General features: G+C 38.9%; 1 protein-coding gene across 1 annotated transcript; it reads right to left on the reverse strand.

Annotated features, from left to right (window-relative positions):
• Positions 1–2,861: 2,861 nt before the first annotated feature.
• On the reverse strand, positions 2,862–44,830 carry SUSD5 (sushi domain containing 5). Its single transcript, XM_032182223.1, has 5 exons — positions 44,737–44,830; positions 34,858–35,035; positions 20,883–21,001; positions 12,644–12,832; positions 2,862–4,135 (listed from the first exon to the last, which is right to left on the reverse strand). The coding sequence occupies exons 1-5, from the start codon at positions 44,828–44,830 to the stop codon at positions 2,862–2,864; spliced, it is 1,854 nt and encodes a 617-aa protein (XP_032038114.1).
• Positions 44,831–51,698: the final 6,868 nt, after the last annotated feature.

The raw sequence follows: 51,698 nt of genomic DNA on the forward strand, positions 1-51,698 counted from the left end.
ACACATCAATCTCTTAATGAATAGATATCATTATAAAATCATGCCTGATATTTCCACCTTTACTTTTTGCTTTCCTAACTTCAACCCACATCTGTCACTTCTAGCTCTTACTGCCTGTACTGAGCAATTCATCCCTGTATTTTGGCGTTATCATCTTCAGGTTTTGTATTTACTGTGCTGTATTGGTTGTTCTCCATCCCTACTGTCTTTGACCAGCCAAGTTTCACACACAAAAGGAGGTCTAAGTCTAACGTATCATTCATGGACTGTTTATCCCTCTTTTTTTTTTTTTTTTTTTTTTTTTTTTTTTCCCCGAACTCCATGAATCATTCTGGTAAAATAAAACCGTGACTACATGCAGATGCTGCTGCATAGGGATGGATGCTCTTCTGAGCAGAAATGAGATAGCAACCTAAGCTGAACACTTTTCAGCAAATTTTTTAATATCGAAGTGTCTTCTACAAGAATTATCCAAGTGACAGACTTGTCTTTTTTTCCATAAATACGTAGGTAAACTGGATGATTTGCACAAGAGCACACAGAGCTGCTTCCTTTCGCTTTTCTTTAACTTGATTTTTATTTAAATAGCTCCAAAGCATTGTGTTAATGTACATTTTTTTCTGGTTCATGAATAACAAGTATTTCTACATCTCAAATAAGATCCCTGTACAGTTTGTGTTTGAATTATATTTTGAGCCTCATTTTTACAGTTCAGTTCCTGAGACAAACAGTAAAGACTTGTCATTCTGGATAATACTTCACAGAATTGTAACACACATTTGTACCTTTCATTTAAACAATATTTTAATGTATGTTCCTGTGTTCATTTTCAGCATATTTCCATAAGATTAAACACAGTATATTTTAGTTGAGTTAACAGTCTCCATAAAGTTCCTTAGTGCTAAATCCATTGTTTTTTAAAAACTGCTGCATTAAAAAAAATTGTTTACAACATAAAATCTAGGTTATTTAATATTTTAGAATGCATTAAAAGCATATAGTCATGCATATGTCAGAGAACACAGTATTTACAAATCTGTACAGTTTTTCTGTTGTTCTTTAATTACTGTGGCTTTTTCCAGGCAATTATGTTTAACTCTTAACATGCTGAAGACAAATTCTCCAAGATATTGTGTATCTGTCGTTTAAAAAATCTTTGTTTTCCTTACCAGCATTGGAATTGATTGATGGATGCATGCATTGATGCCTGACGGGCCAAATTCTGCACTCCATTTCATAAAGTTAACTAACTTCCATGGAGTTAGAGGTGATTGCTACTGTGACTCAAGGCAGATCATGAAATTGGGTGGGCTCCACCGAGTCACCTTTTATTATTCCAGTATTTTGATGTGTTGAACTGCTTGAGCATTTTGGCTAAGGTTGTACAACATAGTGGCAGATGAATTCATTTCTGACCTGCAGATTATTCAGAGTTGTCAGTCTTTCTCCTTTTCATTCAGAAAGTTAAGGAAGAATATTTCATACTAAACACACCAGAACTGTTTGAAGGGATTCTAGAAAACATCTTCCTCCATCTTCCTCTATATGCACAATTATTTTCAAAACTGTTTGACATGGAACATGCTGTTGGAAAAGCCTCTATGTTTTCATGCAAACACCCAGTATAAAAGTCAACTTTTTGCATTTTGTCAAGTGGATGCAATTTCTCTCTTTCCGAAGTTTACCTTTAAGACTACAAAAAGCAGCATTCAAACCAGTTGCCCATTTCCCATCATCAATCGTTGCCCATCCCAGACACCTCTTCAGCTGACGAAAGAGCAGAATGGTGAAAATCAGTCATTTCACAGAACTCATATGGCAGAAATATTACATGTAGCTTCGGTTGCCAGACGTACTACTGGCTGTGAATTACAACTCAAAATCTTGGTCAGTAGCTATCATGCTCAGAAAAGCAACTGGCTTCAGATTAGGTTCCCCTGTAAGGTACTTCATCAATGTCTGTTCTGTAATATGACATTATAACACCTGAAATCAATGGTGCTCTGACTCCTCTCCTGCTGACATTAAAGGAAATATGGCCTTTGCAGTATTCTCTGAATTCCAGGGAGGCATCATCATTTCTATAAAAGGTTAGTATAAGAATGGCACTTCTTCACTAAGGCTAAAAGAACACCTTCCATAAAAATATCATAGCGATCCAACACTTTTGGCTTTTTAAATTCATTACACTGAAGAAAAGTACCTTAGTAATCATTGCAATACTATCCATTAAAGTATGGTAGCAAATAGTTTTCTTTTAAAGACATGTAAAGCAATAATTTGTTATGGTGGTTTATCCTGACAAACTTGGTCAGGTTCTCAAAAAGGAACGAACAGCAAATGTGTGGTTGCTCCAAAAACATCCTTCTCCCCTCCATTCCTCCTTCTTTCCCCATTCCACTGAGAATAGTCCAAGGAGGCCTGACCAGCCCTGCCATTAGATTGTAACCAGGTAACACAAAAATTAATCAATTAATCAATTAATCAATTAATAGGAGCAAAATGTAAAAGAGGAACAAATTGTAGGTGCACTAGCAAGCAAACCATGCCCTACTGATGTCTCCCAAAGACTCTTGTGATAAAAACATAATTTATATTATTTAGCTCTGAAAGGTCAGATATGCTAAACTGTGATTTCAATCAGATGAAATCTTTTCTGTCTTCTGTGTTCTTTTAATTTGTTGGGTTTTTTTTTGTTTGTTTTGTTTTGTTTTTTGTTGTTTTGTTTTGTTTTGTTTGTTTTATTTTGTTTTTTTCTGCTTTCTGCACTGCTGGATTTTAGTATCCAAGAGTCATGTGATCCTTCTAGCATCAATATGTTTTTCTTCTGATATCAAGCATCTCTCCCCAAAGACCCCTGGTTAGACTTTCTGCATTTCAATGTGTTGGTGGTGGTAGTGGTGGTAGCAGTGATGCCTGGGTTGACACCTTCCATTTAGTTTATAGATAGAATTTTTCTGCTGCCGTTTTTTGAAAAAACACACAGCCAGTACAGCTGCAACCAGTAACAAGCACAGAAGAATCACAATTACTGCTATGATAGCACCTTTACTTGACTTGGGGCAACCCTCTTCCTCACAAGGTTCAGAAGTGGGGACAGGGTTTTCTCCAAGGCCCTGGGTGAGATTTTCTTGCTCGGCTAATTCCTGGGGTGATGTGTCAGTAATGATATTTGGACCTGGTGCCGTGGTTGCTACTTGCGTTGGGTAGGCTGTTGTTCCTTTTGCTTCATAGGTAGTATGATCAAAGGGGCTGACCATCATAGAGGTTTCTGACGTGGATGTTTTTAGGCTGCTTATGTCCAACAGCATTGTTGTACCAGGCTCCTGAGTCACAGTTTCCAGAGATGTAGTTGGGTGGTCCCATGCAACATCATCATAACCTCTGCTCACACTGAAGTCCTCCAGACCACTCACTGATGTAGGTGGTACCGGTGTCTCTTTGGCCCCTTCATCATCTATCCTCGTTGTTGTTGCCACAATTTGTGTTAAACCTTCCTCTGGAACTGGGCTACCATTGCCCAATTTTCTAACTTCAACATGATTTGGTTGGTCAGTTGTGAGGACAATGTCTTCTTCTGTTCCCATCGATCCATCAACTTTATCCCCCTCCTCTTCATCATCCTCTACCACTTGTGTTACAGGATAGCCATCTAACCAAGACTCATCAGTAATGGCAACTCTGTCTATCTCTGCCTTTGTATCATTTGTGAGAATGGGTCCAATGGGGAAGTCCTCACTGTCATAAAACATTTTTGCACCAGGTTCATCATAGACTGTCTTCACTCCAATATAGTTATCACCCTCAGAAAACTGTACTTTAGTAGAATCATCTATCTCTTTCTCTGATTCAGGCTCACTGAAAGCCTCTGATGAAAACCAAAACAAATTTTTTTGGCTTAGGAGTGAAACAGGGGATTCAGTTGGTACCCTGCTTCCTTTTTCAGAAGTATCTGTGTCCTGAGTAACCCCTCTGGTACTTACAGTTCTTCTTTCCTCTGAATTCTTACTGAAGGAAGGCTGTTCTTGTTCCTGCTCAATTTCCTCTTTGCCATTGGCATGTTCATTCTCAACAACTGGTATTGATCTGTCATCAGGAAAATTATCTTCATAGTCAATGTGTGCCTCCGTTTCATCTAGAAAAGTTAAAAAATAAAATAAAACCCAACATTTAATTTCTTCAGAAAAGTGATGGAATCATTTGTTAAAACAGCTGTAAAGAAAGATGCAACGAGGTCTGATTTTTAGAGAGGATTTTTCATTCAGTGTTATTGTTTATTTGAAAGGGGGATTCTCCTCCATAAGCCTGATAGTCAATATGAACTTTAAAAAAAATTATGATAGGTGTCAATGCTAACTGCTAACAACTTGTGTTTCCAGATTTTAAAATGTACATAAATAACTTAGTTAGAGGATTTACTTAGAGGTTTCTTTCAGTTGCTCATTGTTTTCTCAAACATTTACTCTCCCTAACATGACTCTTTTCCAGACTTGAGGACAAATTTTCATTATTTTCAAGCAATAAATAGGTGTGGAGAGGAATGCATACTTGAATGTATTCAATTAATAACCGAACTTTTTTTTAAAGATAAAACCTTTTAAGTTTTACAGCAACTTCATCTGTTTTCAGACAGAAGGATTGTGCTTAGTACTCAGTGTTCACTTTTTCATCATTACAGTATTTTCCTGAAATGACCTTGGAGTTGCAGGGATAGGACACTTGGGGCCAAGTAAGCAGAGTAGTATTTCTCATTCCATAAGAGCTTTTCAGAACTGTCCAAGGAAGACCTCTGTCACCAAAACTGATAATGCTTTCTGCTTTTCTTCATCTGGAGAAAGAAAGAAAGCTTGAACCCCCAACTGCAAGGGTAGAGAACTCTGGCTCTAACACCTAGATATCAAGATAATACTGCCTGTTTCTCTTGGGCTTCTTATTTTAAGAAGCTGAATGTTACCAAAAGAGAGAGAGAGACAGAAAGAATAAAAAAGGAAAAAACAAAACAAACCATAACACAGAGTGCAACAGAGAGTTGGATTCATCACAAAGTTTGAGTTTGATTTAGAAATATTCCCCATGCCTTGCCAGACCTACCACTCTTAGTAAAATAGCCTTCAATCAAAGCATGAAACTAAGTGTTTGAATTTGAATGAAATAATGCATTGTAACTTATATTTCTTCCACTCTTCTAAACCTTAGCCCAAATGAAAACTTTTCCAAGCTAGACTACGTGGTTGATTTTCAGCTCACACCAGTTTTACTCCATAGAAAGTTGATATAATTGCTGAGATTTATGCTGGCATTAAAAGTCCTAGAAAATAGTGCCTTGGGATATGGAAAATAAAGCAAACTGATTAATGGTGATAATTTTTCTTTTTCAGAGAGTTTTTAGTCTTTTATGAAGTCAGCGAAGCAATAAACTGGGAATGACATGGGAAACAAGAAATTAATAGAAGCTGCATTACAAAACAATGCAGTCATAAAGCCTTATCTTTTTTCGTCTTCTTACACTCAACCGATTTTGAATCACATTTTCATCTGGGGCCCACCTCAATTTCTGAATGAGTCACATTTTCCTTGGAGACTCCTTTCCAGACTTCTGGCAGAGCCATATTTGGTCTACTCTTAAGAAAGATTAGAAATATTGTCAAACCAGTCTGACCAAAAACCACTTAGTGGTGATACAGCTCACACTAGCTTACTTTTTGCCAGAACAGCTTAAGCCAGGTGCCGGAACAGAATGAGTATTAGCAAAAGGTATTTTTCTTGGAATAGCATCTGGGACTGTCATAAAGTGAAATAGTTATGCTGAGGAAACTGAGATGTATGACATAGCCTGGAGAGAGTTAATACCTATGTGAAAGTTACTGTGCTGGAGAACTGGATGTGCTCAGGAGGTCCCCTCATCTCGCATCAAGGACACATGGTGAAGTCTGCACAGGATGCAGCAGGGCCAGCAATGGGTCTCTCTCCCTCCTGGTCCTGGTCTCCTCATCTGCTTGAATAATCCTCTAGATCCTCTTTGTCCTCTCCAAAGTAGGAAAAAAAAATCCCACATGGTTCAAAGACAATTTAACAGACTGGGAATCCTGCTATCAATGCAGAAAGTGTCCTTTATCACTTTTCTAATTTACCTCAAAATCCTTTTCCAACAACATTTCAGACTTTAGCTAATGACTACCTCTGAATACCAAAGCATTTTAACAACATATGTATGAAACTCTGTGTGGGCCATTGCTATGTAACATTTATAATAGCCATCAAATGCTAGTCTCACCTTGTTCCCTTGTCTTGCTCTCAAGGAATTTTTCTATCTGGTGCTGTCTTTACACAGAAACTTTGTCTCAGGCCACTTTATCCTCTTAGCATCCAGATCCCTTTTAGAAGTTGGTATCTGCCATGCCTGTTTTACTAAAATTCAAGACATCTTATAGCTGTCTACTGGATATACCTGAACAGCAACATCTTAATGTGAGAACTCACCACTTACCAAGTGTGATGTTCATTGGTTTCATTTTTGAGATAAATCACACCAGTCTGTCTTAACCTTTATGTTTTCTATACTTCTAATCACTTTTGCCACTCATTTATTTTTCAGACTAAAGTAATTCAGCTGAGGAGGAAACATGGATTTTTGTTATTGTGTTCTAGTGCACGCACGTACATCCATGAACAAGGGTTATATTCATGTGCTTGTGTTGTTTCCACTGGAACTATTATCTGGCTATCAAAATGAATAGGCAGCTAGCATTCATCTGATTGACTGGTGTGGACCATTGGTCAACGATTAATGACTGCAATAATACACTTTTTATACATTTGAAGCTCTGTCCCTTTAGTGCCTTTCCTTCAGTGTACTTTCAGTCCTATAGAAGAAAGTCCTGTGGAGACACATCAGGAAAGAGCGTGTAAGTCCTCCATCTATCAGAACATATTACGGGTTTGTTGAGCCATCAGTCTGCTGATTCATCAATCTGAGCCATCAAACCTGCTGTCTTTTGGGCTGATCCTGTATGTATAGAAATGAATTGGTGCTTTCTTAATGCTCAGCTGAGGAAAGAAAAAGCCCATTATAGTCTAAAGAGAGCCTGAGATTGAAGTTCATTATGTACTGCTTCTCACTGCATAAGGGAGTCTTGTTCCTTTTGACAATCAGATTGTGGTCCAAGTTGTAAAGCTGCTATAATGTATTTTCGTATGCAATCTCCTCTATTTGTATAGTTTATAGCAAAGACTATCAACATAACTAATGTTAGCTTATGGGATGCCAGAATGAAAGCAACTATTGAGCTCTCTAACCATCAAAAGAAATTACAGACCCCTTACTCTGAAGCTTTGATTTATATGATCCTGAATCGATTTACACAGTAATAATAATAGTCTATTCTTTCTTCTGGACCTCAGACCTTCAGCTGGGGCTTAGACTTAGTATTTACTGAGTTTGTTTTACCATGACAGTCTTTTAAATCAGCTGTGAGTGTGATTTTCCACGAACAGATTGCACAACATTTACACTTTTCTTTGCTCGCCTCATCAGTGCTTTCTAGAGCTTTCCAGCTCTATGAATTTCAGCCTCAGAACTGAAGAGCAGTGACCATAGTAGATTCAGCTCAACCTCTTATCCAAGTAGTTGTAACCTTTATTTGCATGCATTTTAAAAACAGCTAGCAACTGATTTACAAAAACGTTCACATCTTCCTTCCCAGCCAGGCAAGTCTGGTTTTAAGAAGAGCCAACACTGACATTAATTAGTTGGAGACTGAAATCTTTCTATATTTGGTCATTGTTATATCTTACCCCTCCTGTCCTCTGGCAGACTGAAGGATCAGTGAGTTTTGATTCACTGTCTGAGGGATTACAGAGGCTGAAATGAACATTTTCCAGCAACAGATGCTGAAATGGCATGCTGTCAAAGATGTGAAGCTCAATTAAAAGGTTAAATTAAAAATAATTAAATTATTTATTAATTATAATTAAATTATATATAAATAATATATACATATATAAATTATATATTAATTATAAATTAAAATTAAATTAAAATCCTTTTAATTTAGCTTTGTCCTTTTTGGGAAGCATCCAGTTTCAAAGAGTTTTCATCTCCTTCATCTTTTGATCCTTATTCATCTTTCACATCTTAATGTGAAAACAGTGACCAAACATAGAGACAAGCAAAATCAAAGAGTTTTCCACACTCTAGGATTAGTTTATTTTTTCTTCTAGATAGCATATTGGCATCCTAGCTCTATTTTGAGTGTTGTTATTTTGGACAACCATGAAGTGCACTGCATGTTTCATGGAAGTATTTTTGGAGTACAGGAAATTGAAACTTGTTTCTATGTAGACCATCACCATAAACATTTTTACTGTATAAAAACATCTTTATTCTAGGAATCTCAGAGTAGCTACAGCATACATTATAAATTTGGCATCTGTCTTTAAGGGTGGGAAGGAAAAGAGCTTTTACATGGATTTGCCTAAGATCAGTCAGGTTTGTAAACTACAAGTATTGATGCATAATATATATATATATATATTTGTATTTAATTGATGGATTTTCTAACTGCACAGTTGTACATTTACATCCTGTGTGCCAGAACGGACCATTTCTATTCTGACTGGATGAAAACAGAGAGGAAAGATGATCGTAAAGCTACTTCAATAAGCACCCATGTGCTATATTTAGCTGCTGGTAAGGTGATAGGTCCTCAACTCTGAATCTACTCTGAGTGTGCAACTATGAATGCAGAGCAGACCAAATTCTCTTAGACAAGCACAAGGAAAACCCAATTACTGATGCTTAGTCAGATATTCTGCTTGGAAAGCTGGGCAGCATGATGTGGCAGTTACTGGCTAGGACAGTAACACATAGCTGAAACACGTGCGCATCTCAAGGAGTTTTATGAAGCTGGATAATTACTATCAGTGTTTCACAGATAAGCTGGATAAGGTAACAGACAATATCATAGTGACTTGCCCATGGTCTCAGGATCATCACACAAGCTTTAGGAGCAGGCCTGATTTCTTTTAATGCTCTGATGGGTGTTTTCTCCCTGTGATACTGTTGCATTTGTGTAAAAGCATCAGGATGACCTCCCATTTCCAGCTGCTCACCCAAAGCAGATTTGGCACCAGGGAACTATATCATCTTACTGGCCTCTAAACATAACTCTTAGATGTTTGTTGTAGTGGCTTTACAATCATCTTTCCTCTGTTGTCAGCCGGTGAGAACAGAAATGGTCTCCTCTGCTAACAGGGACATAAATTGTGGGTTAAGTCCCATTACTAGCCTTCACGCCGGGGAAGTTATTCTTTTGCCTTCAAGCACTTAAAAATGGTTGTGTATGTCGTCTCCTGGAGCACTTAGCTAATAATTATTCTGTTCTCTGCTATAGCTCCCAAATATCTGTCAACTGTAAATCAGGCTTCTTTTAATTAAAATCTATTTTTTTCTTCTTCAATAAATTCTTTTATTTATTTATTTATTTTTAATAATGAACCATATCATCAATAAAACACATTTCAGTCTTCTTGTAAAGCTTCCTTTCTTAAAGAATTGTGATCAGGAGGGTTGAATAAATAATTAATGATTCACAGAACATGTATAGTGTTTTCTACCCCAGGTCCTTGAAGTGTTTTAAAAGCGTTAATCAAAGGCAGCTCCTCAGCATGATATCTACATATAAATAATTTTTAAAATCATAATCCACAATGTTACATCTGCTCCCAAGTTCCAGTGTTGATGTTTGTGATTTTACAGCCACATTTTCCTATTTCTTTTAAAAATATTTTTCTCTCCCCTGCGGCTATGTGAAAGGCTGAGGCAAAGCAGAGGAAATAGACTATTTATCCAGGGAAAACAGTGAAACACACACAACTTAAATGGCTTGACTCTTTCCTGTTTTTACTCTGGTGTAATGCAGTTTTATTTCTACATGTGATGAAATTGGCATTTTCACGGTGAAGGAAAAAGAAGTGTCAGCTTGGTGCACACTGTGGGAGATTCAGTCCCACTGGGTTATCAGATGTAGATTTTCTTTATCCCTTCTTTTCCTCTATATTCCCCCAACACCCTATCCAGTATTTCACTTAATCATCTCAATTGCTGTTTGCAATAACTGTTCTGGAAGCTGAAATCATTCAGGAAGACATCAGAAATGGTTTTGGTATCTCTACACCAATTGGTTGGTTTTGAATATCTGGTTCTCTGGTGCACAGACGTGACTCATTGCTACTATGAGCTACCTTTCCTCCTGATTATCCACCACCTGGTGGTATATATTCCTGAGTAAAAATAACTCCTTACAAGACCGTGGGCATTAAGAAATGTATAGGTGCTAAAATGGATGTGCTGACTCTAGCCCGTTTAGATTGCTTCACTCCAATCCAGTTTCCAAGGAGCATGTTCTTTCTGCTTGCTTAGTTGTTCAACAACTGCCCATTCCTTTGTTTAAGATGGATCTGTCTGACCACAAATATCACCTGAAAGATGTGATGCTCTCTCTGAAAAACAGTCTGTAAGACTATCTGACTACTATTCTTAAATATTGGAGAAATTCTGAACTTTATGCACAGAGAGGAGTAATGTGAGAAACAGAATGAGTAGGCAGAATCCTGACGGCATCCAAATTTGAATTCATAGTACTATTTAGTTTATCTCTAAACAAGGGGAAACTTCAAAATTTGTTGTAGAACCTAACACATATAAGGTAGATCTCTTTTTTTTTTATGTTTAAGTTAAAGAAATTCTATTTTTATAATTTCCCAGAGCTTTTTTTTTTTTTTTTTTTTTTTTTTTTTTTTTTTTTTTTTATAATAGTCCCATTCCTTGAGTCAAGCTATTTGGTAAGAAAATCCACTTTCATTCATCTTGAAGGGGTAAATATCTGAGTGGCTACTGTTGTGCTTGCCGAAGAAAATCCTGAAAGTGTGGTACATCTTAAAAATTCTATGCATTTTATTAAGGCAAGTTAAAATATATATATATATATATTTAACTTTTCCACCTCACTGCCTAAATGTAACCCAAGTTGTATGTCTGTAGGTTACTATCACTCTCCAATAGCCTTCTTCTGTGGTACAGTCAGCTCTATTAATATTTTTTTAATTTCCCTAACCTAGTAAAATGAAGTGGCATTTATCATACATATAAGGCTAGAAGTTCAGGAGTGCTGTAGCATGCAGCCGGAAAGGGCTAGTTAAACCTAAGTTCAGCCACACTGGCTCCTCACAAGCCAGTGGACAAAGCGTGGGATTTAAAAGATGGATAACCTTTGTATTACCCATTTGCATCCCAAATAAAAATTCAAGAACACCTGAAGGACAGTCATCCCAATTCAACCTAGTGATGAAATGGCACAAAAGTGAAACTTCAAAAAACACAATATGAGGGCTGTACTAGCAGCAGTTCTGAATATGCTAGCAGATGTGCTTTTCACAGACCAAGTTTTCCTGTAAGCGTGTCCCACTGCAGCTGGAGCTGTAGGCACCCAGCCACCCTCACCTTGGTCCAGAAGCCCAAACAGCCTGCACTGGAGGCTTGGATTCTTCTAGCCACCTCATGTCATGAGCTGCAAATACAAAGAAGCAGGGGGATTTTGCATATGGATCTGCTGTGCCCTTGAAAGGTATTGGCCCCTGTCTCTGTGGGGTGTTTTCTCTTTTCCATAGGGGACAGCAGCATGCAGCAGCATGTGAAAATATAAGGCTGGTGACCAAGTGATGAAGCCACAGACAGCATCAGCATGACTACTGTAAGGAAAGATGCTGTTTTGTGTAGGCCATACTTAGCGTCTTCCTACAAAAAGATACTGGCTTTTCTCTATACTTTAGGTTTCCAAGGGCAAGAATAAACACTGAGTTTTCATTTCAATAGCCTGGTCTGCAGCAACTTTGTGGCTTCATGTGAAAATAAACAGAGCAGAGGACAACAGCTACATTGTACACTATCTGGTAAACAATGTCTTTGGCTCACGGACACTGCCTGGGCATGACTTTTAAACTACTCTGAAAGAAATACCTTTGATATTTGTTGTAACATCAGTAGCAATCCCTTTTCTTGAGTAAACAAAGCAAGTACATGGAAAAGTTACAAAGCTCCTTCAGGATCCGAATGAACTCTTTGAAGATCAGAAAAAAATGATTTGCAGGAAAGGGCTGATTTTGCTATTAAATACCCGAATGAAGGATCTTCCCATAGCATTATTTCCACTAACTGAAAATAATGTTCAGTACTAAAGAAAAGGTGTATTGTGGGAAAGATAAGGAAGATGGTGGTGTAGAAGGTAAGTGCTGAATGATAACCTTAGGAAAAAAACTTGCAGTGAATCCCTGAAATGGGTTCAGCAGATACGGCAAAGATAAACATAGAAGAAAACATTCCTTTTTGTTTTATTTTAAATAGCTCCTGCTATCCAAATAGGAACTTTCTGCACATCCAAGTATGAGTAAGTTGTCATCTGCTATGGTTTACCATGATGTCTTTGAACAGCATTCTGAAAGACCCACTGGGCCAGCAAGACTTGTTCAGCAAGACCTTCACTGGGACGGTAGACCCAGGAGACATCCCATGTAGCCTGAAACCACCTTGGCTGGGCTGATCGGAGGCCATGACCATCCGGAGGGGTGCTCCACGTGCCAGGCTTACCTTTGACACAGGCCTGAACCTGCCCGTACCACTCCCCGCAAGTGTCGCAGAGCAGCGTGAATGCCGCCTCCTTGTTGCCCATGACGTACCCCTGAGCACAAACATACAGCAGCTCATCCCCCATTTCAAAGCCGGTATGGCCGTGCAGGATGGTGTGAGGGAAGGATGGCGGGTCCCCGCATGGCTTGTCTGAAAGGATAAAAGAAGCCAGATTTTAGAGACCTCTCAATGGTCTTTAAATACAGTGCTAACAGAAGGGCTAAAATAACCCCGGGGACAAACCTACAGAAACAAATACCTCTTAACTGATTCACACTCTTATGCTCCTTCATAACTATTTTCAGTTGTAATTGGGAAGGTATATATTGGGCTATGATCGTGATGTGATAGCTGTGATATTACTGGTGCATAAAGTTACTGATGTGCAACACTAACACATCTAGTGGGGCTTAGTTTCCCATCAGTCAGAACAAGTCAGGCTATAGCTGTCTTCTCTGTCTGTTTCCACAGAGGTTAATAAAGGCTTGGGTAGGCTGGGACTGGAAAGAAAAGCTTGGACACTTTTTTTTTTTTCTTAACAGCAGAAAAGGTTGTGTAATTGTTCAAGACTGGTGCTTTAGTAACTACTAGATGGAGAAATGACCCAGTCCATGTTCACAGAAAGGAAATGCTGAGATGGACACAGCTTCTAGTCTTCCTCAAAATCAAAATTTTACTTTATCCCTCATAAGAGATAGCTAACATAAAATAAATGGTTAATAAATGGTTACTTGTGCTCTTCAACTTAACAGAATCCAAGGGTAACACAGCTTTGCTCTCTGTGAGCTAAATTTATCATGAGAAATCTGAAAATATGTTGTTTGATAATATTTCTGCTAACAGCATAGAGATCCAGGAAGTAAAAATTACAATAAGCAGTATCAAAACGGATTTTCTTTTTTTTTGTTCTGCATCACAGAAACACAGATAGGAACCATCAGACCTCTGTCAATACTAGTGTAAACTGAAGTTTTAACTTTCAGTTTCAGGTTTGAACAGTCTTGGCTATTGTCAACAATGTGAGTTGAGGTCTTCTAGAGAACTGACCGGCACTGCAGCTTCTCTTCTCTCAGAGGTCTTCCCTGAAGAGTGGTTTGACATGACACCTTGTTCTCAGTATTTGTCACCATCCTTTTTATAGTAGAACCTCTTGGTTACAAGAAAACAACCAACCAAACAAACAAAAAAAACTGCCACCAACAATTCCACAGTACAAGAACATGGTCTTACCAAGAAACCCAATGAAGTGTGCAGTGTTAGTAAAAATAAACTCTTCTATATTCTTTTTCAAATATATATTTTTCCCCCAATGGTTCTAGAACACTTATTGACTGTAGAAGAAAAAACAAGTATTCCACTTGCCAAAATAACTGAAGATTCAAAACATGCTTTGTCCTGATGCAGACTGAAAATAAAAAGGCTAATAGGTAGCAGCTCAGGAGTCCAGGATATGGGAAACTCAGAGTCAGATCTGTGTTCAAGTATCAATCTCTCCTGTTGAAATAGTTTGTCTGCATACAAAAATCTAATGACTTAGGTGGCTAAGGAAAGGTTATGTTCATTGAAAAGCTTTTTTTTTTTTTTTTTTTTTGGAAGTTGAAAAAATGACCTCCAAGTCCATAGGAGTCTTAAACTATGCTCCTAAAAAGTATAAACATTTCCAGAGAGCACCCCTGCTACTTTGCTCAAGCTTGCTTTTAGGACAACATCTACACAAGAACAACATTTCCATAGACACCATTTCATATCCAGGGTTTTGAATGGGCAATAGTTTTGATGGAAAAGAGTATTTTTTCCATCTAATTTCTGCAAAAGTTGAGGCTTACTAGGGATCAAGCCCTTCCAGTCCCATAGATAGCCTGTATAGATATCTTGCCTGAGTTCCAGAGTTCCCATCACCTACACACTTCTGATCCAGGCATGGGTAAATACATGCTTATGTAGTAATATGACCTGTTTGTGTTGACTGTCATTTACTTCATAATGAGATGAACATTATGTGATAAATATCCACGTTCTGTTAAAGTTATTTTGGATCAGGATTTTAAAAATTATCTGATGTCTAACCACTTCTTAACCAGGTATGCTGAAAAACATCTGCCACTAATTTAAGGGACACACTACTGAAGTCAAAGCTTTGAAGTTTATTCGCCATACTGTACACATACATATATGGTCTAACACCTTCAAAAGTTAGTGGGAGTTATGCATACATACACAGAAAAAACAAGCTCTTGAGGCTACACAAAGCTCAGTTTATGTAGTCTTATGTAGGTTTGGCATCTGAGGAAGTAAAGAGTAGTTAGCAGCTAATGCATTTCCTGTGAACTGGTAGGATGAATAAAACTTGATGTGGATGAAAGGAATAAAAAATATTTTATTGCCTCATAGGAAGGCTACAGACCCCTGCATTTCATATACTTTATTTATGCAATCACTTTCATCAGAACAAATGGGAGCTGTGTGTCTGCTCTGAGACAAGAATTGGTCCCAAGGTTGTATAGAACAATTATATGTCAAAGAGTATTATTATCTACAAAGCCTTGCTGTTTATTATGTTGGCCAAAGGAAGCAGAAAAATAAAGCTTACATTGATTAAATATATTTACATTATGGCAAACACAATCAAAAACCCCACTATAATCTTCCAAGAAGGAAAGCAAGCTGAAGGGAGCTTTACTGTAAAATTTGGCAACAGATGTGGTAACAGAATAATGAGATCCTGAAGGAGCGATCTGGCTGTTGTGTATAAATTGAAAGAAAAAGAGAGATTTTAAAGACATTCCTGGACAAACATTGTATATGGAACTGTTGAATCTCTCTTATGAAACTTAGTAATGTTGTGTCTTTGCTGCAGAGCATACTGAGTAACAGAGTGGACAAGACTAAGTAACAACCAATATCCCACAGAGACATACTCCAGTTCTTGCGTTTATTTTGCTATAGTATTCTTTTGTGTAAGAAGTATGGAAATTTTCAGGGTTTCATTTGATGGATCTCAGTCCTGCTGCAACCTCAGTTGCTATGACAATTCCTTCTCAGCATTTTATCTAGCCTGCTCATTCTGGTACACGCACAGAAGTGATACTGGCTTAGAAGCTCATCAGACCGAGCCACTTCTGGGGACACACTTCAGTTTTTTGTTTGTAGTCCTTGTACCAGGAGATGGCAAAACAAAGATTTATTTGGACGGACAGCCCGTGCCCAGTGTTGGCATTCAAGCAATTTTCTTCCTGGAATAGAGGAAGCAGATCTAGGCCATGAAGCGTGACAGAAGGTGTGTTGGCAGCAGCTTGTCATTTGGAGGAACAGCAGTGGTCTTTAACAAGGCGACTACAGAGGTTACCTGGAGTGGTGACTGTGGTAGATGAGGACTGGGCTCTTCCTCTGCTGAGTGGGTGCTCTCCATCTGGAGTACTGCTTTTCACCTCCTCTATCCTTCCATAATCAGAGTATTTAGTTGATGTTTGCTAAAAGATGATCCTGGTGTACGCTCCCAATTACAAGAGCCTGATGTGCTGGATTATTTTCCCTCAACACTCTGGCCCCATCCAGAGGTTCTTACATTCTGCCCGCTTGTGCAAGATTACATCTACACGCTTGGAAACTTTGAGTCCAGCTCTGAAAATCATGACCCTTGCTAAGTTTACCTCAGAGAGATCTGGTGTCCTAATGTCAGCTGAAAGCAGAAGACTTGGCAGGTGACCTTCTGGATGACATTTTATTAAGAAGAGATGTTGCAAATCTGACCCACATATTGGCAGTGATGTCAAACACCTAACAGGACCTAAATGGACAGTTGAGCTCTAGTAAGCAAGGATGGATTAGGTTATGCCTTAAGAAAGCACAGCACAGACACATGGAAATGTGCAAGTGCACAGAAGAGCCTCATGTCAGCAACAATTTGACATAGAGTGTTTTCTGGAGTAACAATACCCACTGCAGGCATGGAAGAAGTCAATATATACAAGCGGACTTCAGGATAGAGGCAACCACTGACAACTGAGCAGGAATAAATGGCAGAGAAAGAATTTAAGTGTCTGGCACAGATATGTTAGCCAGGGCTAGTGCTGATTCTGGCTACAGACCTCTCAAGAGACTTAGAAACTGTTTTTTACAAGGATTTAAGATGCCTCTTGTTAATTGATTTAGCACGTTCAGTCTTGAATTATAGCCCCTCTGAAGAGTAAATTTAACACCAAACCATGTGTGGAAAGGAGTTTGTGACAAATGATTTCTGGCAAGAGTCAACACAAGTCACTTTAAGTAAACAACAACCCACCTCCCCAGTCCAGAAGCAGTTTCTCTATTTAAGCTCCATGCATCTCATCAGTTTGTAAAGGTTTTTAGAGACATTTTGATAAAATACTGTCTAGAGAAAGGACAGCCTATGATCAATGGAAAAAAACATCAACTCAAAATAGATGCAGACTTCAGCATCCACAACATCTGGCAGAGCTGCAGATCTACTGAAATCTGATTATCTACAATGGCTACTTAAACAGTGTCCCATGCTCTGAAAGCTGACTTGAAACATCCTATTTGATGTAAAATATCCCCTTTTACAACCATCCAATTCAGCAGTTTCCAGAGAGACCACTGAAATTTATTGGATGTCATCTTGTCATTAAGAAATTGGAAAATGCAACTCTTACTGCTCAACCCTGTGAAAGATGAGTGTGAATGTTTGTTTTTTTCTTCTGGATTGCAGAGACACTAAAGTGTATGGAATTTTTCTTTTTAGATAAAAATAATTAGTACAAATAAAGTACAAAGAACCAAAACCCAAACACAGCCAATGTAAGTGCTGCTTGTAAGCTACTGATCTTAGGATGCCAATACCCCTTTCATCAGATAGGGTTGGTAAGAGTAACTTCATGTATTAGTTTAAATGACATCACCAGGTAGATGGAAATTCACTGTCAGCTATATGCAAAGCTCTGGAAAAGAAAACTGTAGCAATAAAAAAAAGTGAAAAACTTCATATCCATAGCAAAGCATGGCAAATAAAAAGAAATGGCTTAAACATAAAACAAATAAAAAATTGACTGTTCTTTCAACATACATTTAATATATTTGATGTAAAGGATACATTCTTTTTTTTTTTTCTTACTGATGAAAAAGGCAAACTGAAAATGTACATAAGCCATCAACCTTTGATGGGTATCTGGAGCCAGCAGTCATGTTTATCAAAGTTTGATTTGCATTTTGCTATATGCTACTACAAGTTTCTGCCTGTTTAGTTTTTCTATGACGGAAGCAAATCAAAGCCTTGGAGAATAGAGGTCTTACTTGTTGCCTATAAATATCAGTGGGTCACCAGAAGAAAGAACCAGTAAAACATAAAACTTGGGAGTGATTAATAAAGAGATCATTGTAAAAAAAAAAAAAAAAAAATCTGGTAGGAAAAAATTCCAACCTTGTGGTTTTCTGTTGTTCTTATTTTATTTATTTTATACTTAGAGGTGTTTTTTTATGAACTTTGATAGAGAACAAATACATGCTCTGTGGGCCAGATCTGACTTACATGCAACATTTCTTTTTCATAATAGGCAGAATCTAATATGTTTTTAGGTAACTTTTGGCACTTGAGGTTGAGAGAAGCTTGCTTATCTCAGCAGATTCTGAACAGGTAAAGAGTTGTCTTCCTGGATCTAATGACAGCATAAAACATTATTTTCAGAGAAACTGAGAAGACATCCAATTTCTCTGTACTATGAAAACTGCAGCATTCATATACTCAGAGCATTCATAAAATATAACAACCACATTTTTCCCAGTAAAACATAACTCAGAGCATCAGAGGCTGCTGTGATTCTTTACTGTGTGCAGAACCAAATCCATTTCAGAAGCACAGAAAAAAATTGTATTTTCCTCTTCAGGGTAAAAAAAAAAGCCTGATCCTGTAAGCATCTGACCACTGTTGAGGCATGCTGGCGTATATGCTTCAGCAATTTGACTGAACTCAGTCTTGAGTAAAGATTAATTGTAAATCAAGGCCTAAGAAGGGACTTCTGCAATGATTTGTGCTAGAAGTTCCATGGGGGGTTGAGATGCCCTTTGCAGAGCCCTAAGAACAGAAAACAGTTGTTAAGCATAATGGTCAGTGTAGTTTCTGAAAAAGAGAAGGCTGATGTGACATTCCCTCTGCCTGTCCTCAACTTGCCAGCCTGTCTGAGCCTTCAGATGACTCCAGACAGCTTGGACAAAGAGGGAGAGCTGTTGAGCTTCTGCTCATTTTAGACAGGAAAAAGAGGAAAGATCCAGGCATCTTTTCCACTAGGATGACCAAAGGTAGGACTTAGCTTTTATCTGTTCCCACAAGCATTGGTGGCCAGCCATCAGCACTGAATGCAGGTGGACAAAGCAGGTCACTGACTATGGCTGAGGCTGTGATGGGAGGTTTCCTGCTGTTATTTCTTACTGCATATCTGTTTCCTAAAACTGAAAGTGGCATCCTTCAAGTGCATGATCTTTCAACATTCAACTACTTTCAACATTCAACTACTTTGCGCTATCTTGTGTGCTACTGTGTGTTACATGCGTGTGTGAAGGCTATTTCATTTCTGGACTTTGATCTTTTCACACCAGCTATGGACCAGTTTCCTTGCTGCACAACTTCACTTAAGCCTTTTCCCTCAAACATTGCATCCAAAGCATTTTTGTGTATTCAAAGACAGAACCTAACTGTCATCTGGAAAAGCTTCCATATTTAAATATTATTTGACAAATACATTGGCTTGATCATCCCACTCTGTCATCAGGAAACTCCCTGCCTTGTACAAAACAACTTGTTCACAAGTGGTTTCTTTTTAGCAAATGATCTGATTTTTCCCGAGTTTAAACTGTGCAGTTTCTGAGTATTAAGTAGGACTTCTTTCCAAAAACATTGTCAAATTGTGCTCTTATCTTCACCAATGCCCCTTTACTGCCAGCAGCAAACAAATGCAAAACGCAAGCACAGCTCCTTCCCTGAGATACAGCTTCTATGTGTAAGGCCAGAAGCAGCAGGTGGAGAGGGCCAGGGGAGAGCACAGGGCACAATAGAACAATGGTGGTCACTGCAATGATTTCAGCCCGCCACAGCTGCCCAACCCTCCACAAGTTTTTTCTCCTTGGGGGAATGATGACAAAAGAGACATTTGAAGGAAGACAATGAGATAGTTTTGCAGATGTTTACAGGGAGCTGCTCTTTTATGTGAGACACAACATGGCAGTAAGCACAAAGGTGCTTGTGTGACAGCATTAACCACTGGGTGATGTAGCTGGCATCGTTCATAGCAGCACGAAGCCTGGAGTTGACATCATGGTAATTATTTGAGAGGATGGTCAGTCAAACTCTGCAATGTTTGAATTAATAGGTGTTTGTCACCTCTGGCACATTTCACTTCAATCACATCTTCATTCTCATTGCTGCCACTGACTCTTTATCAAAGTGCCCCCATGTTGTGAACTTTGTGTTTATCAGTAAATGCCATCTGCTTGTCCCTTCTTTTTTTTTGATATGAGATAGATGTGAAACTTCACTGCAGACACTAACAATCTGTTTCAGGGGTTCCCAGACTTCTTTATACAATTCTACCTAGCAGTAACAATTTATGTTTTGCCTTTGGACTACATCTTTGTAGCATTTGAATACCAAAGGCTAAGCTTCAACTTAAATTGGAAATTGTTTGGTTTTCAGAATCATCCATGATACACCAGTGTCCCCAGTGGGCCAGTATATATTTGTTAACAAAATAGCAAACAAACAAAAATAAAATGGAGTCAATTAAATTACTTTCATATAAATACAATATACAGATAGATATGCAACAACACAGTGTTTTGTGGTTGGAAGCCAGATTCCGGAATTACACTCAGTTACAGTGCTGAGTGCAGGAGATGCTTCAGGTATCTCAGATGGTGCCACATATATCCTTTTCCATAAATATGTTCTTTGAACACCAAAATGGTATCTTTCTGATCAACAGTGGTCTTTAAGCTTGATAAACTGCAGCAAAGACAAATGATAATGCAGTTTATTTCCTGCAACCAATGTCTTTGTAGCTGTTGCCTCACATAGTAGGACATTACTATAAAGATTTATTTTTTAATATCTCCACTTTGCCTCTCATTGGTAGAAAAATCAAAGGCACAACTTCTAATGTTTCAAGACAGCAGTTACTGTGCATTATTTCAATAGTATATCAGTGCTGACCTTCATCCTTTACACAAAAAGCATCATATTGGTCATTCACAAAGGGATCGGTTTCAATTTTAACATCAATGGCTTTCACGCTCTGCTGTTTGCTGCCCGTCTTTCTGCATATAATTGTCCTAAAATGAAGAAGAAGAAGAAAAAAAAAAACAATCAGAAATCTTCTGGAGTTGTACATGCAGGTGAAGTTTGGAAATCTTTTAGCACGGTATTCAGGTAGCCTCAGCTTAACTGTTTAAGAGTTGGCACATAAGGCATTAGTGTGGGAAGATGTATGAAAAAAGCCAAGGTAGAATTAGAAGTAATTAAAAAAAGGTTTGCTTCAGTTCAAGGCATATGAAGCAATAAAGGGTGTTTATCTTATATTCTGTGAAACTTCTAAAATATCAGAACAAGTCCCAGTGTGTTTAAGTACTCATTCTGCTCTCATATGCCAGCAATACAAACTCCCACCAAGGATACCTGGATAAAAAATGAGTAGAAGTCTCAAGATTTGGTCTGAAAGATTATAATCACTAGCAATAAAATTATTCTTGCTGCATAAGTTCCAGGGTATTTTATCATAGTTGGTATTTTAATCTGCTACACAAATGTGGATGAAAGCATTTTTTACCTGGTTCAGTTGCTCCATTTGGAAAACAGAAATAGCAGTATTTACTCTTGTACTGGGTTAAAGCACACAGTTTTGTTGGACTAGGAATGGTGCAGATGTATAGCCAAGACACAGTGTTGTACACCAAAATGCTTCCAAAAACATCACAGCTCCAAAAAGTAACTTGAAGGAACTGGCAAGACAGAAATGCTGCATTCATAGCCTCTCTCCATTTTCAAATCATGTTCCTGTTACAGGTTAAACTTAAACCCTCTTAATTTGTTCTTAAAATGCAAGCTCAAAAATTCAACTTGAGTTCTTGGAAGAAAAACTGTTGTTTTTGCTGTTTCTTTCTTTTCTTTTGTTGTTGTTGTTGTTGTTGTTGTTGTTGTTGTTGTTGTTGTTTTGTTTTTCAACAGTTATTCCACACCTTTGCATGAACTCCATTTTTATTGGTTTGGTATGCAGCTGTACCTAACCCATCCTGTTGCCCTCTACAGGCTTGGACAAAGGTAATAAACTCGTATTTGGTTCTACAAGTCTGTAGATGCTGAACATAAAGGAAGAGATTATTAATTATGTCTTCTTTCATCTGTATTGGCTGCTTGAAACTAACTAATAAAAGACAGTTTGTTAGAGAAGACACTGCTTTTATTGTTTCAGTGATGGTTACTAAAGCTGGGAAAGTGAATTCAGCCCAAAGTTTTGCAGCTGGATATTAATGGTGTGTGTTTTATTTTGTGTGGACTGCAGGTCTGTAGAAGTGTTGCATGGTTAGTTCTTCTAGTGGAAGCAAGACAAAAATGCTTTCCACAGAGGAATCTTTCCAGTGAAGGAAATTTATCATTTTGTATTGTGCAACAGTTGAGCTAATTTTGCCAGCAGTCCCACACTCAATTTGGAGAATAAAATAAATGTTGACTAACTGCCCATTCACTGAATGTGGAAAAACTCCAGAGGAAAGCCAATATTTGATCATGCACTTAAATACTACACAACAATTGATTTACACAAGTGGACTGAATTACAATTATGCAGACCATCTTAATTCTGACATGTGTTAGCTCTTGAGCAGTTAAACAAGCAACTTTAATGTGATTTTAATGTAAACAAACAAAAACAATATGAAAAAAGACATGTGGTGCTGGTCATTCATACATACCAGAATGGTTCCTACTCCATTTCTGCTCTGAGAAATGACATGATGCAATACCATACTAAAAGTTGCTTTATAATTGCAAAGCAAACATTTCTTTCATAAGGAAAACACATCTTTATTTTTTGGGGGATCTCTTGAAGAACAGTATTATCCATAGGAGTTTAAATCAAGTTCTCTTAGAATTAAATGCCATATTTTAAGGTTTGGGTCCTTTAAGTCAACAATAAGGCACATAGACAAAAGTGACCTGGTCTATCAAAGTGGGTTTAGGTGACTGAGAGAATAAGGCCATCAATTAGCAAATTTTTATGTGTATTCACATATTGTTCCACTAGGTCTTATAGGACCTAGGTAAATGAAACTATGTCCCATGACCCCTTTCAAAAAGTGACAGAATCTTAATCTTTTTAATAATCATTTACTTGTCTAGGTACCTACATTGCGTTTGCCTTGCAACCGAGTAGACAGATCCTGAAATGTCTTTAAAGATTTAGGCCTTTTACTAGTAATTGTGTACTTAAGACTTCAGCCTGTCTTAAAATAAATAAATAAATAAATAAATAAATAAATAAATAAATAAATAAATAAAGTTTTGAAAATTTTTATCATCATAAAAATCTGGTAAACCTTGTCTCTGAAAATCAGGCACATTTCTTTGTATGTCCAACTGAATAACACATTTTCTGGTACATGCAAACCAGTTTTGAAAATCTTATATTGAATTTTCTGATTTGGAATTCCACTTCATAGCCACTAAATTTTGCTTCATCTCAAAGTACTGTAATTTCTGTATCCTTTCTTCAGTAGGTTAAAAAGTTATCTGTGGGTTATACATCCTTGGTATATTCATATTATTACAAAAACTGGATATTTGGCTCACATATAAGACTTTATTAGAAAACCAAGGTTTTTGTTTGTTTGTTTGTTTGTTTGTTTTTCCCCAAGTTTTGTACAATGAATTACAAGCTTGTAGGTGATAAAAATTGAATATATTGAATAATAAATTAACTTTAAAGCATTTCTTAGCTATTCAGTGAGCTCAAACTTACAAAGGTGTATCTATGCATATTACATGAAGTTTAAAAATTGTTCTTCCTATCTCTTTTCCTGCAACAAAGCAGGCCTTTGCTAATCCTCTACTTAGGATTTTAATTTGGATTTTGTTATATTAAAATTCATCTGGTTAAAACTGAAAACATTCTAATGCAATTATTCTGTTAAGAAATGAATTGACTTATACCCATAGAAAAAAAATAGAAGAAAAAAATGTTTAATGTCTTCTATTCCTCCTTCTCTGTCAGTAGTTTCCTACGATGAACTCAATCCTGCAAGTTTTGAATATTTTCAATAAGCTATTATTACCACTGCCAGAAAGAGTTTCATGAGTCCTCAGCTCTTCTCAATAGTGGCTCTAGTGATTAGAACTGCAATGCCTTTGGCACAGAAATAGTCTCTTTGCAGTCGGTATGATTAAAAATATGGAATAATAGTCTCTTTTCTCAGAGTTGTTGAGGGTAGCATTTAGGGCATACATGTATTTCCCTAAATCTATAAAATGCTAGGTTTGCATCTATAATTATAGCTGAAGTATGTAGGTACTCTTTTGTTTCTGTTCTAAAAGGTAAGCTTTTATGCTTTGTATTTTTTTTTTAAACCTTATGACTGAAAAATGGCTAGTACCTTCTCAATTCAGGATTCAACGTATGTTGAAATTTGCTCACTAGCAGCATTGCCATGTTAAAATAAGAAATAAAAAATCATACATTGTTGCTATTTGGTTACAACCATCTCTCACAGTTCCAGCACCCTGGTGAGAGTTGTGTAAATGCATAACCTGTTTTTTGTTTTTTTTTTTTAATTGTTTTGAATTGTTGTGTTGGAGCATCATGCATTGTGGTTGAGAGAATGCCAAAAAGTTCATTTTTTTTTTTTTTGTAGGAAGACATGCATGTACCCAGCCATTTAGAAGAATGTTGTCATATAGGGAATTTTAATTCTATTTATTGCTACTTTCATGGAATAATTGACCTTAAACTTATAAAGAAATGCTCAATCCTCATGTTTTTTAGGATATGTTGTAATCTGGTGCTTAGAGCAGTGTAATGTATGATTTTGTATCTCATGTTCAACAAATAGATGTGATTTTATTTTTCGTTCTATGGAGATCTCTTATGAAAGTAGCATTTTAGATATGCTTGGAAAAAACATACTGAGTTCAGAATGCAGTCCATTCATAATAATCCTCTATATTCAACACACATCTGCTTGAAACACCCATGCATCCCTGAAAATTATTCTTACACTGCCACGAACTCTGAAAAACTCTCACAGTCCCAGCATAAAAATCAGTCACAAGTACTATTGCTATAGACAATGTAAGTGACATGCATTATCAGGAAGGTAGAAATCCAGACATGGTCCTAGCACCTTATTTTCTTCATGGCTGTGGTGTTCTCATAAAGTTTTCTGGCTTGCTTCCAATGCTTAATCTTTAAAATTTCAAAATAAATTGTTTTTCTTTTACTCAACAATCTTGTGAGAAATAATTTCAAAGCTTTTATTTTACCTTGTCTTAAAAGTTTAAACGAGGACTGAAAATCAGGCCCATTTTGAAGAGTAAGAGAGTCCTGTGCTTTACAGTTATGGGCAATTGCAATCACAAGCTTCACACGGAGACACTGAACATTTGCTTCATCAAATGAGAGTTTAACTGAAGAACACCATTGGAAAAGGAGCACTTTAGTGGCTTCAGCAAGAGCCCCTGCTCTGCGATGGAAAGCAGAGGGGTGCCTGATGGTGTTTCCTTTGATTTCTTGACAACCAAGCCAAAAACTAGTGAGGATGTCCTCAGTCCACTGCTACCCAGCTTTGACAGACAATCTTTTTCATGGTGTCTCTTTCTTTTCAAATGAGAGAGTAAGAGAAACCCCAGGGACTCAGCACTGTTTTGAACCTCAGCTTAGTTGCTTCTGGACAATTCATCCAAATAAGAATAATCAACAGTGCCTGTTCCTCTGTGCCTGTCCTGAAAAAAGGGCCAGAGATACAAGCTGAGTCGTGATTCAGCTTTTTTATTTAGTGTATGTGTGCATGAGGAAGAAATTTAATATTTATCACATTTAGGTAAGAACCAGGCTTCCCTGATGTCTTCCACTTCCATTTGTACTGATTAAAGTATTTTCTAATCCATCAGCTAACCAGCAAGTAATTGGTATACTTTGCATTTCTCCTAATACTGCTGTTCAAGGAAGGAAATAGCGGAAAAGGCTGGCATGAATAGCATTTATTCCACTGTAGGATAGAATATGCTGTTACCTAATATATATTATGAAGTGAATCTTGTGATAATGTAAATAAACCACAGTAATATATATATAATATATATTATGCATTTATAATAAAGATATACCTAATAAACATACAATATTTTGTATACATGATAAACTGTCTTTATACTAGTATACATTGATACTCCCTCTTTCTAATATCATTACATAGCATTTTTGTAATATTTGGAAAACTTTCAGTACACTTAATCTTATATATATATGAGTTAAAGTCTAAGTTTATAGGACATAGTTTATAGGACATCCATTGCAACAGCACAAAAAACAATAAATGGGACTTGGGTGTTCTGAAGTCACTACACTATCTGCCAATTGATTGTAAGTAGTCTTGTCAATTAGCTGAACTGAGTTGCAAGGGTCTTTTGACATTCATTCATGGAAGTGTGAGCTTGAATATGAATATATTCAACTCACTAGTCATCATCAACATTGTGGTAGCTGAGGCACTGAGAAAGTCTGGTTCATAACACAGCGTAACTATAACAAGCCTTCCCCAAATTAGAAAGTTTAAAACTTTATCACTTTCATTGGTAAGATAAATCTTCAACATCCTGTGCTATTTTTTTTTTTCATGGCATAGCTTTACCACTTGTGTTTCAGTAACTTGGTAAGAGAAAAAAATTAGTAGCCTAGAAGCCAAACAAGATTTTTATTCTTAGCCTTTCCTTTCTGAAGTTTGGGAAAGTGCAAATTATAAAGCTGGCTCTGATGAGAAATAAAATATAAATGACATGTTCATGATTACTGAAGGAAAGAAAATTTCCCTGAAAAGTCACGAAGGGGAGCACAGGTGTGGGCTCTGGAAAGTCTATTGCCTGGGAACTACAGAGGCTAATTTTGGCTGGATGGGACCCAAAGAAAGCAGCTCCTAAGTGTGACATGAAGACATTCCAACAGCAATACTGCCACTGGAAATGTCAAAAGGAGGTCTTACTGAGGCAAAACCAATATCCTTCAGATTCTTAAAAATATATACCAAAATGCTGTCTTTTGTGCTTAAAATTGTACATATGACTACCAAAATAGTAAAGCCTCTGTTCATTAAATAAATATGGCCCATTCATGCAGAATGAATGATTTTATATAGCCATTTTACTATAATATCACTATGTACATATAATTTGAGCATTCTTAGTGTAGGTAGAGGAGATTCAGATGGCCTCCTGTCCTGGACTAGTTAGCAGGGTGCTCAAAGACATAGCAAGTATCACTAGAAAGTTGTTTTTACCCAATTTTGTTTTATGAACTCCAATACAATTCATGGCTTTCATAACAGATATTATTAATTAGGTACCAAAGGGTTTAAAAAATGTTTGCTAAATGCTGTTAATTTACAAAGAAGCTCAATTCTCAGACAAAAGGCTTTCAGATGGGATTGGACATTACAGAGACTGTAAAGAAAAAAAAAGAAAAATATTTGAAGTCTAAGTTCTTTTGAAAATCAACACCATTAGAACTAGTCAAAATCCCGGTATTAGTCACTCTCATGTATATGCTAAAAGTAAGCACATCCCCTTTCTACCTTCATTCTGCTGGGCTAAACAAATTGGTCACTTTTAATCACCACCACAAAGACAGATGATTTTTTGGACTGATCCTAGTCTGAAATTCCTTTCTTCTGAGCTTGGATGTCATGAACTGCATTGCAATATTGCAGGTGTTGTTTCACCAGCACCTTGTTCAAGCTTTTCAGTTACTGTCTTCTGTCTCCTGGAAAAGCTGCTCAACGTCTTTTACGAGCAGTGCTTTTTCCTTTGTCACAGAAGTGTTGTGTGACAGGCTCAGTGCCATCCTCTGTTCTATGAAGATCCCTAAGCTCTGACTCTTCCTGCTCCAACTTTTCCAGCTGAACTGTTAGCTTAACGCAGAAGCTCCTACTAGTCTTCGTGTAATACCACTGCATTTTCACCCCATCTCTGCTACATCATCTCTGTAGTCAGGCTTACCTTCCTACTCAATATTATGATTTTCTTTGGTCTTAACAATGAATTCTAACCTTATGGCATTAACTAAGGCAACGTCATGTTCTAGCAGATCATGACACCACAGAGCTGTGGGCTGTAGGATTAGAGTTTATGATCTAAAGGCATTTAAGAGGGAAAGACCCCCTTAAGCAGTTTCAGAACCAAATTTAACAATTTGAATTGGACCATGTACTGTCACCTATGTCTGGATTTTCACTTGAAGGGACTTAATTGGCCCAATTCATGCAGACATCTAGGAGAAAATTCATATGCATTACCATCAGGCAGTAGAACACAGCCTTAAAATAAAACAGGAAACTTGCCAAACTGACTTATCTTTACGACTGCTCCTCTGCAAATAAGCAAGTGGATCTGTTATAACCCTACAGCCAGGTGCTGGGCAAGTCCCATGTTGTACGCAGAAAAGGGAGTAGACAGCCTTGTGAAATGGCAATTTTGATTCTTATTATTATATTTCCCACAGGTGTCATCTGCAGCAAAGGTCTTGTTGTGTTAGACACTGTAGAAGCATTCAATAGGAGTCAGTGCAAAACCCAAAGAACTATCAAAAGAAGGAAATATAGAAACGAAGTAATTTTCCTAGCAGTAAACGTCTGGTCTGTGGTCAGCCAAGAAAAGAACCCAAGTTGTCTGACTCCTACAGCGAGGCTTATTCTACCTAGCTGTGCTTGCTCACTCCAGAGTTATCCCCTCTGAGATAAATCCTCCAGAGACTGGGTAGGAACCAGCCAAGGTCAATTTCATGCAAAGAAACAGGTTGTGAGCCCTGCAGGAGAACTATTACAGAACAGTGAATCTATGCAGAACTTCAAAGCTGTAGCTTATAGATAGGCTACATGATATAATTCTTTTGTAGATAAATAATAGCAGGAGAGCAAATAGGACAGCCTCAGCATTTTAGTCTTGGAAAAGTGCTGGAAATGAGTAAATGTGCTATAAATATCTTAATATAAACTGCTGCCAGTGTTGACAATGTCAAAAATCAGCAGCTGCTTTTTAATATTTTGTGCACATCTAGTAGGACTGATCATAAGAAAAACTGTGTCATGTTCATTTTCCAAATTTCAAAACAAAACAAAAACCAACCAAACAAATAAAAACAAGAATGAACATATGACCCTACAGAACACACTGCCCAGTGCTGGAAGACTCAACACAGGGTTTTCTAGTATGACATTTGAATTAAGAAGACAGCAGTGAAAGGTCTTCAGAGAACTCTACCACCTTTTTTCATTTATATTCTGGCAGCCCAATTGCTTGTTTTACTGACTCATTTGTCTGATATGCAAATAGGTCATAAGAGTGTCATTTTAGTATAAATAGCTATTAGGGCTCATTCTAATCTGACAAATGAGACTTGCCTTACAGCATTTCATTTCCTGCACTATAACAATGTGTAATACTTTACAAGTTATACGTTTCAGGACTGATTGGTAAATGGTTTACTTCTGAGCTGCTGAAAGAACTTACCGCTCTCCCTCCTGTCCCTATCTATTCATATCTGGCTCTTCTCTAAACACTCCAAGCCTTCAGACCTGCCAGTGACTTGCCTGTGTGACCAGCACTGAACTCTGAAATGGTAGGTCTGAACTATGAAAAGTTAAAGACTAAAACGTCCCCGTATGCCTGTGAAAGAGGTACTGTCCCAAGCTGCTTAAAAAACAACACCAGTGGGTTTATTGTTTCTTTGGATTTGCTGACAGGGAACTATTCACTTAAGCAACTTCCATCCCACATCAGCTGAAGCAAATTTTATTTGTCAAGACCTGCTGCTTAGGCTAAGCTGGTTTGCAGTGAACAAAGTGGATTAGACAATGCTTACATGAGCAGTGCCACCATCAGATTGGTATCTCCCACTGGCATCACTCTGCAGAATGATGTCTTTTAACACCCTAACTAGTAGTTGTTCACTTTTTACTAAAAGAAAGGAAAAAAAATGGACAAGGGACAAGTACCTCTACCTGCCCAGCTGATGAGGCAACAATCATTATAATAGGTCAGAAGTATGTTGGAGTGATCTGGAATGCTACAGTCTCATCGGAACCAAAAGAGGATGTCCCATTATAGCTTCAAATCTTTGCATACTTATATATGGATCCATATTATCATAGAATCAGAATGGTTCTTCAGAAAATGGTTCTTCACAGAATCAGAATGGTAAAGATCACCCAGTTCCAAACCGCCTGCCATGGGCAGGGACACCTCCCACCAGACCAGGTTGCCCAAAGCCCCATCCAGCCTGGCCTTGAACACCTCCAGGGATGGGGCATCCACAGTTTCTTTGGGAAACCTGTTCTAGTGCCTCACCACCCTCTGAGTAAAGAGTTTCTTCTTAATACCTAATCTCAATCTCCTCTCTTTTCGTTTAAAACCATTACCCCTTGTCCTATTACTACACTCCTTGACAAAGAGTTCATCCCCAGCTTTCCTGTAGGCCCCCTTTAGGTTTTGGAAGGCTGCTGTAAGGTCTTCCCAGAGCCATCTCTTCTCCAGGCTGAACAACCCCAACTCCCTCAGTCTGTCTTCATAAGAGAAGTGCTCCAGCCCTCTGATCATCCTCACGGCCCTCCTCCTGACCCAGGTCCATGTCTTTCTTATGCTGTGGGTCCCAGAGCTGAACGCAGTACTCCAAGCAGGGTCTCAGAAGAGTGGAAGTATTTGGAAAAAAACAACAACATATAACTATGTATAGAAAACTATGTCAGAAAATTGACAGGTACCCCAAGTGAAAGAGTTGGTTTGTTTTTTTTTCAACAAATTCTCTTCTTTGCCTGCATAAGAAGTAAAGCTCAGAAACCAACCACATTGACATTGACTCAGAAATGCACTCAGCCACAAGAGAAACTTCCATGGGTTTATAGGCCCTCATTTTATAGCCCTCTGGGATGTAAAACGATAATAAGGACACAACAGCCAACATCAATGGGTATACATACTAGGAGTTGGATATTCATTAACACCAAAAATAGCCATCAGAAATGCAAAAATCCTCTCTGTTACTAGTTTGTGCAAAACCTGAAAAACTGGTCAAGAAGTCAGAAAGTCCTTACTTCCTTACTAGTTTTTATATTTGGTTATAAGTCTATGTGATGAAAGGAGGACTGAAGTGTGTCAGGACATCTGCAACACCAGAATGAATTCACTCATATCATTTGTTTGTGCTTGCTTCTACTGTCAGTATCTAATCCAGTTTTCCTCAGAGGAAAGATTGTAATATTTTCCAGGGAGAAAAAAAAAAAAAAAAAAAAACACCTTCTTTTATCATGTTCCCTCTTATTCATCTCCTTTCTGATGTACACAGTCCAAAAGGATATGGGAGAATATTAGACTAAAGCTCTGTGATCTGCAAGTGATTCCAGTCAGCTTCTGGATGGAATCCAAGGTATTACTTCCAGCTTATAAAGACCAAAATGGTCTGGGACCTGCTAAGTGTGGGAGGTCACTTGTCTCCTTGGGTTGTGTCATCACAGTTGAAGATGTGGAGCTGCATCAAAATAAATAACACAAGATGTTCCCAGTTAAGAATCTTCTATTTTGGAAATAACTTTACTTCTTGTCTGATTATCTGGGCATGCTCTGAAGCCTATTTTACCCTCTCCTTGTTAAATCAGTTGAGTAGTGTGGATTGAGGTGTTCATATTCTTAGTCTATCCTTTATCCCTGCTGGTATTTTCAATTTATTAAATAAATTCCTAAGTATTGAACCAGTACCTGTAGAAACATTTAAATAAATAAATAAATAACTGATTTGGTAAAAATATGTTGAGTCCCTTCTCAATAGCTTTTCCAAACCTTTAATTATTCTTGAGCCCCTTTTTGAGCCTGTTTTAGTACCTTTCTGGTTGTTACACTGACCTATATATGTGTGTGTGTTCTTAACAATCTACATCCCATCCCATAAGCACTCTAGCAATTTCTCTCCCTCTTTTTTTTTTTTTTTTTTTAATACAGCTGCAGTTTGTCAGATGTTTTCTTTATACCATCCACAGTGATGTCCTCATATCTTTCCTAAGCTGAGAGAGATAACTTCATACATGTAAACTATTTTGAAGTAGACTGCATATTTGCTCCTGAGTATATTACCATTGAACACCATTTGTCTCCATTTTGCCCGTTAACCTAAGTTCCCTCTGAAATATCTTCATATTCCGCTTGGGTTTGTCCAACTTGAATAGCTTTCTCTCATTTGTATACTTTGCACTCAACTGCCCATTTGCTCCTCCAGGGCTGCATTAACTAATAGTGAAACCAGTATAGTCTTTCCAGGCATACTCTTCCTAAGAGTCGTAAATGTTCAGTTCAGTGAACCAAATAACACACATTCTGGTGCTTGCCCAGCCATAGGTAAAATTGTCCCAGGGAAGAGAGTATCAAATTCCATTTTACAGGATCTCTGAAGAACTACTGCATGGTGAAGCCCTCTAGTGATCTTCAGATGTGATGACTGCTCAGAAAAGCAAGCTCATGTACCCCCATAATGTCCTTTCTGATAACCAATTTACAGACTTCCATATTAAGGACAGTTTTATTGGAGAAACAGGGTATGGAAAGATGGAAGGAATCAAAACCCTCCTTCTTTGCCATAAGCATGCTGACATGCATTCTCACATCACTATGATGTGATGTGCACAATGCTATCACTGTATCCAATTTTCATTTTGAAGATATTCAGCCATAGATCCACAACTGGTCTACTCATAATTGTAGATCCAGTGCCTACATTAAAAATCTGAAGATCTCTCAGGATTAACTGGTGGTACTCACTAGATTAAAAAGGGGCAGTTCCTTCTCCTACTCATCATCTCCTTACTTCCATAACAGAGAGACTGCATGAAACTACCTCTACAATAACTTTGCCATGTACTTAGAGATGGATACAGTTTCCCTGGTTCTTCAGCCAGCAAGGCATTTCAGCAACTGGATTAAGAAGAAAATTTTTAGGGTTTAGATCACTTTTATCCTGAGGGATTTCTGGATTTTTTTGAATGACCAGAAGTACATACAAAGAAATTTCCCCCCCCCCCCCAAAAAAAAATCACCTGGAAATAAAGGATCACGAGAACTAGTTGCTTTTGCTTGAGGTTGTTTAAATATTACCTTTCATTAGTAGTAGCAATTTTCTGTCTTTGCAAGCTGCATTTTATCACTAAAAATAAATGTGGACAATGTGTATCCTCAAATTTGTAAACTTCATTGAAAATCAATTGTATTTCTGCAATATTCATGACAGAAGAGTAAAAAAGCTGTGCTGGATTCACCCTGCTTCCTTCTCGTCCTTACTTCTTGTAACACTACTTATAATGTGAGAAAAATCTGAGCCTAGTGTTATGTGGAGTCCCCTGAGCTACCTCAAAAAATAGAGTTCAGCATGCCCAGTAACAGTATCAGCTCCCTAGTAAGCTTTCTTAACCCACTCCCTAGCACATTTGCATTATCATATCTACGTACACTACAAGTCAGACATATTTGAGGATGCCTATCATCTATTGAGACACACATAAATACCTGAGACAGATACTTGGTTTTCATGAGAAGCTCAGCAAATTGAGTCTGTACTGACAGAGTCAGTGGAAGCATTGATACTAACTCCAATAATGTGTCCACAGGCTGCAAGCTCCTTTGGGGCTTAGCACCCCACTATGAGCCAGGCAAAACAAATGGCAACAACTCAGTAGGAAAAAGGAATAGAAATAATGAGAGAACGATACCTTTAGATATATGTCACAATGCTTGAATTGTGGCCAGTGTTTTTCAACAATCATCATAATCGAAGGGGAAAACTTGCTTGACTGCAGTCATTCTGTAGTGGGTTTATGTGGCAAGGTTTTGGTACCAGGGGGCTATAGGGGTGGCTTCTGTGAGAAGAATCTAGAAGCTGCCCCATATTAGGTAAGGGCCCCACTGCTGACCAGAGCCAAGCCAATAAGCGATATTGTTTTGCGCCTCTGTGAGAGCATATTTAGACAGGGAAAAAAAACACTGCGCCATATAGGAGCTGGGAGAGTGACAGGAGTGAGGAACAACCTTGCAGGCACCAAGGTCAGTGAAGAAGGTAGGGGGAGAGGTGCTCCAGTTGCCGAGAGCAGAAGTCCTCTGCGGCCTGTTGGTGAGGACCATGGTAAAGCAGGATGTGCCCCTGCAGTCCATGGAGTACCACAGTGGAGCAGGGTTCCACGCTGCAGCCCGTGGAAGAAACCACGGTGGAGCAGGTGGACCTGCACCGATGGAGGCTGCGGCCTGTGGAAGACCCCTGCTGGAGCAGATTCTGGGCTGGACCTGTAGCCCATGGAGAGGAGACCACTCAGGAGCAGGTGACCTGGCAGGAGCTGCTGCCCTTGGGGACCCAGGTTGGAGCAGTTTACCTCCTGAGAGATGGACCCCGTGGTATCCCATATCTGGAGCAGTTCTTTGAAGAGCTGCTGCCTGTGAGAAGACCACACTGGATCAGATCAGCAAGGACTGCATCCCATGGGAGGGACCCCCACAGCACAGGGGATGAGAGTGACCAAGAAGGAGCGGCAGAGAAGAAGTACTGCAGACTGACCATAGACCCGCATTCCCCCATTCCCCTGCGCCACTTGGGGGAGGAGGTAGAAGAGGGTGGATGGGGGGTGAGGTGCTTCTGGTTTCTTTCTTTGTTTCTCGCTTCTTTGTTAATAACAGGCAATAATCTTACTATCTCCTATGCTGAGTCTGTTTTGCCTGTTGCAATAATTATTGGGCGATCTCTTCATCCTTATCTCAACCCTTGAGCCCTTTTCATCGTATTTTCTCCCCATTCCTTTTTGAGGAGTGGGAGTGAGAGAGCGGTCGTGGTGGAGCTCAGCCACCCACCCAAGTAAAACCACCACATATTCATACTTTTCTGGAAGGATTATGCTGTTGTTCTTACCCAGCGGAGCCATCAGCTAGCCATCCCGTGGTGCAGCCAGTGAAGGAACAGTCCACCACAGCTCTTTTCAGTTCTTCTGCAGTTGCTAAGTGAGCATTCAGGTCAACACAAGCTTTGTCAGCTTCAGCTAAATCCAGACCCTGAGAGCTGTTCTTCGACTCAAGTGCAAACACTTTCCCTGCAGCACCAAGAAAGGGTAAGTCACTCATCATGGTATTATATTTAAGACATATTCAATAAAAATATTGCAGCTTATCTGCAAATAAAGTCTTCATGTTTTCACGAAGTTCAAATCAATGAGCAACCTATTTCTTGGAATTAATATTTTTATCAATTAATATTTTTATCATATTTTTATAATGTTATTTTTATTTTCAGTTCAGTTTATTTAACGCTGTGAAAGCTGTAAGGCTGAAAAGTTAGAGGCTTTGGCTTTGCTAACTGGGAACAGGGCAGTTGGGGTTTTGTCAATAAAGCTTGAGAAGTTACTGAGTTACAGAATAAACACATTAGCTCTATGTCTCCAAAAAAAAAGAAATTAACAATGAGATAGTTCACAGTGCTGCCGTTAAAACTGCTTTAAGTATGTTCTTTCTGAAGATAACATCCCTCAGAATGACTCCTAAATTTCAAAGGTACAGATTTAGGTTGTTTGAAGGCTCAGGAAAACAGCTTTTTAAGCACTGTTCATTCAATAAATGTCTGGAAACACTTTCCGCTTTTGGTGGGAATTCTAGACATGCCTAGTAAGAAGCCATCCTGAGATAGGCAGACTGCGATTTCAGTAAGCGTGACAAGCAGTGATGAGAGGGAACATGAATTCACAGTACCCAGAGTAACCACTAGACAAAATCGTCTCTTGCTTCTCAACTATAATCAATACCAAGAACTATAATTGGAATGGGGAATTTAACACACAGGAGTGAAAAAAAGCAAACCTCTTCAATCCTAAGTACCAAAACCTCAGTATTCTCTGCAAATGTCCCAAACAACATGCACAACCATAATGGAGGCTGTTGTTCCCAAAGGCATGAATAAGCCATAGTGAAGAATGCATGGGGTATGGAGACAGATAACATGAGCAGAATGACTTTAAACAATCTTTCATAAGTTGTGGAACAACTTTTATTCACAAAGGTATGGAGGGTTTAAGTATAATGCTTTATTTGGGCTTTGATCCAATTAAAAACTTGCCCACATTCAACATTTCATAATTTGGCTGTCAAGATCAATATGCATCATCAAAGGATACAGGATACAGGATAATTCTATGTATCATCTGACTTAACTCATAAATATTAGTGTGATATGGCAGTGAGCCCTGTTTTCCAGCAATTAGTATTTTAGTTAGAAGACTAAGCTAAAAAATAAAAACAAAAAATAATAATTAAGGATTGAGTTCCCTCAAGATATATGTAGAAAAAATAAGTTCAGCACTTAGTCTTTTACCTAAGTGCCAATTACTTATTTACAGGTGTTTGCTAACAAAGACCAAGGCTAAGACAATTTTCCCTAACTACAGTCATATTTTTGCTAGTACTTATGGTACTAGCAAAAAAAAAACAGCAGCTGGGAGAGAGGAGTGAGAAGCAGCCCTGCAGCCCACAAGGTCAGTGCAGAAGGGCAGGAGGGTGCTCCAGCACTCAGCAGAAGTTCTCCTGTGGCTTGTGGAGAGGCCCCTGGTGGAGCAGGCTGTCCCCTTCCAGCCCATGGGTCCCATATGGAGCAGATCTCCATGCTGCAGCCCGTGGAGGAGCCCCATGTAGAGCAGGTGGATGTGGCCTGGAGGAGGCTGCAGCCCATGGAGAGCCCCCACAGGAGCAGGCCCCGGGCTGGAGCTGCAGCCTGTGGAAAAGAGCCCACACAGGAGCAGGGGGTCTGGGGGGAGCTGCCACCCGCCCATGGGTAACCCATGCTGGAGCAGTTTCCTCCTGATGGATGGACCCCGTGGTACGGAGCCATGTGGGAGCAGTTCTTGAAGAACTGCTGCCTGTGGGCAGCCCCCACTAACTCAGTTTGGGAAGGACAGCATCTCGTGGGAGGGACCCCACATGGATCAGGGGCAGAGAGTGACTGTGAAGGAACAGCAGACAAAGCATCACGGACTGACCACAGCCGCCATCCCCAATTCCCCTGCATTGCTTGGGGAGAGGAGGTGGAAGAGGGTAGGTGGGGGGAGGTGGTTTTGGTTTCTTTGCTTTGTTTCTCACTTCTCTAGCTTGTGATAGACAATAAATCTTACTATCTCCCTACTCTGAGTCTGTTCTGCCCATCACAATAATTGTTGAGTGTTCTCCCCAGCCTTATCTCAACCCGTGAGCCCTTTGCATCGTATTTTCTCCCTCTTTTCCTTTAAGGAGGGAGAGTGAGAGAGCGGTTGTGATGGATCTCAGCTGCCCACCTGAGTAAAACAAGGGAGGGGAGGGGAGGGGACGAGAGGGGACGGGAGAAAAGTTTGTCTCATATACTTGGTATCAGTCAGTTTTGGTAATGAGGCTGTAAAAAATTCAAATTGTTTTCAACTACTCTACAATATCATAATGTGTTAAAGAGGTGATACTCTGGAATGATATCAAGAGATGTACTGTCCTTCTGGTTTAAATATGCAGTTTGAAATATGAGACTGTGTTATATTGCCATAAGGCACAGCATTTAATGATCACATCTTTTTGTGCATTTGTTTGAAGAACACATTATGCCTTTGTAAAACAGCCACCATGTTTGATCTCCATCTCAGTGCTCTTCCTTTATTTCTGTCCTGTAGCATTTTTTCCCATAATGTGATGATAAGACAGGTAGTGTGACTTTTTTTCCCAAAACCCTGTATACATTTCTCATGCCTTTTCAACCAAAGCCAGTCTCTTCTGTTTTAAGATCAAGCTAGAAATCCATGGCAAGTGGCCTTTTTCAGACAACTTATTGCACATCTAGAGTTTTTCAGATTCAGAATGGCAAATGTCCTAGTTATAGTAAATTTCTTCAGGTTTCCCTTTGAAACAAGTGAAAAAGTTACTACTTCAGTGCTAAGCCATTAAAGAACATAATGGCAGCTTCAGTAAGCTAAGACATAATTATTCCTACTTTTTATTAACAGCTGAACTCAGAGTTCTTGAGAAAAAAAATCACTTTAAACCAGAGACAGTATTTCTCTAATAACTAGACTATATTACAGGGGTAGCCTCTACTGTCATCACTATCATTACAGAATTTGAATTCTATTTTGGTAAAGAGAGAAAATAATTACTTTTATTATTGATTGGCACTAAAATTTTGTCAACAAGTAATAGCTGAATATAGATCTTACTTAAGAGTACCTCGGTATAGTCTGGTGGAAAACATATCCATAGATCTCACAGCCTCTAAGATTCATTTTTATCACCTTGTTTGAATTCCTGCATAGCTGGACTGTAGATTTTCTCCAGCAGTTCCAAAATCAAGTCCAAAAATTTGTGGTTGAACTAGAGCATGTCTTTTCAAAAGGCATCCAGTCATGATTCAGTGACTCCAAGTAATGGAGAATTTACAGCACACTTTATAGTAAACTGTTCCAATGGTTCATTACTCTCACTCCACCTTATTTCCAGTTTCAAATTTTGCTAAACTCAGCTTCTTACAACTGGACCTTATTATGCTTTCAAGACAGAAGAGCCATCTACAACCAGATACAAGAAAGCATAAAAAGGAACACTTCAAAAATAAGAAAAGTCCAAACCCTGTTCTTTCTTACTTTTAGGAATCCCAGCGGAATTAGCAAAATTCTCTTAGTTATGAAGAAGACAGTTGGCTAATTTATTCTAATACAGTAACAGATACAACAAGAAGTTCTTCTGAGTTATATAGGCACCACTCAAAGCCCACTGAAGTGATTTCATTATCTTCTATATTTTCCAGAGAACTTGCATCATGCTTGAAGAAGAATCATAAAATTGCATAGCCAAACATACCTTAAAATAAAAATGTATCTCACAAATAATATAAAATGAGGTACTTTAAAAGGCATGTTTATTGTGCTAATTATGATGCTGCGTTGCTAGCTCAAATGATAATCCCTCATCAGTTTCAACAAAATAAAGGTGGTGAAAGATGTGTATATTTGGAGTCTGGTTTATTTTTACTTAAATGTTAAAGTCTTCAAATTGAGGTAGAGAGTGGAGGAAGGGAAGGTCAACTCTGTGCTTCAAAAGCAATTTTATTTCCATTTCTATGGCTGCCTGTAACAATGGCCTTAATTGTAATAGTAAGGGTGGAGAATTCAGTAAAACTGCACAATTACAGAGATTCGGTAATTCCCAGCTCTTCTTAGGGTTTATGCATATAGAGTTTATTTCTGTGAGAAAGTAAAATTAACGATGTTTTATTTAATCCAATCTGCTTGAAATATTACATCTTCAGGAAATAGCAAAATTAGGAGGTCACCTTTGAGTTTCTCCTCACCTAAATTCAGTATGAACTTAAATTTTAGTAAAGCCCTTATGATCAAATATATGAAATTGTTTATGCATTTATTTTTGCAACATACAAATATATTCGTTGTTTTGCAAGTGGCATCCTGAAATGCTTACACACATTACTCAAATGCAACTGAAAATATAGCAGAAGAGAAAAAAAATATTTTTTTCTTTCCCTTTGATTTGCTTTACAACCTTTTTGTAAATAGTTTTTTTTTCCTCCATAAACTTTTCCAGTTGTTTTACTGCAGATCAAAACCAGCTGCTTATTACTGCTTTTCAGATAATTCTTTTTTTTTTTTTTACCAGGATGGGTACTTAATTAATTTCATTTTTTCTTACCTACCGAAATATACTTGATAGCTACTTTCACCCACTGACTGCTGCTTAACAAAAATCCCATACAGAAGAAGTCCTACATCTGGAGTATGGAATCTAGCTTGTATATGGCATGCATCATAAAGGCAGCTGTGTGAGCACTGAAGTGACACTTAGCTGCTCTAATGCATTGAGAAATATTAGCATATCAGTAAAATCCTATCTCTGGCATCAGACATGTCTGCTTCTAGGTCAGAAGAATGGTCAGATTCTCTAGTTTTCTGGGTTCATAATCCTTCACCTGCAACCTCTTCAGTCACTATGTGTGGTCACTAGCAAATAATCAGTTTGATCAGTAGGTCTTGCATGTGTGGGAATAGAAATGTTGTTTTTGCAGAGTTACATTGTTTAGAAGGAGGGAATGTGGTACTGAGATATGCTTACAGTGATAAGAAAGTTTAGCAGGCGACCTTGTAAAATGCAGACAATCAGACTCCTTAGGACAATTAGGTGAAAATCATGGTGTCAAGTCAAGTCAGATAAGTGAAGAAACATTACCACTTCAAGCAGTAAAAATGGCAAAAGAAATTTGAAATTTAACAGGCCGGCGACTGAAGGCCATGCATTGTTTGTGAAGCATCAGATAGATTGTGAATCTGGATTACCCACTCAGTGGGGAAACAGGGGAGGGTCCTGCCATCAAAAGGTATATAAACTGTGTTTTGGAACTAGTAGATGCGCTCTCTCCTGCTTGTGGGGCGCCTGCCATTGCAATCGCGAATAAATTACTACTTCACTGAGATCCTCGCCTGAGCCTAAGTTATTGGCTACGGAGTGTTTCTCACACATGTAACTCAAAATTTAGCCAACTGAACAGCACTGTGGAATAATTTGTAAAGTTTTGCAATTGGTACATTTTTTTCAAATGAGATGTGTATCTGTACTGCATTTGTATTTGTCTGCATTTGTATGGGTATAATTAAGAACAGTCACAACCACAAAAATCTAATTAAAACCTTTGTTTTCACAAAGGTGAAGTTTAAAGTTGACTCTGATTGACAGAAAATTACAAAGCAATTATACAGCTATTTGGTTGTATGATTCCCATTCACAAAAAATTCCCATTCTACCAGTGGCTGGTATGGCTGAAAAATTCCAGAATTTTGATCTGTCTTTAATGTCTCCCATCCATAACCTATTTTGTTATGCAGTAACTGCACTAGCAGCAGTGGCACTGTTGTTCTCCATATTTACAACAAAGTAAGTCAGAGCAGGAACAGGCCCTTGAGCAGTCCCTTATCTGCCTGACCCTGACCTCCAGAGCTATTGTTATAAATGAAGTCTCAACTCAATCTTAATTTTGTAATATTTATAAAACAAATATTTCTAAAAGGTATAAAAGGCAAGTAAACAGCACGGGGTGTGTGGGGAGTCTACACTCCACCAACACGCACACATGAACATCAAACATTCTAAATATACAGAACATTGCTTTACATACTAAACTCGAGTACGCCTATACATATGTACAATCAGGAAAGGTAACAAACAATCCTCTAAGTTCCATAACTTAACAGTCTCCATTTTCCATTCCTTTTCTTGATTACTAACAAGTCTCCATTTTCCATTCCTTTTGAACAATATGTCTCGCTTTAAGTTGTCAAGCAACTCAGTCTTCAGGCCTTATGTATCCCGTTCTTCCCGGATCGAAGAAAAGCATATCCATCTCCTTTTCAAGGCCAATGAGGCCTGGGTCAAAAGGCATGTCCAGGTCAGCAAGGGGGCGTAACAGCAAAGACCTTCGATGGCTGTAGCAGCAGAGGGGCCCCTAGCATAGCAGTCGGATCAGTAAAGGAGCCCACAGCTCCCTCACTATCTGGCAAGCCACACGTTTGTAATTGTGGTCCCACATGGCTCTTTAAGGCCTCAGAGATTGCTCGCCAGATGCTGAGCAATCCTGCCACAACCTTGTCGTTTCTAGTTGCAGAGTCCCACACCTCGACCTCAGTTTGGTCCCGTATTTCAGGATCATAAACTGTCTGATTGTTAATAAGAAGAATAAGCTGTAAGGTTACCAGGACAGTCTTTGTTCCTAAGGGCGTATGATTCCCCATAATGCGCAACTGCTTACCAGCGAGAGGCAGTTGTGTGCACAGGTCCACTTCTCTCAGCTTGAGCTTCTCTCCAGCTCCGGTGCGCCCATTTCCGGTGACTTTCCGTACGAGCTGCTCTGAGCAGTTTGCTGAGTCTGGCCGAACCTATCTTCATGAGGCAATCAAAGTGCCTGTTCCCGTCCTGGTCTCTGTTCTGCCAGCCTGTTGCTTTTCATTCCTTCTTTCTGCTTATTGATGACATAACTTCATCACATCGCGTTGCCTTTTTTTTTTTAATCTTGAGGGCAGGCTCCCCTCTTATACCCTTCTCTCCACAGCAGTTCTTTTCAAAACAACTTTTCATTGGTCAAACAACTTTGAATATAACAACAACAGCAAACACACAGAAACTTCGATGCCTTAACAGCAGGAGAACAAGAGACCCGAGACTGCATGGAGTCTCCTGAATCACCCTTCTTTGTTCCCTCTAAACTCTTTTATATTCCTGATGGCCTCATCGTTAAGAGTCTAATGTTATCTCAACCACGGGGCTTTCCAACCCCCATGGCCACACTCTCAAATCTCCCCCTTCTTCATTAATATCAACCATTTTCTCGACACGAATTACCACTCCATATATAACACTATGAACAAGCACATTTCCATTGTAAGAAAAAAAACCAAAACCCTTCAAGTCGAAAGAAAGCTGTCTTTTAGTTTGGCATTTACGCTTGTCTTTCTGGAATCTATCAGCTCTATAACAATATGCATTGTGGTAAGTATTAGTCAAAAGAGATCAATAAAGTTTCAAGGCTTTATACCTTCACTGGAGCCCTATGGTTTCCAGTTTTGTTACCTACTCTTTGACATTATTTGTGTGTAAGATAACAAAGTAAAGGTCTTCCTTTGGGAAATATATTCCAACCGGTTTCAGGGAATTGTCTGTAATAGGGGACAGTCTGGGTTTCACAGGATTTTTACAAGGTGAAGTCAAAATCTCTCCTGTGCTTTGCAAAAACATTAAATTATTTTTTGTTAAAAGTAGCAAACACATATACGTGTCACCCAGAACCATCCTTTGTCACTTAAGCCATGTTTACATATATTAGAGTAGCACAATTATACTTTCACCTAAAACTTTCAAAACTGAGAAGGTGGTTTCCTGTTTGGATCAGGCAAGAATCTGTTATAAAGGGAAGTATTAGTCCTGTTTTGTACTCTCAGATCTTAATTAAATATGTAAGTCTATGTGTAGTGGTAAATTCTAAAGTTCAAATAAAGTGTTTTCTTCTGCATATTAAGCCAGGTGGCTTATAGGATAGTGTTATAATTGATAGATTGAATATTAATATTAGTAGAAGACACTGGCAAGCATGCTAATAGAGGACAAACATTTTCAGCAAAGATTCTTAAATAAAAACAGAAACAACAATGTTGTAGTAATGCTCTACAATTGCAATGTACTTCGTATATTCTACTCTTTAATTCTTACAATTGCTTTACCACTTGTAAAGTAAATTTGAAAAAATGTTGAATGACAAAATCTGTCATGAACTCTGCCTTGACATGATCTCCAAATTTTTTTCCCATTCTTTTTGAGATGGTTTCTGTCTAGGAAGCAAGAAGATGCTATCAATGCAACAAAATTTTGGAGGTGTTCTTGAAAAGAAAAGGGAAGACTTCCCAGAAAGCATTCTTAGCAAAAGCAAATTATTTATTCCTCTCTTGTCACCTTTTTTAAGTTATGTGTAGAACCCTCATTCATGGGGATGCATTTTTTTCCTCATTTCAGAGGGATTTTGCTAGGCAATAAGAATTTCCTAAACTTAGAATTGCAGTTTTACCTAGTGCAACACAATGGAGTTGTCTGACACAGTTCTTTTGCTTTATTCTTAAATAAAAGTAATTTTCTTCAACATTAGAAGACAAGGTTCTGCTATATAAATGACATTTTACACAAAATGGTAGCCATGCGCAGACAGGATTAACTTGACCCCTTTCTTTTCCCCTATATTTTGATCAGCAGAAATAAATTTAGGCTAAGGAGGAAAAATACTCTGAGAACAAAAAGAAGAGTTTTTATTGCTCTATAATGTTGAAGGACTGTTTTCTGGAATAATGCAGCAAACATTGATGGTAAAGGATTAGCGTACAGAAAAAAAATAAACCCTGGGATCAGGCATAAATCTATTGCAGCTGTGAAAGTGAAAAAATATGGCCATTCAGCGTTGCTCTCCCAGGAAAAGACACAATTGTTTTAAACATAAATTGTATTTCTGCTAAGGCAAGTTAGTCATCAGTAGGGTGGCTCAATTATTAAAAGGGTGATAGGCTGCAGGAAAACTGCAAAGGATGCAGCCATTCAGGATTATCATCAGCGGGTAAAAAAAGTCACATTTCAGAGTAAGCAGTAGATGGTGATTCAACCCAGTTCGTGTTCTGATCAAACCCCTCAGCAGTGAAGAACAGGTGAAGCTCACATGCAGAAGGGCGAACAGTTATCTTGAGTGTGTTTTGTACCAAATAGAAAATGCTGTAAGTGTAAGCCCTCAACTTCTTGCCTTCCCTTCTTCAAATACCTTCCCACATAAATCGATGTTTGGTGGCATCTGAGGCAGGCAGATGTGGAAGTCATTTGGAGAAATTATATTTTTAATTATAAGCGAAGCTCTCCTAAAATATAGCTGATTGTTCTTAATTCGTGTCCTGGCTTTATTATTCTTATTTCCTCTGGAAAAGTTCACTATCCTCTTATTTTGTTGTAATAAAATAATCTTAGCCTTCTGGGATCTTATTTCCTTTCTCTGCTTAACCAACCCCAGGATATTTGTAGAGTCTCAAAAAACTCTGAATCAGATATTCCCTAACCCAAAGTGGGGCGTGTATTTAAGTTTCTTATTAAAAAAGAAAGGTGGTGTTTTATGTTGGTGATGGTTGTTTTTTTTTTCTCAATAACATAGTTCAACATACAGTTCTCCTTCCAGACACAGCAACCCAGCCCGAACTGAGTGGAGACTCACCATCAGCCCGTACAGAGATGATCTGAAGGATGAAGAAGACAGATCCCACGCCCCGGACGAAGGTGAGAGATAATCTCCGAGAGCCCGAAGCCATCACCCCGCTGCGAAGCCCCCAGCTGCAGGAGAGTGGCTGTAGAGTCTTTTTCTCCCTCCTCCTCTGCATGTTAGCAGCAGGGGCAGCAGTGATGATTTCAAGGAGCTGCTTTCCTTCGGCGGGATCCTGCGTCTTGGGTTTGCACTGAAGGTAGGAGGGGTGGAAAAAGAAAGGGAAAGGGAGGGAGAGAGGAATCCTTTGCTTGGCTGGTGAGAAGGGGAGGGGAAGGTGGGGGGAGATATCTGGTCAGCTGGGGCTGGGGAGAGGCTTTGCCCAGCCCAGTCGGCAGGGCAGCGAGCACTGAGAAAAGTCAGCGAGAGAAGTGTGAAAAGTCACATTGCTCTGTTGGTAAACGCAGCGCGAGAAATGTAAAAGCTGGGAGGGAGAGAAAAGGGGGACAGGACAAGCCACAACCAGGAGAAATCCTTGGCTGGGAGGAGAAGGGCAGCTAGATAGCTGGCGCTGGTAAGCAGGGAGTTTGTGGATATAGCTGTACATGGAGGGATAGGTTTGTGAGTGGGGGAGTGTTTTCTCTCTGCACTGTGAAACCAGACAGCAGCATATTGCTTAGGGTCGCAGGTCAGGGTCTGCCACGGCAAGAGTGATGGTCTTCAGGTGAGGGGTAAGGTAAGGTGGCAAACGGCACCGATGGCACTGGACCATAACAGCAGAGCTTCACTGGAGATGGGAATTGTTCATCCTGCTACTTCACATCCCAGGTTTGGAAAGGGTACAAGGAACCAAAGGTCAGAACAGGAGTCTTCAAAGTGCTGGTCTTCATTAGTGCTCCTGATCCAGAAGAATGGGTTGGTGCTCCTCATGACACTCTGAAAGCAGTTAACGAGAGGAGTTTGCAGCTCCCATTAGCATTTCCAGCAATGACATCTGTCCGTTATTCCCATTTGTCCTAATTTGGTCCAAAGAAAACTCAAAAGAAACCCCCACAATAAGAGCAATTATACCAGTGGTGATGCCAGGATTTATTTCACTAAATACGTAAACAGAATAGTTTTGTGTTGCTGTTGGAACTCAGCAGAGCTCAGAAATGTTGTTTTCATATTCCCATCCTATTTTGCTTTTATTTCAGCTTCTTAAAATTTTTTCCCTTAGAAATTCAAAGCTGGGCAAAAATGCTCACTCTGTTAGTAAGTCTGAGCCACCAAGACCAGGAGAAAGAAGCTGAGCCTCCCCACCACAATAGCCCCAGTGCTGTAAAGGACAAGGTGCTTATAGACAACTGCATATGTATTCTCATAATGATGGACCTGCCAAATGTTACTTTCAGTCTGAGTGGAATGACTCAATCTCAGGAACCTCCCTATATGTTATTCAAGCAAGCAAGTAACACCATGGCACTGGAAGCTTTAAAAATAACGTTTGATGAATTTGGGTAGTTAACGCTCTGATCCAGCTGACTTTTAAAGAATCTTAGCTTCTTCCACTCCTTTATACCCATGCATGATGTGAATATACACACTGAAAGCTTTCAGACAGGTAGCTTTGAATTTTCTGTTTATTCAAAAAATAAAGATAGCAGCAGGTTCCTCTACATTGCCTTGCTAACTGAACTTGTAAGGAACACCTCTGGAATTAGAAGGAAGGGCAGCTTCTTGCTCACTGTATCCTTAACAGGGGACTTTGTTGTATTGTAACTACATAACTGCATTTTGTTTCAAGGGAAATTGTATACGCTGTACAGCAAAAAATAATATACAACGTGACAGAAAAGGAAATAGAAAATTGTAGCATTCTTTAATTTATTTATTTTTTTTTTCCTGGTGACTTATCTGATGGCATAAAATATGTTTTTAACCTTCTGGTACACCAATACTTTTTATACCTGTTTTAAAAATCAGTGGGCACAAAGAGAAGAGAAGATGTTGAATCTACATACTTTAAGTAAGATAGCAAAGAAATTCCAAGAAACTGAGTAAGTAGTTACAGCAAAACACAGACATTAGTAGTGACTTCACTTGACCACAGCAGTAGTTCCATTTTTCCTTGATACTTGTCATAGGGCTGATGACTTTGTTGGCTCATTGCTGTCCCCATGAGTTTGGCCAAAGCAGTTGTGGGAAAGGACAACATCCTCTGGGTTTCCATCTAAAATTCCAAAGGTCTGCTTGATTTATTTTGCTATAATTGGATCATTTTCTTGTGTTGATATATGTAAAGGCATGTTGCCACTCTGGCTCTTGTCTTGGAAAATCTCAGCTTGTATTCTTGAGCAGAACATCTTACTGATTTTAAAGGACTACAACAGATCATGTGATATGTTCCTTTCCGAAGGCATGACCAGTTGGTAGAGTGAACTGGCTTCCTTTCATCCCATCCCAGCCATAAATAAAGTCTATAAGCTTGGTAAGGTAAGGACCCATAACTCCTGGAAGTACATACATCAGTACCAACCAGTTGCCGTTCAAATCTAGTATTTCTGTAGGCAAAAATCCCTGTTCCCAGTGTCTTTTGGAAGATTTTTATTAATCTGTGCAGATTAGGTTTTGTACTGAAATTATGTTAATTTTTAATCCATTACGAGGATTTGGGTACTTCAGCTTACTAAGATGCCAGTATGGAAGTTACACAACCTCTTCAGACCCTCTCTCTTTGCATATACATGAATATAATCAACTTTACACACCATTCTGATACACTCTTAGTAAACCAACACAAGCTCCTTTATAGAAAACTTTGTAGGATCATGTCATTATCATGGGGGGTGTCTGCTTTCCAAAGTCTATGACTTCAGATGCTGCTAGAATCAGGACATAAAGAATAGTGGCTCCGCTTGCCAAACAGCATGTGAAGGGATCTGAAATGCCTTAGAGACAACACTGCATTTATATACAAGTATTGCAATGACTGACATGTCCTAAAGAACATGAAATCTGTGTGACTGAAAGGCAGGCAGAAAACATTGGTAGTACTGTACACCTCTTGTATTCATTGATAGTACACCTACTGTATATGGGGATCCAAACTTGTTCTGCAGCTGTATCCAAGCTTCTAGCCCCCAAACGCTGACTGGAAAAGGGAAAGAAAAAAAGGGAGAGAAAGATTTCTTTGTTTATAAAATGTGAATTATTAAGCAACAGTAATGGAGACAAACATTTTTCAGTGTCTGGCAGTCTGCAATAGTCTACTCGCTGCAGGGAACTTTTTATTTTATTTATACAGAGTGTTTGCACCTAATTAAATGAAAAAGTAGAAACGTGCAGAACTACCTGAAAGTAATTCAGGGAGCTGACAAAAAAAAAAAAAAAAAGGAAAAAAGCATATGTCCCACTTTGTGGGTGGTGTCTTGAACACTAGGACCTGTGTCATGGTTCTGCTGACCCTGAGAAAGAGTGTGATTCTTATACTTACATCATATTATGAGGGGTCAGGCATTGTCATGTGACAGGCCATGACACTCATATAAATCACTGCCATGTAAACTGTAAAAATCACACTTCATTTCTTGAAGACTGAGCAGTCTCAAGAAAAGAACAAAGATATCTGGCCATAAAGTAGCAGCTGTATTAATGATACACAAAATGACCTCATTTTTTTTCCTGACAAACAGAGGTAAAGTGAATGTCTGGGTGGTTTTGGTTGGCATTATTTGGCTGGGGGCAGGAGGAGAGGTCATAATTTTTACTTTCTTCTCTCCATTTATACTAAAACCTTGCAGCAGTTTAACAGGTAAAAGTTATGTAATACTGTAAAAGGTACTGAAGTTTAGCCAAATAGTTTCTCTTGGGTCTCTCTGGGCATAAACAGAATCTTATATTTTGCCTGGATTTCCCTTGTCCATTTTTAGGTGAACCACTCCCATTTCATAGTTTCACCTTCCTTTTCCTACACCCTCTAACTTTCAGGCCAGCAAAGGGGCCAGCAAGAGGGGTCTCTTCTGAAGCATGGTGCCCACACCTGCCATCAGCAGAGCACCACATAGCTGGCATTGCTCTGAGATATATTTCACATGGACACACAGGGGCAAAGCGAAGTTCACAGAACTGCAGCATGGCTGAGGTTTGAAGGGACCTCTGGAGGCCATCTGGTCCAACCCCCCTGCTCAAGCACGGCCACCTACAGCTGGTGGTGTAGGACCATGTCCAGACTTTTAATACCTTCAAGGAGGAAGACTCCACAACCTCTCTGGGCAACCTGTGCCAGTGCTTGGCTAAGTTACTTCAGTAATCCTCTGCAGGTGCCCAGACATCTTCCTGTTTCTTCAGAGCTCACTTGCAAGCCTGCTGACAGGCCCTGTGACTAACCCAACACTGTTCATACATACACTCTTCCTCCACTAGTTCAATTGGGAGAAATCTCTTCAAGGCCCTCTCAAAGCACACCCTGTAATTTAGCTAGGCCCTTAATCAGACTTCCCTTTCACTGGACATGGTATGGCCCAGGCCGCAAACTGCAAAGCAGCATTTTGTGTGGTTGTAAAATGGAACCGGGAGACTCCAAGCTTGTATTCCCATCTCAGTCAACAACATCCTGCCTGACTCTGTGTGAAATTGTTTAACTTCACCAGATCTTACCTCAGAGAAACTCACCTTAGAATTAAGTCCTCTTGACCACGCAAGCTGTGCTTAGTCTCTGTGGTGCAGGTGTGAAGGATTGCATGGCTCTCTGCATTCTTGGGCTGACAAAAAACAGTGTAACTCCAGCATTCATCAAAGATCCCCACATACCTCTATCCACTCCCACCTTCAGTACTTTACAGTCATTTGCGAGACCCATGGCATCAAGCCCATGGAAAATGGCAGGCAGGAAGAGTCTGATCCTGACAAATTTGCAGGATGCTTCCTCTCAGGTCACTTTCCCCAGCATGTGGCACATTCCAGGGCATTCTCTTCCTGCAGCAGAGCTGCGCTCCAGCACCTCAGCTTTATTTCACAGAGTGACATGTTTAGTCCTTCCGTTTGCAAACAGAAGCTAGTAAATACACAAGAAGTGAGTGTGCAGAAAGCTGGAAAGTGTCTCTCAGAGCTGCAAATGCTCTCAACCAGGGTCTGACGGGATATGCAAGGCCATGGTTGTAGTATTTGTCATGCTTCCAGCACTACAATTAATTTGCCATTTATTTTACCAGTCACCTCATATTTTGGCTTTTGTGTCTCAGCCTGGTTCACCAGCTATTTCCTATAATTTAATTTAACTGCTTTATAACATATGTTCCCTCGACCTTAAGGCATCCTTAATTTCTCATTAGCTGTTAGCTCTGCCCTCTAGTGCTGCATGTGACACAGGAACTGGATGTTGTATCAGTGGCTTTGCCATAAAGCCAAGCCGGCATTTAAAAGTCAACTACATTGAATGGTAAAAAAAAAAAAAAAAACAAAAAAAAACAAAAAACAAAAAAAAAAAAAAAAAAAACAAAAAAACACATTGACTAAACTGACTTGATATTTTTGTGCCTCCCAGGGGCAGTTACAAGTCCATTTGTAGTCATTTAAAGAGCAGACCTCTGAAATTTAGCCTACCTAAAACCCAGTGCTTTAGAATATTGACTGGTTCAACTAAAGTTTAGTTACTGCATGCTTATGCAGCTCAACCTGTGGCTTTGATCCTCTTCACAGGTTCCCAGCTGCTGCGGATTTGACCAAGTGCCCCTTTGAGTGAAGTGCAGCTGAGAAAGTTATCCACCTCAGTGCCTGGAATTTGAAGTTAAGCTGGGATGAACAGCAGAGCCAACAAGAGTACAGGGACCTCCAGCATTTTGAATACTGCAGAGCACATGCAAGAACTAATGCTACTGCTTTGCACTTAAGCAGTAATATTTTTAAGTAGAGTTTTATGCAAACTCTAAAGTTTTGTTTTCCTAATTCTACTTGAGGAAAATGGCATTAGTCAAACATGTGAAAGCACTTAAAGTAATGTAGTCATGTTCCTAAAGAGTGGATGAAGTGAGATGAAGACGTGGTTGTTGACATGACATCTTTGAAATGCTTTCCCTCCTTGCACAAACTCCTCATGCTATTATTAAGGTCAGTATAACTGTTTGGTTAGGCATTAGAAATATCATAAAGGCAAATGCTGAAGAGACTTTGAGTCTTTCTTCTTATAAACACTTGTTCATACTTGGGAAAGAAACACCCTTCCATACTCCTGGCCTTCCCTTCCTTTCCTTCCCTCCAGCTAGCACACAGATCTTTCAGTCTGAACTCTTTCACACACTTTTGTGATCTCTCCAAGTTCTGCAGGTACTTGGGGAGTGTGGAAATGAGCATTTGGGAGTGCAAAGCTGTTGAGCTCTATGTGGGAACTATTATTTAAAGATTGCTGGAGAAATAAGCATGATAGAGAGTAGACTGGAAAAGCTAATGCAGATATGGTTGGTACCAAGCTACTGAGGAAGTTTGGGACACTGAAGCACAGAGAGAAGGAGGTTAGAAAGAAAAAGGTCATGCTATTTGGCTCTGGGTGAAGATAGGGAAGCCTAATTTTTGTTTTCTCAATCTGCCACCTATATCCCTGCCCACAGAGTGGCTTTCCATCTTTTCAGAAAATGTTAATCAGGTTCTTCTTAGTCTCTTCTGCATCTTTTCTCTAACTCTTCTGCTCCTGAGTCTCATGCTGACACTTAGCTTTTCCATAGGGGAAAGCTGATGGAGCAAAGCCAAGTTTCCTGGAGAGACACAGGGCCAAGAAAAGTGCAGTTGATTCAGAACCAATGTTAAGGTCCCGTGCAAGATGATGGCTGTCAGGGATTTGGCAGTTTTAGGAGAGTGCAGTTGGGTTGGGCTGTATGATGGCATTAAGAATGTTGTTTTAAAGAAAATTGAATACCTAAGCAACTTAAAACAGCAGACCTACCTGCTATAATTTTTGCAAGGGCTTCATTGGCTACACTTTGGGAACAACATCTTGCATTTGC

This window comes from Aythya fuligula, chromosome 2 (assembly GCF_009819795.1).
Source record: "Aythya fuligula isolate bAytFul2 chromosome 2, bAytFul2.pri, whole genome shotgun sequence".
Lineage (NCBI taxonomy): Eukaryota > Metazoa > Chordata > Aves > Anseriformes > Anatidae > Aythya > Aythya fuligula.

Coding starts and splice junctions, on each gene's coding strand:
- SUSD5 (XM_032182223.1), bottom strand. CDS start 44,830: ATGGCTTCGGGCTCTCGGAGATTATCTCTCACCTTCGTCCGGGGCGTG. Junction 35,036..44,736: donor CATCTCTGTACGGGCTGATG/GTGAGTCTCCAC, acceptor TTGGTGCTGCAG/GGAAAGTGTTTGCACTTGAG. Junction 4,136..12,643: donor GGTTCAGGCCTGTGTCAAAG/GTAAGCCTGGCA, acceptor TAACTTTTCTAG/ATGAAACGGAGGCACACATT.